The sequence below is a fragment of the Pithys albifrons genome, chromosome 1, assembly GCF_047495875.1.
Source record: "Pithys albifrons albifrons isolate INPA30051 chromosome 1, PitAlb_v1, whole genome shotgun sequence".
NCBI classification, from domain to species: Eukaryota; Metazoa; Chordata; class Aves; order Passeriformes; family Thamnophilidae; genus Pithys; species Pithys albifrons.
In genome coordinates this window covers 68,704,728-68,776,816 of record NC_092458.1, presented here as the reverse complement: position 1 = coordinate 68,776,816, position 72,089 = coordinate 68,704,728, and the positions used below count along the sequence as shown (strand labels likewise).

The 72,089-nt window shown below is 38.6% G+C and overlaps 1 long non-coding RNA gene across 1 annotated transcript; it reads left to right on the top strand.

The window, feature by feature from the left end:
- The first annotated feature begins 48,817 nt into the window (after positions 1-48,817).
- LOC139679490 (uncharacterized) lies at positions 48,818-57,554 on the top strand. The gene is made up of 3 exons (XR_011699200.1): positions 48,818-48,880; positions 52,962-52,989; positions 57,535-57,554. It is a non-coding gene; the product is annotated as an uncharacterized lncRNA (long non-coding RNA).
- The last annotated feature ends 14,535 nt before the right edge of the window (positions 57,555-72,089 follow it).

Genomic DNA, 72,089 nt, shown 5'->3' with positions numbered 1-72,089 from the left:
TTATGCACATACTTAAAGCCTTCTGACTGTTTTCAGCTGCTACTGGTGTGTTCCAAAAATCTGACACAAGGGAATGCATCACCTCGCTGCCGGCATGCAGCAGGCACTTCTCTTGGTCTTCTGCCCTTTGCATTTGCAGTCCAGTGATGGAACCAGGTAGAACTGTGGCTCCGAGGGTTTTGCAGAGACTCTGAGCTTGCCAGGTGTCCCCTGCTTCCTGCCATTATTCCTGTGATTGCTTCCGAGTTTCAGGAGGGAGCCTGGCAGAGTGAGGCATGGGGGAGAAGGCAGCTTGTGTGGACTGGGCTGGGTGAACAGGCAAGGGGCTGGACAGCCTGTGTAGCTTTTTAGCTGTACACTATAGACCACCAGAGAATAATGTGCTGTAACTTCTTGCCTAATTCTCAGCTGTTCAGAATTATGCAGTCTTCAGGGTTGTGATCTTGTCTTTTTTTTTTTAGTTCATTGATTTTTTTACTATAACTTTTCCCTGATGACAATGCACTGCATTTTTAGCACCATTCAAGTATAAGGCACTAAAATTATACTGCCTCTTATAAGGGTTGGCTCATAAACAAGCATTCTGTTTTCATGGACAGTGGTGTGAGTATTTCATAAAATATTGTGAACAATTCATTTTGTAATGAAATAAGCCCGTAAATTGTCTTTAGTTTCAGATGTACTTACTGCCCCACTGGGTTCTTTTCAGTACTGTTTGTAAGCCGTGGCTGCGGAAGGCACCCCTTCCTTGCTTTCTGGCTAAACTTAAGTGAAAAACTGATCTTACTTGAGAAAAGTGTAAAATGCACCAGCTGAAACACTGGGAGGTCCAAGAGTATCTGAGGTAGAGCAACATCCCTTGCTAGAATGAAGCAACTGCATTTATTACTTACCACCTGTGTATCTTTGTTTAGTGTTGTTGAGCACCAGAAAAGAGATGCTGCAGCATCTTGACTGAAGTAGGATCTACCAGTTCAGTGCCCTGCTCAGACTGAGGGGATGATGGAATAATGAGACCATGACTATAGCGTGGTCCCAGACCAACAGCAGCCAACACTGACGGGGTGATGGGTGGCATGGAGAGATGCTGTGGCTATAGACACCCCTCCTGTGAATCCATGCCTCCCTGTGACTTCTTTCTAGTGCTCCCTGGGTGCAAATAATTTCCTAGAGTGAAAAGTCCTCAATTCAGACAGATAAATATGTGGTGATGTGCTAGAGTTCTACAGTTGGAGGGTGTTTGAACAGCAATTGAATAAACAAGTATTTAAGACTGCAATTACACTGAAAAAATTATTCCTGCTTACTTCTTTCCTTGAACAGTGTCAGGGACTATGGCTGAAGACACATTACTAGGCAAAAAATCCAAGTAAATCACAGTAATTTTTGTGTCTTTCCTGCTTATTTTTGTCTGTTTCAGCTTTCAATTTCTTTCTGAACTCCCTCTTAGTCCCATTTATCTGCCTTGTGTAGCTATTTAGGGTCCTGAAAGAGCTCAGTTAAAAGACCTGCTGTCACAGCTAGTGAAACCAGGACTTCATCCACACCATATGCATTTATCCACTGGCAATAATTGTATTGTCCTTGCCATTATCCAGATTTTCAGTTCTCCTTTTCTCTTTTAATATAGTGACTGATTTGAGAAATAATTTGCAGAAATGACTGGCATTTTGTGCATAGTGAGTATCCTGTCATGTTGCTCTACTATTTTTTAAATTCTTCAGCCTTAAACATGTAAGTGCCGAAATGACACAGTGCCTTTCACGCTATCACTGCTCAGCAACTCCAAGTGCAGATGAGCTATGTGCAGTAAGACATCAGCTGGGCAGGTATGCCTTTGTCTTTCCAATTTTGGTGCTCAACCTTCCAATGACTTCTGAAGGCACAAGGTGGGCAGGAGACAGACACAAAATGTTTAAATAGATTGCTTGAGGTCCTACCCATCCTCTCTCTTGTCACCATTTTCCTCTCCCTTACTTCATTGTATCTGGTCACATCTTCACTTTTCTCCTCTTTCAACACCACTTCTCAGTGTGCTACAGCAGTGTGACAGGATTTTAGAGTGCAAAATGAATGTTAGATTTCCACAGACAATGTGTGTTTCATATAAATGTTATTTCCAGGTACTATTATACAGTAATCATAATATGAATATCATAGTTAACTTTTTTTACTAACATGTTGAAATTCTGATAATTAAGAACAATTTACTTGAAATACTTAATAATTCAGATAGTTGTAAGTATGAGCAACAGGTCAAGTACTTGCTACTAAAATGGCTGTTCTTAACATAACTGCAGAAAAACAGGATCTCTGCTGCTTAGTGGGAAAGAGCCTTTAAAGCAATGGCAGGCAAATTTGTAATGAAGAGGAAAAGAAGAATGTATGAGTGCTACAATGTTGATAGCAGGCAGCTGGTCGATTCTCTGGAAGATGACCAGCAAGCTCTGACATTACTCTAAGGAGCATCACGAAAATTGATCCAAGAACTGTTCTGACAACTTTTGTGGCATGATTAGACTTAAGTTGAACTCTTTTTCCTGTTTTGACTATTTTAAGTTTCAGCATTGCCACTGCATTTTCTGTGAGGCAGATCTCTCACATATGCTGGCTTGGCCCATTTTGGGTATTTTTTTCATGGTTGATTTTGCTTTTTAGACCTTCCTTTCTGTTCTTTCCTGACATGAACTGGATTTGAGAATTGGCAGTACACATCGTTAATGTCTGTTTAACACTGCTCTGTCTGACTTGTCTTCACAGGTGTTGGGGCAAGTGTTGAGAGAAAAAAGAACAAAACCACTAAAGTCTAGTGCAAGTTTACTGAGCAGATGTGCCACCTCAAGAGGATGAAATATTTCCTTTTTTTTTATCTAGATTTTTAATGACAATGTCAAGTACTAAATATGTTTCTTTTAAGATTCAAATGTTCAACAAAATTTTATCAATTGCTGATGGAAAGAAAGGAAAAAGTATGGGAACTTCAAGGGAATCTAAAAAATTCAAGGCAACTGGCACACACTGGCTCCATGTAGGGGCAGAATAGTCTCTTGTGTCAGGCTTTGGGGTGAAGACACTGCTTTCTCTTATACAATACATACACTGAAGTAAAATCCTTAGATATTGCCTTGCTGAACATTTTATGCATTCAGATGCTCATGATTTATGGGGCTTAGGACTAGAAAAAACAACTAGAAATCTAGTCTGATCTCCTGTGTATTTGAACCAGTTAGCCATTGCTTGAACCATACCTGTTCCTTGACCCTCGACAAATGATTTTCTATTTAAAATATAAGGAAAGCTGTGCTTGGACAAATGGAAATTTCAGCCAGTCCAGTGCCTGCTCTCTTACCAGAGAGACTTAGGAACAGAGGACAAAGACAGGAAAATTAAAATCTGATCCCTTCTCTGTAATAACTTTCCATCTAACAGCAACTTGCAGAAATGTCAAATGTCATAGCAATATCTTTTAGTAGCAGTTTGGAGATCTATACTTCTGCTCTGTAACAAAATACATTTTATTTCTGTAGATGCCAGTTTATTGAACAAATGAATTGGTCTAAATAAATATCTGGTCTCCATCATGTAATATTGTTTTACTAATGTCTAAGTGAGTGCCAAATTTGTTCTTATTGTTCCTGATTGTTATAAAATATTGAACAATGTAAGGTATAATAACAATCCTTAAATAGTCCCACAAGGAACACAGTCTTTCACTGAATTTTCCCATCAATGCTCAAGAGCTGTCATTTGGCCATTTCTTAGACCAATACAATAACTGCTCTAGAGAAGAACAATGATATTTTTAATCAGAATACTATGCTTTATTGTTTTAAATTACTAAAAATATTCCCAAAAAAGTCGCATTCATAAATGACCTTTTCCATCTGAATTTGTAGTCCAAAAGACTATGACCTATTTAAGTTTTCATTTGTTTTACAACAGCTACTTCATTGACATGGGTTAATTATGAATCACATTCTACCTTTTCCCTTATTTGTCTGGATATAATGTTAAACCAGTCAAACTGTAGTTATCCCTACGCTTGTGTATTTTGAGGATTTTTTTTTTGTTTAAAACTGAGCATCTTCCAGTCCTTTGAAACATTATTATCTTCAGTAGGTACATTAAAAATTAGCAGCACTGGCACAAGCATAACTGTAGCTCAATAGAAAGTTGTACAAGCATAATTTCTTTAGAATATTTCTCTCTCTGGATTTCCTTCAGATTTTTGGAAGTAGCCTTTATGAAGCATCACATATATTGTATTCTTTGGGGCTATCCTTTGTTTGGGTATATTGAATGCAATGAGGTCATGATCATTGGTTCCTAGGCAACGACCAACTTCTACACCAGTGATTAATTCATCTTTATCCATCATATGAAGTCCAAAGCAAAGTAACCTTCTGCGTCAGAAACTTATGATCTATAATTTTTAGAAAACCTATGACATTTCATTAGTGTGAGACTTTGAGCACATCTTCCAAATGGAATTTGCTCTCTGTGACATCTATTATTACTCTTTATTTGTATTGCAGATATTGTTTTTGTGATAGGAAAATAAGTTAATACTAATCCATTTGCTTTGAAACACTTTCTTGACTCTATTTAATAAAACACAGATCTGATATGCATATTTGCAAGTATGAACTATATATTTGAACAGAGAAGAAAAATTTGATGAGGTATTTTGCATTTGTATAGCAACTACATCTTACCATGCTAAATGGCCTTTAAAAAATGAACTAACATACTTTTGCTAGAAATTTATGCCAGTCATGCAGTTTCTTTCCTCAGTAAAGTATTTAGCCTGATAAAATGTTATTAGCTTGATTTCTTGTAAGTAGGGAAATAGAAGGCCAAAGTGGTTAAGTTCTGCATTTGAAATGTGGGCATCTAATCCATATTTAGACACCTCCATGGCCTGATTTTCAGAGTTGCTGAGTACCACCATGATCCTGTTAGAGTAACTTATCAAGGTTATGCAAAAATCCTGTACCAGAAAGACTCCTGACTCCCTGCCCTGTGTGTTAATGATTCGTGAAACAAAAAATAAGGTATCAACTCCTTTATGGATAAGGAAAGGCTAAAAAGACCAGAGTTACTAAAAAAGAAAAAAGGAAATGATCCACATCCCCTCACTTCCCATTTCATCAGATCCATACAATTTCATCTCCACCAGCTATTATAGTTTTGAACAAATTTCTTGAGGCTGCTGCCAGCTGTCTTGTTGTGCTTCTCCATGCTGTTCACATGACTCCCAGGACAGGCAGGGCTGGTTGTAGCCTGGTCCCTCTGTTGAAAGAATGTGGAGGGCCCACAGGCAGCTGTAGGAGATGGTGGCCTGAGACAGATTTTAATGATGCAGTGTGAAAATGGAGAACAAATGCCAATTTCTGTAGCAGAGAGTAGAGAAAAAGAATGGCAGGAGGCAAGGCAGAATGATAGCAAGTTAATTGTTCAGCCCTAGATGAAAAGTACTGCCACTCAGCCCCATGGAGACTGTTAATCTCATTGCTGCATGCAATAGAGGTTTTCCTTTATAGGGCTGGAGAGTTGTGGGAATAGAGGCATGAAGCCTTAGCCACCAGGTGAGCAGTGAATTCAGATGCTGCCAGAGCAGAATTGCTGAAATGAAAAAGTTATGTTTAGAATGAGTTCACTGGAACATGACCCTGTCTGCGCAGGATTTCTGTATTTCTTTCCTTTTCTATTAATTTTTGGTAAGAGGCAGGCAAGTTCTGGGGCAGATTCCTGATATGAGAGAAAAAAGAAGCAGAGTGAAATAAAAATTTTGGAAAAGCAATTAACTAGGAAACAGGACCTGAGAAATGGCATCACTGCCTGCAATTTACCTCTTTCCTTGCTCTACCCCTCACCTTCATCAGAGAGCAGGGACTGAGGAAGGAAAGATTGATGGGAGCAAGGGGCAAACATTGCCTTTACAGGTACTGAGTAGTCTGGCTCACTATATCCTGTCTAGTGTAGAGTCTTAACTGCTTACCTTTCTTTCACTATCACCTTTAATTAAGTTCCCTTAAGGGTCATCATGAGCATGGGAGCTTGGCTTTTATGTTCTCCACACTTTTTAAACAGAACTGACACAATAGCCAGATTTTCCGAAGCACACAATTCCCTTTTGAATCAAATTTTCCACTAGATAAAAATGTGTGGGGGAAAAGGGTGAATGAGATTTTTTTTTTAGCTTAACAATTTTATATTATGTCCATTCCCACTTTGATAATAAACATGCTGGGATTGCACCTTTCTTTTAAAGTCTGCTAGGTAAGAATTTTCCCCTGTGCTCCCACACCTCCACTTCCAGGGCTGCAGTTGGCCTGGGCTCCCTGTGGTGCCCACCAAAAGTCCTGAAGAGCAAATTGTCTTGGTGAGGAGCTGTTCTCCTGGATTTTCTCCTTCTGCTGTTTAGTGGGAGGGCCAGCATGGGTGCTGCAGGGAGGGCAGGGCTTGGTGTGTGGTGGTCATGGCATCCTCTTCTCCCTAGAAGAGTCCCACGCAGCCCAATGTACTGTGCTCCTCCACAGTCCCAGACAGGGCATGTTGGTGCATTTGCTCCCAAGGAACAGATGTCCTAGGTTGTGCTTACAGGCCGCAGTAGGCACAAGAGGGTGTTTTTGCTTTATAGAGTAGTTCCCAAAAAGTCTGACTGTGGATGTGAAGACAGTGCTGGACAGTAAGCAATTTCATGGAAGGCCTTTACCCTAGTGTAGTTACAGCCATCCCAGGCAATGTGCAGCAAAGGGTGTGCTGAAATGCAGTGCACCAAACCTCTGTCACAGCTCCAAAAGTAAATCTGACCCTGGTGAGATTTTTGCCTCATTCTGGTCTTCTCACACTTGGGGATTCTCATGAAAGTGAAAAAGCATGTTTTCCATAGCTTACAACACAGAAAGCAGGGGCCCATAGGCTGATCACTTTAGATAATATATGGTCTGAACATTTTAGATGTTCTAAAGTAACTTATCCACCCAGACAGAGCTAGTGGAAGGGATTTGGGGAACCATGGGAGACCCACACCCTTTTAAAGCCACAGCTGAAGGTCTTACCAGACATTCTGCATCATCTGAAATGGCATGAGAAACCTGTCCAGGCAATTTAGTGCTTCCCTGGGAATTCATGATAGGTGAAGACTGCAGGATCCAGCTGGATTAGACACAACAAGCACCCTGTCATTCATGTGCTTTGATTTTCATGTATGTGTGGCAAAAACCAGTAGGAAAGGTACAGAAATGACCTGTAGTGACACTCACCTGGCCCTTCTCAGCTTTGAGTTTTACATTCATTTTACATCTTAATATATCCAAACTTGGATTTTATGGAGAAAATAAGACTTTCCAGATGAGCATTACTAGAGATTACTTATGAGCAGTCATAATTAGCTGCAGCAACTGCATCCCCTCCAGTGTTGGAAGGGAGGGTAATCCTGAGGTGCTCTTGGCTGGCTGCTGCATGGAGCCTATTTTAAGTCTCTTGTGTGGTAGGGAAAGGCATGAGCTCAAGCAAGGGGGATGAAAGGTTACTACAGTCACAGGACAATTACCCTGCACAGGTAGAATGAGTCAAAGCATCACGTCTGCCTTATATATCTTTCCTTTTCCCTATCTGCCTGTAAGAGTGATACTTTATTCAGCCTGGGGGGCGGGCGGGGGGGTGGGGGGTGGGAAGGGATCACAGAGAAATATAACTGAAAACTGGCTATAAATGTAGGACATGTGGAAACTTCCTAGATTTCCCACCGCTGAATTTTCCCACTGCTGTCTTCTAAGACTAACTGTCCTGAAAGAGTTTTCAAGATTTTGTATATTTACTAGAACAAAGTTTCCAGTTTAAAAAGGATAACACTGATGGGGGTGGAAAAAGGGGGGGGGGGGGGGAGCGGGGAGGGTGGGGAGGGAGAGTGAGGGGATGATTTGCTTACTTTCTCTGTAAACCCATCAGAAAAATTATTTATTGACATGAAAAAAGTTTATAAATGGTCACACTGGGATAGAGCTTGAGCTTAAGACTTAATCAACATTTTTTTTGCTTCCATATTCCCTGAGACTACATAAGGTCTTAAGAAGAAATTGCTCTTGATTACAAATGTAGTATTAGGAACAGAGAGAAAGCAAGATCTAGTTTGCAGGCTTTGCTGTCAGTGTTCCACATTCTGATGAACCCAATATGGAAGAAAAATAGGAAACAAAGGGGAAAAAAGTTAATTTCTTCTGACACCTTCTTAAAAAATGACAAAATAGGTGCAAGGGATGTAGCTGGGGCTTGCTAATTACAGCTGATGACTGGGACAAAATACGGGGAGAAGATAGATACTGAATTCTCTGCTTCCATCAACTGGAGGTCTCTACCCTTCCTGAGGTCTTTCTAGCTTGTATTCTGTAGAGTAGGAAACTTTCCTGGCAAAAGCTTTATCTGAGTTGACACATTTCCATGAAGAAATTTCAGTGTTGCTCCATAAGCACTTTCTCATGAAGTAAATAAACAAAATTCCACATTAGCTCTGCTCAGTGTGGTCCCTGGCTAAATGCCAGACCAGATAGGCAAATAATTTGACAGCATTTGTGGACACAGGAGCTGTCCTAGAAAAACGACTGCATTGTGTCCTTAAGTAGAGTTACTGAAGAGTCAAGCTCCTATACCACACCAGAGCAAGTAATCCTCACAGAAAGAAAACACACATCTTTTCCTGCTGCTGGTGAGCTCATCTCACAAGGCAGAATGATTTATGATGGCCCTTGATCTTTTTATCTTGACTGGTAGTTTGCAGATCCTTTAATTATGCACAAGTGGCAGATTTTTTGTGTGAGATCTGTGAGCTGCAGGACTGGCTAATGGAAGATGTTAGCCTCAGTTGCTGTGAACCTTTTTGAAAGCAATTCCAAAGTTAGGTAAATAGCTCAGAAACAGCCATTGTTTTATGCAGTGAGACAACGACTAGTTCATACCCTGAACTATCTTTGCTTGTTTTACTTTGGAAAGAAAGACCTTCCTCATATTCCAGGGCTGTTTTGCTCAGGCAGGGGAGGACTGCTAGTTTCCTTATGTGGGTTTGCTTTTGTTAGCAGGGTGAAGGGATGGGTGCTGCATAAAGATTCTTTAAGGGGAGATATTGTACCAAAATTTCCTTGTAGGAAAAAAAACTTTTGCATGTATTATGACCCCTATGTTGTATGTAGTAGAACACAAAAAATGTTGAGTCCTTCACCATTTTCGATATTTTTGCAAATATGCACGTGTGCATCCTGAAACATCTTGAATTTTACATGGCAGGAATCTCTGTCATTCACTCTACCTTTCATTTCACTAAGAAAGAGTAACAAAAGAAGGGAGGACAACAGAGAGATGAAACAAAATAATCTTAGAAGAAGGTGTTCTAAAACAAAAAAAGAGCAATAAGGTCAAATCTCATTTAGAAAATCAGTTGTCAAATCAATGTTTTGCAAAATCTAGTAAGTAAATGGAAGTTAAATACTGAGAAAGAAATTATGTTCAGTGAGAGATATGAAAATCAAATACATTAGTTTTCAATGTAGCCAGATTTCTAGCTCTTGCCTGCATTTGCATTATAATATAGAATATTGCCCGAGTTACTTCAATTAGAAACCTGAGTTCCTATGTTGATATATGCAATAAAATACCATTTCTAATTGTGTATTCTAAACCCAAATGCATTAATTAGAGAAAATTCGGGTTTGACAGACAGAAGGCCTATGCTGGCCTGTAGAAGTTCCTGTCCCTTTGCTTCAGTCAGGATCCTTCATTTCGGATGAGGTAACTGAATGAGTTGCATTGCTGCACTGCGTGGAAACACAAGGTCAGTTTATGGTGACTCACATGAACCCATGTTACTTTGCTTCACAATGGGCTAACAGCACATGCACAGGGAGCTACTGTATCTCAGCTGACAAAGTCTGGAGCAGCCAGCTGGATTATGCCTCTTGTATCCTGCCACAGCCTGGAAGGCTGACAGTCATGGCATGACTTATCTCTGCAAACTCCACAGATTACCATTCCAGGCACATAATCTGCAAAAACATGTCTCCAGATCAGAGAGAAAATAGCCTCATAATAAAGGGCTTGATTTATTTATAGGTAAAGCAATTATTAACAGTATAAAAATAATGACTAGGGAAAGATATACATATGAATATTTGAAAGACAAAAATATTGATGAAGGAGTGAACTGTTTTCCACTGTGCAGATGGACACTTGGTAGGAGAGGATAGGGCTGCATCCTAGAAAAGAGTTCTTATGTCTTGATTATTGCATAAGCTGCATGCAAACAACTCTCAGTCAATGAGGCAGACCCAGCTGTGCTCGATATGATCCCATATGTGGCCTGCAGCAAGTAACTCAGGTTTTTGCATCTCTGACTCAGAACTTATCTATTTCATGGGGGGCTGTTATGAAACTCAATTAACACTTGCAAAGCTTTAGGATGGCAGTTCCAGTATAAGTGTGAGGTATTATATAATGGGATGAAATTAAGGACAGTGAAGTCTGATTATCAAGGAAAAAAAATCCCAACAATGTAATCTCTTAGACCGGGGAATAATGCTGTAGGGGAAAAAGTGGATGACTCATTTCTTGAGTCAATTAAATTTGGGCTGGATGTGGCACCAGCAAATATAATGTAGGGCACAACCCTCTAGTAGGAAAGATATGGTACACATGACCTTATTTCTATGATCTTATGCTTGGCTGTATAACCAACCAAGATTATATGAGCTCATATAAACTTTACATCATTTCTCATGTGTTTCTCATGTGTTTAAGGACTCTCAAAATATTGTTGTGGTCTGTGCTCAACTGATGAATACTTAATATACTGAAGTACTGGAGATCATTAGCATTCCTGAGGTTGTCTGGCATGCTTTGTTTATGCAGCATGGAAATGGGAAATATTTCTTTCAGCCTTTATGAGATATTGGCAGTGTCACCTCTTATAACCATCAGCCTAACAATTATTTGACAAAATATGCTGATTATTGAAATTGCACTGTTAGTATGCATCAGTGCCAGAATATTATTAGGACCTAGAGCCTGTGCTACATGAGGGACAAAGACCATGTAGTGAGTGCTGTGCAACTGCATGATTCTCCTCCTCACTTCCCTAAGCCACAGAATTTGTTGACTGACCTGTCCTTGTTAGCTTCAATATCCTTCATGACTGGTTATCAACACAAACTTTTATTCTCCCTGAAACAGCTTATTTGTCTGCTTATGCCTGTGCTAGAAACCAGAGGTGAATTGCAAGGTTTAAAAAGGCTTGCAGAGAGGAGGCAAACAGCACTGGATTTTTAAGAGGCCACCAGTTATGCTCTAAGCACATCCAGCCCCCCTTGATGAAGTTTCTTTGTTAAGAACCCACTTGTCTTACTTGTTTAAACCATGAAAAGCAACAAACACTCCTTGAAAATTATTTAAGTTTTCAGCATCTCTGTGAGAGGATCTTATCTCCACTGAACAAAAAAACTCCTCTGAAACATATCACTCTCTGATATACCTAAGTGAACTTTGAGATGGATGGTGTCCACTTACAGATATATGGGAAAACAATTTCTGAAGACACAACCTGGCCATTATGAATTGTACTTAAAGAAGTAAATCAGCCACTAGATTTGAGTGACACTAACACGCCTATACCATCTTCTGAGCTCCAGAATATTGGAGTCTATGGTAGCAACACTCATACACAAAATACAATCTGATGCCCAGTTGTGCTTGATGGGCTATTTAAATGTAATTAGACTCTCCTGGGCTGATATATTAACATCCATTGATATGTCTACTACCTTGCTCCCTAATAATTGACAGTGCTTTAAAAATACAACTTCTTGCAGTTACTGTCACCAGAAAACAAAGTTGGTTCCTGCTTCAGACATTAACTCACTTGCCCTTGGTTTGTTGGCAAGGCTGCCTTTGCAAACTGATCTACCTCCTTATGTCATGCTTGAGGAGTTGCACCATAAGGAGGGATGATCCTCACCAGTGATTACAAAGTAGTTTCTAACCCTCATGCACTGTAGGAGTTGCCCTGGTACTTACAGGCAGACTAAGGTCACTGACCAGCCAGACCCCTGGACGTGGACAGCCTGAGGCTGTAGCAACCAGCCAGTCATGACAATGCTGTTGTTGATGAATGTTTTATGTGGTGATCTCAAGGTGATGTGATGACATTAAGTTGAACAAACAAAGTGGTGTCTAATTGACTCATCAGTTAACATTCAGCTAAACAGAACTAAAGGGAGAGAAAACTCTGTGAAATGATTTAATTTACTAGGAAGCTCCTGATGACAGGATTTTATTGGTCACATCTTCACATCGACCAGGAGGTGCAAAATGCAAGACTGGAAAAGTTTCAAAAGGATGGGGGAAAGAATCATCCAAGTTTTTTTTCCTCTGAAAGATAATGCAAGCTACTTTGAATTTTTAATGTTTGTTCATTTATAAGCTGAAAAATAAAAAATACATTCTGTAATAAGCAGAACATCAGAAACACACACCTTACACATTCCTCTTAGCACTCTATTAATATACATCACCATCTCTGAACTATCCAAAATAGAAGCGAAGCCTCATGTAAATTAACAGATTTATAATTGGTAGTTTTCAGCTTCTAGTAAGCATTTCAAAGTCAAGAATGCTACATAAACCACAATGTCATTCAAGGTGGGTCCTGTTTTCAACATTAGCTTTATACAGAGGTGGAAATTTGGCTTAAAAGGCTGCGTCCTTGTTCCTGGGGCTGTTTGTAATGTAGCATTTCTCACACGAAGTTTCTGAAAGTATTTTGTGTCGATATTATTGATATAATTGTTACAATACATGCCTTGATGAACCATTTCCATCCTGTGATAGAAAGATTATTACTGTGATGTTTCTTTAAACCACAACTTTGTTAAAATAAATGTTGAAGTTCAGAATGAAAACTTACAATAAGAAATGACCTGTATCAGTTTGAAAATGGTAAGTTTTTATTTGATGGCATCAGCTGCTACTTCAATTTTCATGTTCCCATCAGCACCCTACCAAGTTTTATGAGCAGCTGTGTTAGCACCACACATCTTTCAATGACATTTGCTGTGAGAGATGTCAGCTCTTCACTGCAGTGCAGGTTTGCAGTGATCACACACCTCTCAGAACAGTTACAGAGACACTTCATTCAAAACTGACCATTGCGACATTGAGCAGCATCTACTTATGCTCCTTGTTGTTTCTACCATGCTAATTCCTGTGCACTAGCTGGAAGACACGTGTAAACCCACCTTCTGATGGCTCTGTATCAAGCCAAATGAGATCCTTCAGGCATGCTAAAAACGCAGGAGTCCAAAAGATTCACAAACCAGCAGCGTGATATGGTTCCTGTGACTTTTATGTCACTGGTTCATCTTGAGGTACTGAAGATCTTCAGTGAAAAACTCAAGTAGTGCTACTGCTCCGTCTGCTGTTGAATGCTCATAATACTCAGGACTTTTGATTAGTACTACTCATGCCCTAATGAGCACTGGCTTCTGTTTTTCCCTTTCTTGTTATTGTTATTACATCCTCCCAATCAGCACTGGTTTCTATGTGTGATCCAGCATTTATGGAAGCCAGTAGAATATTTTTTCACACTGCTTTTTCAGGATGGGGAACTATCTTAATTTAGATGAGTTTGTTAAGCTTGCTTGGTAGAGAGCAAATGATGTTCTAACTGATAACCTCAGTAGGAAAAGCCGATAGCAAATACATTTTAAAGGGTAAAATGCCTTTGACTAAAGTGAGTGAAATATCAGAATGTGCTCAGAAACAGACTAACCTCAGACCTTGTTGCTTAAGTTGGTGCCATTCTGTGTATGAATAAGTACTTAATTCTTTACTTCCCTTCATGAATGTCACCATTTTATGAAGAAGACACATACATTCAAATACCAGGGTCTTTACATAAACAGATGAGGAAACTGGATGAACAGACTATCCTTTTAGGCACTTCTTGTGAAGAAAATTAATTATGAGTTAGGTAATTCACAGCTTACTAAACTGAATTGGAAACGTATTAATTTTAAGAAGTATTTTGTCTGACAGCTGCTGAAAGAGTCTTTTAGTTGGTATGAGACTAGAAATGTCAGTCACTTTAGCTGATTGCTGGAATAAGTAAAGGACAGCCAGGTTAATCAGAACATATAGGCACTAAGGGATAAATATTGTGCTAAATTTAGCAAATCATTCTCCTAGATTGCATGAGCAGCAGTAGATGTAACTGCTCTATATATTAGGATCAACCATCACAACAAATTTACAGGACTCCCAAGGGCAGTTGATTCAGTTGATGCTGCCATGGCTAAATGCCAGTTTTTCTATTATCAAGTAACCCTGATCTTCTATTTTTCCTAACCAGTAACCACAAAATGATAGTAAAAAAAAACCCAACATACACTATATATGTATATTTGTATATAAAAATGGATTGGGGAGGAGAAAAAAAACTGGTTGGAGACTACTGAAGTGATTTTCTATGTCTTAGACACATGACCTTGATATGGAAGAAAACATTCTACAAAAAAGCCTGGGTTTATATCCTCCTGGAAGGATTGATATGAGCTCTGTGATAACTCCTTCCAGGTGTGTCTCAGGCTGAGGTAGAAAGGACATGATCCACCACTTCAGTTGCTTCAAATGCAGTGTCCTGCCTTACACCCCTATCAAGCGTCCTTAAGAAAAAGATTTCTTTCAAGACCACAAGGTGAGAATAAGTGATAATATTAGTCCCTTTACAGTAACAACTGTAAAATAAATTTACTGTGCTGTCAATTCTTACATTTCTGAGTAGCAGTTGTAATTCTGGTATGTTCAACAGATCCACTAAACTTTACTGGCATGACCATTCCCTTATTTCCTTTCAAACTCGGTCTACAGTCCACTTAGCTCTGTTTAGTGATTTGGGATTACACAGCCACTACAGATCAAATTCAGTTTTTTAATCAGAATTGACAGTGTGATGTCATATACTGTGCTTCTTTGCTATGGGTTAATATGAAAAATCTTGGTTGTTGTTAATTTTGGTCCAAATTGTAAAACGTGAGATCATGACATTGAATGTCATTCTAGCCAGCACTTGAAGCACTAAATGTCAATTACCTCGAATAGCAGATGAGCAAAAAAATAACTTTGGAAAATTTGAGCTGAAATTAGTTCTCTATAGGCAATAGTTGAAGTTGTATATTCTGGTCACTAAATTCTTTTCTTAGAAAACACTTCTGCAACAGTCTTATTAAGGTCTATATTCAAAGGAGCAACAAACAAAGCAAGTCTTGGAAATTTCTATTTCAAGGCTGATTTTTTTTGTGTCCAGTAAACAAGTGTCACTGAATACATAACAAGAGAGGAGCTGTCACTCCATAGATAGTGCAGATACCTTGGAGTGAAAACCAAGTTACCCATTCACTGATCCATCACTCAAACTTCTGGGAAGCTGAAATAGAAGCTCCCCCTGCCACTTCCTATGAGATTTATTGTGTACCTCACATAGCAACTTTCTGGGTGTTTTTCGGCCTTAAGCTGAACGAGTCTGGGTTTAGATCAGATTTTAGGATGAAATTCTTTACTGTGAGGGGGGTGAGGCACTGGAATATTTTGCTCAGAGTATCTATGGACTTCACATTCCTGGAGGTGTTCAAGGGCAGGCTGGATGGGGCTTTGAGCAACCTGGTCTAGTAGAGGATGTCCCTGCATGTAGCAGGGGGTTTTGAGCTAGATGATTGTGTAGGCCCCTTCAAACCCTAACCATTCTATGATTCTGTCTGAAGGTTCTTTCATGACTGCATTGTGCAAGGGTAGATTCTGCCCATTAAGAAAGTAAAGGTTCCCTGAAAGCTTTTACATGCCCTTGGTGTCCTCTGTATGGGAATCAACACAGGGAATTGCATCAGTTTGAAACTGGTTTGTAGGAATAATTGCTGCTTGTTTTGTATGTTCACACAGATCTAAAATGGTTATTCTACTTTGGCTGAACCTTAAATAGAAAATAAAATTTTTCAAATGAACACATCCTACATAAACAAAAGTAGTCAGAATATGGAGAAGAACAGACCGAATATAGGCCTTTGTCTAATGTTTTGATTTTACTGCAAAGTATAGTGTTTTATTCATAATTCTGCTTCTGGCTATCTCATTCTAGGGTTTGCAGAAAGTAATGACTGTGTCTGACATAGTCATCATGTATCTTTAAAGTTACAGTAGGTTTATTTGAATATGACACTGTGCATTTGCAGTTTCTCTGTGTAGAATCAAGGGAAATTATGGTGCCATACTTGACAGGGAACTTTGTTATTGGGGAAAATTTGCAGTGTGAGTCACTTAATGTATTTCAAGTGTTAGAGATGCGTTTTTAATATGGGTATAAAACCAACCTATGACAGTGCAAATATTATAAGGAGCTGCACTGATTTACAACTTTCTAGCTAGACTTGTGAATGTTTTACCTTTGTTTTGAAATGAAATACAAAATGTAAAACTCACTTGAGACCACATACTTACAGACCTTAAAATACTTAGAATTAGTCAGCCTAGGAATTAACTCATTCTCAAGAAGAAATTAGCATAAGCTATTTCAAAGCTCAGTGTTTACATAGGTCACAAAAGTTGAAAACAGCTGGAGACATACTTCATGCATTATTACTATCTATGTAAGTAATGAAATTCTGTAAGTGAAACATACAATAAAGAGCCTGTTGAATGAAAAACAGAAGAAACATGAACAAACAGCAGTAACTGGTTAACTAAAATAGGTTAACTCTTGTTCTAAAGACATCTTGTTAGTGACAGACTAGTTAATTAATGATCAAGGTTTAGACCAGGTGCATGAGGTCTCAGCTGCAGTTTATACTGGGATGTAACAAAGGCTCATTAAAAAAAAACCTACTTACTCTAGAATTTAACTGGGTGCCAAATATGCATTTAGGGCTCTATTCTTCATGCTGCTCAGTGTGTTTCCTGTGAGACAGTCATCAGCTAGGAGGGACATCAGACCCCTTCTTGAAGGTTCTGACTGAGTGCTGAGGGCACTCAGCCTTTGATCCTTTTTTAGTCCCAGGCACGACGTGCTATAAATGCTTACTAGACTCAATTGTGTAGTATTACTTATGCACAGAATTTGGGGGGTTATGATTTAGTCTTCTTGTAAAACTGTTTGGGACTAATGGTGCTTCCCAACTGACATATTGTCTAACCCTCTGGACTCTCATAACATTTGTCAAGTAACTGAAAGACCTTTCTGTTTCAAAATGCCCTTAGTTTCAGAAGTGGCCACTTACTCACCCATGTCTATTCAATCAAAGTTGGGGCACTGCTAAACCACTCTAGGAAGCCTGTAAACTCTCAGCCCCAGTACAAGAAAAACAAATAGAGATTGTTTCATTTGCTTACTTGCCATTTCACAGTCAGAGGAATTGGGAGATATTCCTACAATCCTCTCCACTTTTCTTCCTTCCGAGTCATCATTTCACCCATCCCAGAGCACAACTCTTGTTCTGCCATCTGAATGTCTGTATCCTGTTATCCTGTTAATAAAGTTCAAGCACTGGGACACTGGATGTTAAAGTTTTAGTGACTTAAAAGAAAAAGGTTGTCCCTTTCTTGAAGTTCTACAAGTGAAGCACCCTGACAGAGAAGTCTGTATAAATAAAGTAGAAATAGCAAATTATTTGGTGACTTGAACAACCTAATCCAGAAATGTTTTACAGATCCTTTAGGAGGGAGCTGAGAATGTTTTACTTACAAGTAGTTCCAGGGTATGTTTAGTCGCCACAACTTAAGATTTTTTTCCACTTGATCGCAAAGGAAAAAAGAAGAAAGACTACTATGCAATCAAGATCATCTTTTGGGCTGTAAAGCAGCAGAAGGCAAGTATGTCTGCCCCACTGAGGCACTTACCTCTTTGTAACAGCTGTCTGAACTTTCCAGGCAGGAAACAGAGGCCATTTCACCGAAGCCATCGTTACATGCCTGGAAATTTGCTTCCTATACTATAACCAACACTCACTTCCCTTGCCTGATCATAGTGTTGCTTTGGGGCTGCTGAGAAGACTACTTCATTGTTGAATCTGCCACGTCTCAGACTGCACTCTGAAAAGGTTGCTGGGTTGCAGGTAGCTCAGACTTCTTGAGAACACGGGGAAAAAAAGGATAATCATTCTCTTGACAAAACTGACTTGTACCTAACTTCTGAGTGAGAGAAAGGGTCTCCAAAAGGAAGTCTCTGTGTTTCCTCTAAAGACACTGGCCAAAGGGAAAAGGCCTTTGAAAGACTCCATGGAAAGGTCAGATCTGCCTGAGTATGGTATCTAAGCTTCGATTCTAACTTCTCTGTTTATTTTCTAGGCTGAGTGTGTTATTTAAAGGAATGCATCTTTTTTGGTTCAAGTCAGATTGCTCAGACCCAAACTCATGGTTCATGAGTCATGCAGGTAATATTCAAAAAGTCAAAACTAATGGTCCAATGGTCTCCAATGGTCTGTGTGTCTCTGTTACATGTTTTCTTCTCTGTTCCTTACAGAGTTATATGACTACTGCTTTCAGCTAGTGAGTCTTACTTATGGAAACAGTGAATAATTTCAAGAGTTTTGCTCTTCTGTTTTAAGTCACCTGCCGTGTGAATGCACATGATCAGTCATCTCAAACAGATATAGTTGTAATAGCAAGTATCCCTTTCATTCAGCTAATTGGGGCATTCATGATACAAATATATTTTAACCAGTAAGTTCTACAACACTCACATTTTCAAATTGTCAAAGGAAAAAGAAAAATGTATGGTCTTCTGATTTCCTAAAATCTGTTTAAAGAACAGACAAAGATCCATAGAACATGTATAATGCCTCAAAACATCTCAGTAGTGTGTTGTTCCTGAGCATGTTTAGCACTCGTGATAGTATGTATTATGGTAGGACTCACTGCGGATTAGAATGAGGCAATGCATTGCCAGTTTGAAAAGAGTGTTAACAATTAAAAAAGTGCCAATCAAAGCAAAATAGATGCAACATTACACAGCTATTAAGAATACTATTCAGTCCTTTTAAATGATTGCCAATTTAGATACTTCTCTTGTTAAATCATTCTTGTTAGCTGTTGTACTGAATGCCAGTTTTCAAGAACAAGACAGTCCACAAGCTTAGCTCATTAATGAAGACACAACCTGGTAGGTAATTTTATAATTAAAATGGGTATTTTGAGCACTAGGCTGACTTTTGCTACATATCCAACTCTCAGTTCAGTAAGAGATTTTATAAAAAAAAATGCTCATGCTTAATAGTAAGAGTAACTGAAGAGATTAAAAAGGAGGCACAGTTAAACATTTCTGACTGTTTTGAGCAGAACAGCCTTAAAATGTTCTATTTATTAACACCGTGGAGAAAGGTTCTTGTAAGGTTAATATCAGAATCACTTAAGATGGTAATTCCTTCTGCAAAGCATCTGCATAAATTGGGAAAAGCTGCCAGATTTCCATCTGTTAGCAATACAACTTCAGTCACAAAGACAACTGTCGTGACAACCGCACTGAGTTAGTCTTTCAAATAAAACCTGTTAAAAGCTACTGCCCTCCAGCCTCCACCCACTGCCATTAACAGCATTAAACAGCACTCTAACTGGTATTTATTTTCTTAGGCATTCCTCACTTGTGCAGCTGCTGGCATGTTAGCCTTTGATTTAAAATAACCTCAACAGGATAAGAACTTACAGTCTCTGAAGGTCATCATGCATGTGAAGTGCTTGTCTGAAAGAAACATCCAACCTGAACTTTCTCAGGCTGTTGTAACTGAATTCTGTATACTTGTCTATACCTATTTTGCATGGTCTTGTCTGGGAACTGTGATGGTTCAGATGATTTCTTCCAGATGATGGTGAACCACAAGGAGAGCATGGACGCTGTTCTAGACAACTGGTCTAGGTTTAAAGATGGTGGGAATCACCTTTGGGGCCTTTCTCCCCTCCCGATCCAAGCTCCTCCTGCAGTTTTTGATGAACTTGGGTGGCATAGCAAGTTCAGGCTAGTTTCAGTTCATCCATGAAATCTGTGCTGACAACAATATCAAACCTATTAGAAAATTCATTTGTAGAAGGTCCCTCATTCAACAGTCTGTTTTAACTCAGGCATTTCAGAATCTCAGTGTAGCACGTAAACCACCTACTGACCTTTGCAGGAATAGGCTTAAGGTTTCTGAAGGCCGTGCCAATATACACAAATGAATTGAGTTTCTTGTAACGGTAGAACTATTTTTGTGCTGTTTTGTAACTGTCACTATCATGCAAACTGGGCTGCTCTCAGGGACACACTGCTAGTGGGGCCAAGGGTGCTGGAACCCTTTCCCCATCCATGAGGGGGATGTCTGTCCCTCTGCCATGGCAATCACTTGTTCCCAATGCAGTTGCCTCTAGCACTGGTTATGCTTGGTAGAGGTACTGTATGCTCATACTGGCTATGCAGCTAGGATAAAAGAAGGAAGTAAAAATGATCTGCAAAAATTTGTAACTAGTGGTTTAAAAGCAGAGAAGAAATTTCTTGTTGGAGGCTGAAAGGAACTGTTAAGGAACTGTTAACAAGTGCACTAAAGGCATGCTGTTGTGTCCTGGATGTTTAAAAGGGGCCTTTAAAATGGTCCATCGAGTGAATAATGTAGTGTGCAAACTAAAAATATAAACCAGTGATGTTTTAAGTTATTAGTGTCAGCAGAATTTCAATAAATAATGTCTCATTTACTTTTGTGCATAAGCTTCAGATTTAGTTCTGTACTTCCCTGTGGAAGGAAAAAATAGTCACAGAGGTTTCTTCCTCAGGGCACTATCATAAATTGCATTTTATAGTGGAAGTATTCCTAATATTTTAGTTTGATCACACAGGAGCCAAAGAGCATCAGATCCCTAAATATCAGATGCCATTTACTTTTAATTAAAAGGACCTTTTCTAAAAGAAAAAGAGACAAAGATCCCTGCATCTTATGGTTAGGTCACCTGAAAAGATTGAGATATAGAGTTTCTGGCTTCTTTCAGCAGTGGATACAAAGAAAGTTCTCATATCTGCTGGAAAGGTTTGTGACAAGGCTGTGCAGCAGCTCTTTATGAATTTAACTTCTTTATCTTGTCTGAAAAACATTTACTACCTGAGTGCCATATGGAATATTTTGTTGCACTCAGTGTGCATCCTTTCATGTTCCTATTTGCATGACGTCTGATTTCATGTCAGCTAAGATGAACTCTCCTTCCTTGTCCTGTCTTTGCCCTTATTCCCTGCTCTTTTTTTTGGATTGGCAGCTGCATGGAGGAGCAACAACACACAGTGTGTTGCTCAGCTCGGGGTAGGGAGGGGACTCCTGGGAAAAAGTGGGATAGAAGAGATGGTTATCTATGCTGCTGTGCTCTGTGGGTGCTCAGAATTACATGTGAATGATCCATGTACTGGTGGTGGAATGGCGTCAGGCAGAGGTGTGAGAAGAAACCAGCATCAACTTTCCCTGCAAACTCAGTGCAGGAGCAAGGCAAGGTTTTATTGATACTATGAGGCACCACAAATCTGTTCAATGAAAAGAGATCATGCAGTTAAACAGTGGGGTGCTAGGACACAGTAACAGTAACATCCTGGGTTCAAAACTAACATCACTGCCCTCTGGCTGGCTCAGGTGTGCCGAAAGTTAGTCAATAATGACACAGCATCTTCAAAGCATTTACAGTGTTGGCCAATTAAAATTCCTTCCCCAGCACTTTTATTCATGTTTGTTAACGGTTAGATCAGGCTTTTAACTTCAAGCAAGGAGCTGTGGGAGGCTTGCTGGAGTCATGCTTCTTCCAGTACATCCCTCTTACGTGGGAGGCAATGATGATAATAAGCTATGGCTCTTTCCAGGACACAACCTCTGGAGGGGGAAGGGAAGGTGATGCAGCAGCCATGCAGCAGCTGAGATGGCAGGCAGCCCCCATCTCAGGGGGCCTTCTTGATGGGCTGGTGGTTGACTCCCTGTACTGCCAGTTGCATCCTTATCTGCCTGCACCCAGGATCCCTTTGGAAGCAGGCAGAGTGTGAGAGTGAAGGACAAGTTTTAGCTGGAGGGACATCATGTTCAAGGAGTGGGGAGCAGACTGAACTCATTGCTGGTGGTTCTTCTCACCATACCCAGTTAGGTGGAATTGCCTGGTCCTGATGAAAGAAGTGTACTGACAAAAGGCATTGCAGCTAAAGTGCTTCTGCATGACCGGAGGCTTCAATAAAGGCTCCTATGGCATCTTTGATGGCAACTCTACAATCTACTGCTCCAAACTCAGCCACAACCTTGTCTTCTGATATTAAAAACAATCTCTGGAGTTTCCTCCAAGCAATTGCAACCAGAAGTGACAGCAAAGTTTGGCCTGCCTAATGCAATTGTATTACCTACTGATACAGTAACAGTTAATGTCACCACCCTCTAACAACATCAGCCTAATCTGTAAACAGATAAAACAGAGGCTGCTAGTGATGCAACTTTGTTGATCATAAGATTAGAGATCCTTGGGTCTTTGTTTGAGTCCTTTAAAAGAAATCAGTGAGATTAAGTAGAGAACTTCTAGTGATTTTATTATTAGTGTGTAATATGTTTACTTAGTCCTGATTAAACAAGATAACTTGGTAAAAAAAAAAGGCAGGCTTTCACCAGCTCTAGAAGGGATAATCAAACTGGGGAAGCTTTCCAGCACACTTTGGTTACAAAGCAAATGTGACTATATCAGTGCAACAGCCAGCTGAAAAGAGATCATGATCCTGGAATAGAAATCATGTGCTTTTAAGTGCAAGTCCCAAATTCTCCCTGGAGTGCAACAGGAGATTGTGAAGAGGCTCTTAGTCTTTGTGCAGGGAACCATTAACAGCAGGGATGTGATTTCACTGTGTGATTGGGATGGGGTGTTTTCCCTTGGGTTAGGATCCAAAACACATCAGGCAGTCACTTTCTGCTTAAAGAAGGTCTTTCACATTAGAATAAATGTTCAAACATGGGAGATTGAATATAGTTATTTACATTAAACTCACATGCTTTCTCCTGGTGGTTTTTCCTCAGTAATGGAGGTGCCTGTATTCCAAAGCCAAGCCCTGAAGGCCTTGTTCTGTCCAAACTCCTGAAGAGTGTTTAAGCAGAGACTCTGTGGCTCATAAGTAGCTTTTTCTTTCTGGTAGCTCATTTTCCGAATAGGTCAGGTAGTGAGCATATAATTTGCTAGTTTTAAACTCACAATACAAAGTGAAGATTATCTTATTTGAAGATTTTTGTGAAATTTAGTTTCAATTTTCAAGTGTGGGGGTTTTGTTGTTTTTTTTTAAGGTTAGGTTTTTTGTTTGTTTGGTTTGGGGTTTTTTGTTTGTTTGTTTGTTTTAGAATGCTGCCTTGTTCTCAGGAAAAACAAGTGTATTTCATTAAAACACAGTTCTAAAACAAATTGTCATCAACCTCATTGCTGGAACAGTTCAGCATCAAAGAATACACAGTTGCTAGTATCTCTCAACAGTAGATGCCAGACCCTTCACACTGCCTTAGTGTTTTGGGGGTAGTGCAAGCATCCATCTCCAAGCAAGAGGCTGGTGTCTGCATTGGCAACAAGTGCAAGAATGGCAGCTGTGCTGCGTATGCAGCATTTCATCCAGGGCAGTGTAAAGCTTCCACAGTTTGCTTCCAACGAGTTAGCTAAAGAACAGGAAGCACTAAGCATTGCATTATGGAGCAAAACTTGTGCTGGCTGTGTTTGAAAACTGGAATAGGTGCTCTTGTTCTGCAGGACTAGCATATCCACTTGCTCAACTCCCAGGCCAAGTCCATGACCATAAAATCATCAGGGTTCTGGGATCCATTAAAATTCAAGATAACAGAAAGGTTATTCTTGTGTCATTGTTCTTGAAAAAGGTGCTATGTCAACTAGTGTTTCCTTCTGTTTATGTGTAGCTCTGTATGTTGACCTGTGCTGCTTTGCCACACTCCTATCATCTCAGCACAAAGGCTCAAAAATAAATGAAAGGAGGTCCGTGAACCTTGGAAGTGGTGATTTCATGTAGATTGAAACAGAATATTACTGGTACTATCCTTGTTGTATGTTGCTTATCTCAATTGTCTCAAGAGAAGTACATTATAAAAACTCCTTTTGCAACATTAGTGGAGTGATCTCAGAATATCACAAGAAAATATTTCTTCATAGGTTGCAATGGCTGTTGTCTGTCTCGGCAGGTGCAAGCAGTGCCTAACTGAAGTGGAGCAGTCAAATACATTCCTTCCATTGACTGTCTTACTTGTAATGACAGTGATATCTGCTAAGTGTTCTGTTTGTTACAAGAGAGCTTTCAGGAGACTTGGATTGAAGATCCTTTTATGCAGCAAGAATTAATCACTGAACTCAGATAGAGGAATCTGAGTTTGATCTTCGTGGTGGTCCTCACTACCATCTCTGACATGATGAATATGAAGCTATAGGTACAAATTGTACACTGAGTTATGATAAGCAATACACATGCTGAATATTCCTTTATTCTATTTTGTGGAGATTCAAAATTCAGCTTTGCCTACTAGGAAAAAAGAAAGTCTCCCACCATGCCTTAGAAAAATCCAAAGTGTTGAATGCTATGTGGTAACAGCCAGTTCTTGGGCTACAGTCTCATTTTACTACAGGCACAAGAATGCTTATCTCTTCCTCAGTATTTACTAGGCCACATGGAAAGATGCCCTGAGGGATGAGAGTGTTCACTGAGGCTTGTCCCAGTGGGCTGCAGGGCACATTGGTGCATTCTGGCTTGGGAGCCTGCTCTTACATTTGTCAAAACTGTGAAGGGATTCTACGGAATAATAATTCCAGATGGTAATACTGTGATACTGAGTTAAAACCAGACATTTCAATTCAAAAACCATCAGTCATCCTAAGTGCACAAATCTGTTTCACATTTTTGTCAGTTTTCAAAGCATTTCAAAGGATCTTGAACAGTTTTTTGACACAGATTTTCTTCTCCACCAATACTAAACCCAAAATTTAAACATTTTTAACCATTTTATAATTCCACAAATTTCTTCTTTATCTTGGCATTTTATTTTTCCCTGACAAAATTGTTTCTAATATAAAAATTGTTGAAAGAATTTTTTTATGACAACACAAATTTAGAGGAAAATAAAAGCTACCATTATAGTACAGTTTGCTGTAAATATTTTTCCTAAAGCAACATCTTTTAAGCTTCAGGTTCCTCTGCAAAGTGAATTGTTTATGCACTAAATACTACTTTTCAGCAGAAAAATATTCTCCCCATAACTGTAACATACTTACAGGCAATATCCTGAAGGGGAAAATGAAGTTTTTTCTCTGTACAACTGGTATTGGAGTTGGCAGGCAAGCCCACATACATAGCAGGCAAACTGTTATTTGTTCCCTCAGAACATATCAACAGTAAATGTTTATAAAGTGAAACACAGTGAATAATTCAGATGTAACTGGAATGCAATAAACAAAAGAAATATTGTCTGAGGAATTACTTAGCCAGTGTAAACAGAAGGTATGGAAGTTTACTTACAACCTGAGAGTAATTTTGAAAGGTAGCGTAGTTCTCACCTGATGTTAGGCACGACTAGTTCTCTTTTATAAGTGAAGGACAAAGATCTTAAGATCTTTGCGAGATCCGTAATCAAAGACCTTTGCAAGAACCTTAATCAACTGTTCATTACACTTAAAGGGACATTGTTTCAGTAGGCAGAAAGGGTTATCTTCTTGAAGTGCCAGTCTTTCCCCATCTGAGACAATTAGCTTAGACATTTACATTTCTGATGACTAAATCTAGGACTAGACAAGTACTGAAGCCTGATGAGTACCTGAAGTAGATTTAAGTAGAAGAGAAAATTACAAGTTAAAAGGACCAAAATTTTTTCTTCTACACTGTACTGTAGAATTCCTGAAGATTCATCACTGTAAATCATTGAGATGGAGGCTGCCCCACATGGGGAAAGATTAAATTTAATGAATGTTTTCCAGTGTGAGAAATAAAGGAAGATTGGGGGTTTCATGTTTTGTATTGCACAAGAAAATTATTAAGGTTTTGTGCTCTGTTGATACTGAGCTTTACTTATCTAATAATGAAAATTGCACTGGAAAAATTTTAATCGATTACTCTGCTTGCAGAGGATTGTTCTACAATAGCACTATCATATGCAGGGCCACAGTTAAGAACCTGTATTTTATATTAGGAAGGTTGCATGTCAGGGGTCAATAAAATATGCCACAGCTACACATACTTCTTTTTTCCTCTTTTCCCTCTCTGTTTTTTTTTTTTTTTTACATAGAAGAGAGCAATAAAACATAATTTAAGGCACCCTCCCCCTCAGTCATTAAATGAAATGTGCACACACACACACACACACACACACACACACACACACACACACACACACAGAGAGAGAGAGAGAGAGAGAGAAAGGATTATGGTTGGAAGAACATAATCTTAACTTCATGGAGTGCAGGAGGGTTATTCTGCATTTTTGGGCAGCTATTGATAACTGCTGTCTCTGGACTTCAGAGTTTCAACTGCTCTCAGAACAGTTCCTTCTGTGATGGAAGTTTATCTTGTTCTCCAGCTGGAGCCTGTAGTTGTAGTTGTAGCTCCTCCCTGTGCTTCAGTCCTCAGTGACTGGGTGGTCATGCTTCATGTCTGCCAGTACACAAGGAGAGTAAGCTGCATTTTGGAGTCCTTCACCCAGTCCAGTGATATACTTATGTAACATTAACTACAGAAAGCATATCATGTGACCTCCAAAGAGCTGCTTGCATTTTATGTATCATGAAAGTCCCTAGACACACATTGTGGTAATCTGTGGGAACCAAACATACACAAACTGAAACTAATATGACATGATCATAGGCATGTAGCTGTATGAACCTACCCTCTGTCATTTGAACCAAGCTCAGTAAACTGAAATGACCACCTTCATACTTTTTCTGGTTTACATTCGTCTGTGTTTGTAAGACAGACACATTTAGACCTATGTTTCTAAAAAAAGTGTTGAGGATTTTGATGATTTGGCAGCAAAGAAAAGGTATGAAGAAGGAATCTGTGTGCAATTTTGTTAGAATTTTGCATATAATTATCCTGTGCATATGAATTTTCATCTTCAAAGAGTTTCACAAACATTTGTCCACCAGTGTTGATGTCATTCTAAATACTCTAGCAGATGTTGTTTGTTGGACTCCCTGTATCCAGTAACCTGTGCAGCCTGAAACAGCAGTGCAAGCTACAGCAACAGCATAGCCTTCTGATTTAGCTTTGATGGATGCTACTAAAACCAAGGATAATATGGAAAGAAACTTATCTGTGTTTTGGAAAGTGTTGTTCAAAACCCAAGTTCTAAGCTAGGAGAAGAGCAGTGACCTGAAGGAATCAGAGAAAACATATGCTACTGAGGTGTGAGATAGACAGTAAAGTTAATATGCATGCAGACAAATACCCAAAAGTGTGATGAGGATTTGGAGCTTCTAATGTGAGGCAATGGATAAGATATTTTTTGTTAGAGACTACTTAGCTGTAGGTTAAAAAGTAAGTGACATAGTCTAGAGGGAAATTAAAGATAGTAGTTTAATCTCTAATATTTTTCAAAACATTTTGCAATAGAAACCATTTCTCCCCTCAGATATTGGCCCTATTTATCTATAAACAGGCATTATGAAAGTTGGTGAAATAAAACCAAAGGTTTTATTTCAATTACAAATGACTAAGTCTTCTTAACAAGCTTTTGCAGTAATAAATGCCAACCTAATGCACTAGAACACATGTCCATTGTCTTTCCACTGCTACACAGAAACATTTGTGTTAAAAATGCACACTCACATATAGCCAGCAAAATAAAATCCTTGGGGAAATACATTCCCAAAGGTAATCTGAAAGTGTTTAGGTGTTTAATAAATGCTTACTTGAAGTCATATTTCCTGTGCAATTTGCATCAGTGCTATCACTAAAACAAGAGGGAAAACAGAAATGATTTATTGCGCTATAATTTCTTCCCCATAGTCTTATTTGCCAAAGGTATATGTAGTATATGCTGTAAATTCTAATATGTGGTTATAGGTCTAAGGAAAACAAGTCTCCCCAAAAGCATATGACAAGAATGTTTAGTAACTCCAGTTACCTTCCTTAAGCAATCATACTTAATAGCTTATGTTTGAGAAAGAAAACTTGTATGAGAATAGGTTGCTAAATGATACTTCATAGTGAAGTCTAAGCATCAGTATCTATACATTTTTCTCTAAAATAATGATGGTGATGAGAAATCACTCCAGAGTGCTGGACTGCTCTGTCTGGTCCAAGCTAAGCCCTGACCTGGACCTGCCAATCACAAGGAGCAGGTCAGAGGATGTGCTGTGGGTCAGCACTGGGAGTGTCTGCCTCTGTTCCCCTTCTCGCCTGGGAGGGTTCTTTGCTGCTTCAGCCTGTCTGTAGCCTCTCTCATTGTCAGCAGGCAAAGGAGTCCTCAGGCAGAGAATTCAAGGTTTCCCTTGAATCAATCCATTGGTTTCCCTCTGGTCCTTATGCTTCCTATTCCCTAGACTCCTGATCACCTGCTTGCTATAGGGGACATGAGTCTGGCATCAAAGTTTGAGCAGGTGGCTGAGGATATTCCATTCCTGTTATCCACTGCCTAGCAAACATTGTACCAGACCACTTCAAGGCATGCAGAAAGGCATGCAGAAAGGAGATGGGGTGAAGCCTGGGAGATGGACAGGGTGCTGCAGGGAGGGGTGGTCCAGGTTCCAGAGGCTGCAGGCCTTCCCATGGTAGGAGGCCAGGGCAGCAGTGCATCTGGCCAGCTGCAGGCATCCAAACACCTCTCTGAGGCTGGACAAGGACAGGCTGGGCCATCTGCCCTGGAGTCTGGCTCAGAGGGACCCATGGCAGGGCAGTGCTGTGGGGAGCTGTGCCAGCCCTGCTGCAGCATTGGTGGGACAGGGACTGAGCCCTAGGGGGCTGATATGGAGTCTTAGGCCATCACGAGCCTTCTCTACAGCCTCTTTGAACAGTGTCCCTCGTCTCCACTGGACATGGCATGTTCCTCAGCTTCACGCCTGGGGCATTTCCTCACCTCTGGGGTGCCCTACCAGTCCCATTGGCTGTTCCCGCATTCTCCAGCAGGGCAGGTGTGACTATGGTCAAAGTCCTTTATATCCTTCAACGCTTAAATCCTCCATACTGACAGGGTACACACAGAGAGAGGCTTGTCTTTGGCAGGCATACAGTGTTGACTTGAGGAGAGGAGTGTGTCCATGCTCTGGCTTGGTCCTCCTGCTATCTGCCTGGGAGGGCTTCGCTGTACAGCCTGGGCAGCTTCCATGGTGGGGCCACAGCCACTCCCTGCTCTTCCCTCTGCCTCACACAGCCATGCTGCAAACTTCAGGACAGAGAGAGCCCATTCTCTCAGTCCTTTTCCAAGCTTCCATGGTCTATGCTTTGTCTTGTGCATGTCAGTGGGGCCAAACAGGCCAATTCTGACCTTGGTAAGGGAGATATTAAAGAACTGAGAACAGAGTCCATTGCTTTTGACCATCATTCAGTTTTGACCGTGATTCATCCATGTCTAAGTAAAAACCCAAAAAAGCTTTCTCTAGATGCAATAAAGACCATGACTGATGATAAAGTTCATAAACCTGAGTTATAGTTACAAAACTGAAGAAGGAATATCTGTATACTTTCTCACACATACAAGCCACTACATGTACTCTAGAACAGTTGTCATGTTTTTAATTTTTCCCCTCACAGAAATCTCACATCTTTAGAAGAACTGAGATCACTCTAATAATATAGATCTCTCTTATTATTTCAAAATGAAGTTCATGTTTTTCAAATTGACAGGAATTAAAACGTTAATCTTTCTGCAGAAGACAGAAAGATATGACATATGCAAAGCTTTCTTGCTGTGTTGTGTAGGACAGCACCTTCAAGCATGCTCTCCAAGACTAATCATGGTTCAGATACCCTATACGGCAGTATCTCTGTATCCTCTTCACTGAGAGCTAATTTAATTTTACTTTCATTGTCTCCACTGGAATTATGCCACTATAAATGAGATGTGAATCTAGACATATGAAAGAGTTAAAAAAGAACTTCTGGGCGAGCCTCGTCTGGACACTGTGATATATGGCTTTACAGAAACTATAATCAAACATGCAAGCAAACAAAATCCCACAGAAAAATAGCCAATGCACTTAGGACATCTCTTAAAAGCCATCATGAATGGTAGGAAGACAGCTAAAGGACATCCCAGTAAAAGCGAAATCCAAAAGTTCTGAATACCCATTGCATTTACACCAGAGAAAACAGGAAGGTGACTGGAGCTTGGCTGTGAAGGTAGAATAAATTTAGCTGTCATTGTAGATGCTAAAAGTCAAATGTCTTATGTCACAAATAAGACATAGTTTACAAAATAAATATGCATGTAGAGGTTTAAAATGCAAATGAAAAAATAGCAGAAAAGATGTAAGGGTTTAAAAGCATTTCTACTCTGAGAAGCGCAAGCGTTTTCTTCTTTACTGAAGTTCCCAAATGGCTCAGTCCCAGGGTCAAACAGAAATAAGGTCTTTGATCTTTTTTCTTGGTAAATCAGAGAGAAATAGTCAACCTGGGACTTGATCTAGGTCTCCAGCCCCATAGGCAAGTGTCTTAAGAACCAAGTTGTGGTAGTTTGTTAGTGGATTCTTCTCTTATTGTGACCAGAAATTCATTCTTGGCCTTCAGATGGCTTTCTTCCTTTATCTGTATGCTCTGGCAAATGGTCAAATTTGAGCAGCATAGCAAATTATTGACAAATGTAAGGTATTTTGAATTTCTCTGCAGAAGAAGAAGAGACTTTTAAGCAAGTTGCCTTATTTCACTTTTAGTGTACTTCAAAATCCACACCGAATCTGATATTTTCCCCTGTTCAGCAAATAAAAGATAATGTCTTGCATCAGGCAGCCTTGACACTGCTACATTCAATCACTACTGGGACATAATGATGAAAAGTTTGAGATTTGTTATATCTGCTGAAGGCCAAAAAATATTTAATGAAAAATTCCTAAACAGAATTTTAGCTGAAATCATTGCTGGAACAAATTTAAAAAGAGCATCTTTTGGAAGCTCTTGAGGTCATCATCCAGACTATGTGATAGAAAGTATAGTATCTAAGAGGAATATGGAAGAAACAAGAGGCTTAAGGCAGTTATAAGATCCTTCTAGTAAAAAAAACCCCAAAACCACACACACACACACACACACACACACACACACACACACACAAAAAGATGGATTTTAAAAAAATACATTAACATAGAAAAAAGAAGAGATCTATAGCTTTGGAATGGGAGAAAGAAGAGGAATGAAAAGCTGTAAACAACTGCTTGTAGGTGATCTGAGAGCCTGCTGCTTCTCTGATAGAGTTTAACTACACAAAAAGAAGATATATGACAGCCTCCAAAAATGTACATGTTCTCACCTTGAATAGTTTAAAGTCATGTGTAGTTTGATGCACCAAGTAGTGGAACTCATGATTTTTGCTGTTCAGAGCTTCCTATGTTGCTTGGTTGCAGTGCGCTGAAACAATCAGCATATGAAGATGATTAACTAAAACTGTAGCACTTAACAGTTCTCACTTCTGGCCATCAGGCTACAGCAGTTCTACCTCTGAAATTTCTGAAATTAAAGCATTCAAAGAAGAGGGATTTTAGAAGTCAAAGACTATATTTCATAGCATGTGTATTCAAATGTGTTTGCAGGGAACTGTGTAGGAACAGTATTCCATACAAATAATGTTTGTGGTTGAGATGGAAGGTGGATAGATCACAGCAAGATACAAAGGCTAATTTGGGGGTGAATATTTCAGATTATGCATATCAAAGCATTGATGCATGAGTCACTGGCACAGAATGACTAATGTTTTGCATCAGAGTAATAGAATGTTCTTACTTGCTCCTTTACACATCTATGAATAATGCCAAATGAAATGATTCTTCTTTAAATCAGTCTTTTTCTGTGTTTGCTGCATAATAAAGATCCTGATTCTTAAACAATACATAGATAGATGTCCTCAATATGCCAAATGCGGGAGGCACAGAGAGAGAAAGAAAGAGAGAGAGAGAAAGAAAACGAAGAAAGAAAGAAAGAAAGAGAGAAAGAAAGAAAGAAAGAAAGAAAGAAAGAAAGAAAGAAAGAAAGAAAGAAAGAAAGAAAGAAAGAAAGAAAGAGAGAGAAAGAAAGAGAGAGAGAAAGAAAAAAGAAAGAGAGAAAGAAAGAAAGAAAGAAAGAAAGAGAGAAAGAAAGAAAGAAAGAAAGAAAGAAAGAAAGAAAGAAAGAAAGAAAGAAAGAAAGAAAGAAAGAAAGAAAGAAAGAAAACACAAAGAAGAGAAAAAGAAACAATAATCACCCCCTTCCCCCCAGATGCAGTAACAGTGTTGTGAGACTACTTTGTGATAAAGCTGTGCATAGCATTAGCATAAAGCTTTTTATTACATACACTTTTTTTGAAACTGGTGTCTGAGAGGTCACTGGCCAGGTGTTTAACTATTCTTGCTTAGAATAGAAGCCCATTATTCATTTTTATGCTAATAGTAACTGGGAGATGAGGAGTGGTAAAAATGTATTCAGTTCTTAAATTAACACCTTATGACAACCTGAATTAAAACACAGTGTTAGTGTATTACATTTCATTCTGAATCCACATAGTTAGCTACAGCAGGTATCAGACCAACAGGAATCACTGGTTATCATACTTGTGGTAACTCTCAAATTAGCTATGACATAGAACAGCCTTTTGATCTTGACCATGTTCTACTAATTATTTAATCTTCAACAACACAGAAACAAGTTTCGGCATATAGCCTAAGAAAGAACACAGTATAAGTTTTCTTCCAAAGCCTACTAAAGCCAATAGTATACCTGAGAAAACACCCTCATACTTCTATTAAATCACTGTTTTCACCCTCTCATCATTAAAGCTGGATATAAGCCATACACTCAAAATAAAAACGGGCACAAAATTTTCCTCTTATGATACAATATATTGCATCCATTGTCAAATGTCTATGAGAAAGTTGTTTTTCCCTGAGTTGTCTTTTTTGGTTCTACTTATAGTTAATGGAAAGAAACGGACAATTTTAGAGAATTTTAGACCTTTACCTTGGAATGAAGCAAATTGTACTCTAGAGTTGGTGATTTTTTTTGTCTACTAGCTTGGGAGATCAGCTTGGATGTAAGAACATCTGGAAAGAGAAGTCTCACCTAAGGTATCTAAGAAAGACCAGACGTATCACACCCCAGAAAATATTAATTCTTTCCATGGATAAGAGCATGCTTGGGGTTAAATGAGATGAATTCCAGCCTTGTTGTCTTCTATAAATTTGGCAGAATCTGTGTCTGGGTCTGGCCAGAGAACAATGGTTACATTTTACTTACAAGTAAAGTAGAAACACTCTTTGAAATTCTGGAATTTGTGAGAATCTTACCCAGAATAGTAGGTTTCTGCCTAAAGCATTTGCTGAAGAGTGTTTGGGGGAAAGCCAAACTGTTGTCTGGCTTGATTCACAGTGAGGAATCAAGGCTACTTAATGTAGGTGAGTGCCCTAACAAATAGGTTTATATCTGCTTTTGAGCCTGTTCCACTTCACATCATTGGATCAAGAAGAAAGGACCTGAATCAAGGCTAAGTAGTCTCTTCTGGAAGGGCCTCTTACTTATGGAAAAATATTTGCTCACTACATTGATGGATCACCTGTCACCTGTTGTCTCATTAAGTACAGAAAATCTCTTCACAGAGATTAAAACTGATAAAGTGTCACAAAATTACTGGGTTTTGAGAGCTGGTACTTTCTAATGTAAAAGCATGATGTGAAAGTCCTGGCCAACAGTCACTTCTCTTTCTCTCTTTTTCACTTTTCACTAAAATTTTGTGATTAATGTAAATAAGCAGAATACATTTGATTATGATTTTTCTATACCAATTTCATTTTCCACAAGAGAAAGTCCTGTCTGACTGCTTTATACTCTGCAGTAAAAAAGGTCTCACTGCTAAATTGTGATAGTCACTGGTAATCAACAAAAATTCAGTAGCAGCCAATTGTTTCAAACACACTTTCCTTCCGTTTGATGAACATCTATGGAAACAGGTGAAAGTGAGCACCAGCTTCTCTGCTCCTGTGTAGTAGTGTCTAATAGCTCATGCATATTTTTACAGCTTCCAGGGTGTAGCTCTCTAAAGTTTGGTCCCTTGGGGAAGAGTTCCCATTTTCCTGCCCTCTCTGTGTTCATTGAGACTGGTGGCAGAGGCGCATTCCTCCCAGGCCATACAGACCAAACACATTGTATAGGCAACACAGCTCCTCTGGGTTCCTACCTCGTTCTTTCCTATGGGTTTGTGCTTCAGATAGGTGGGTCTCCCCTGGACAAAGGTCTTATTGAACTTCCTTGAAAGTTACTAGCTGATTCTAAAGAGAAAACTCTTCACATATATTTTTAATAGATGGTTTTCCTCAGAAGCCATGGTAACCACTCATGGAAATGCAAGTTTCTCTCTTACAAGCAGTGACAAGAATAAGGAAGAAACATACTTGATACTTCAGTACTTTAGAGAGGTGGGCCTACAGAAAACTCAAGAATTTTACCAAAAGTAGATGTAAATTCTTCCTATTCGGTATAGAGCAGTCCTATGCAACAGGACAGGCTGGGAATAAGGCAGCTTTGAAGAGATAACAGAGTCCTGGTTGGTGGTTTGAATTAGTGAGAGCAGTCTCCAAACTGAGGCAATAAAATATTCTTTGTTCCACACTTCTGAGGCTACATCTGGAGGCCTATGCCCAGTTTTGGACTCCTCAAGTTATGACTAACTCAGAAGTTAGTTATGACTAACTTGAGGATACCAGAATGAGTCCAGTCTATCATCTAGGCTTACTGAGATGATCAGCTTCTAAGTACTTGATGTACAAGGAGCATCTGAAAAACCTTGATTTGCCCAGTCTGAAGGACAGAAGGCAAAACCAGATCTTATTGGTGTCTTCTCTTAGGGATGCACAGCAAAAGCCTGAGATGAAATATACACAAACTGGAAAACAAGAAAATCTTTGCTGGATATCAGGAAATAAATTTCACCATGAGGGTTGTCTAACACTGTTGCAAGTTCCCTGGAGATATTGTGAAAACTCCACCCCTGGAGATAATAAAAATTTGACATAAAAAAGCCCTGAACAACTTCGTGTAACAATAAAAACCATTGAATTACCCCCTTAAGGTTTCTTCAGACCCATTTTATGAATAAGGTCTTTAATGGAGGTCTTAGAAACTTAATTATTGGTATCAGGTGTTACCATTGTGGTAAAATCTTGGATAGTGAATACAGTTGTGATAGACTTGTACCTACGTATTAAAATTATGTTTATATCATAATTGGATGAGCCAGGTGAAAGGCAGATAAGGGATGAATGTAAATTTATTTAAGTTACCTACTTGTCATATTCATATTCAGAGATAACCTCTTACAGAAAAGCACTTGGTTTATGGGATCCTCTATTGTTACAAAACTTTTTCAGTATTTGCTATTTACAATTATTACCTAAACATCACAATTTCTCAAGAAATAAAAGAGTTGTATGATATAGACTCATATTTTATAGATAATAGAAAAGGAAAAAGTGCCAAATTTTAAAAACAAAAAGAGTTTTATTTGCTGTCAGTGTTTCTGGTAATGTGGGACTCTGTGATCATGACATAATACAAAGGGACTGTGCAAGATGAGATTCAACCAATTCATTTCAGATTTCTAGTTCTGTTGTTCTACAGAACAAGGTGCAACCCTGAAAGATAAGCAAGTGCCACTGCTTAGAAATCAAATTGATTTTGACTCAGAAGGCTTAAGGCAATAGAGAGAAATATGTGCTAAATGTTTGGTGCAGTGCACTTATCTTTTGCTATTAATTTTCTGTTTCCTTTGAGACACCCACATGAAAGTTGCACAGCTGGTTCCTCTTGCTATTATTTACTGCAGTTGCACATTGAATAGTTTGCTGTTTCCCATGATATCTTACATACATCTCAAGCATCCGTTTCTGTGCTAATCCAGAAAAAAACTATTTTGCATGGGTATGGAAGAATTTACCTTTTCAAACACAGCATTTATGGGGAAGTTCATGTTTGTGTATTCAATCAAACCATCCTCCTTTTCTGCATTTTCTAAGTGGGGAATTTGTTAGAAAAGGTATCTGACAAAGAGTCACCAAATGATTTGAGGAGAACTGTGGTCAAATATGCTAGCATTTCACTGGCGTGTTGTCAAGAGTGGCTTAAACCTTAGAATCAGTACAAATTGCAGTTATTTGATACCTGATTATTTGCCCACTACTCTGTTTATCCTGTGGATCTGATGGAGTCTCTCTTCACTTGGATAGACTTGTGAAAGGAAAAGAGACTGTGATTGTTAAAAAAGGGAAAAGCTGCAACTGTGTTAGGAATCCTTCCAAATATCCACATCATGTCTGTGAGGATATGTGTTGAATTACTCTATAGAAAGCAAATGGAAACAGCGGCCTCTCTGCATCTTTCAGCATATGCTCAACATGCTGACATAGTCCTTATGTGAAAACCAGCAAGGACCTATAAAAGAATCGAGAACTTTGAATCTAAGGCACTGAGAAGAAAACTGGCTTTGTGGAGCTTTCTTATTCCTTTGGAATCAATTTAGAGCCCATGAAAGGTGCTGAATTGATAGTCTAAATTCCTTTCTTAATATACAAAACAGGTGCAGCAAACGGTAAATTTTGAGATTTCCCCACTGTATCAGTGCATTTCAGCTTTGGTTGAGGGGGACCACCTCCAGGCAGAGAGGAGAGTTCATCTTCCAGCCCTGTACATTTTTTCCCCCTGTGTTCACTGCCAACAACGACACCAATTAGTGCATAGCCCTAGAATTTAAGCAAATGAAAGCAGAGACAACAGAATAAAGAGAGAGATGTGTTTGCTCCTGGAATTCTGTTTTGACATTTATTTTGGATTTTAGCAAGGCCTACAATCGTTTGCATTATTTTAAGGAAAAAAAAACCACCCAGTCTCATTACTATTGGATATGATGATGGGGGAAATGGGCTGGAAAAATCCTGGATCTTTGCTGTGCCTTATTCTGGAATTACAAAGAGTAGGGCAAATTCTTTACTGCTGTGCCGTTCAGCTATTATGTTTAACAATCTAATTAGAAAGGCTGTGTTGCTTTCCCCCATTATAAAAGCAAAGACAGTGCACACAAGCAAAACCAATTAGACAGCTGTAGTTTACAGAGCTGGCTTGCCTCGAGGCTTGTTTCTAATGAACCCTTAGTAGATGGTTCCTATCCAGAAACAGGACAGAAGAAGCACAGTGATAATGTTTGCTATCTTTCCTGTAATCAGGGGTAAATATCTGCTCTAGTCCACAGAGCTGACACTTGCCCATTCCTTTCTGCAGCTGTCGTTGCCACCAGTACTAACACTGTGACACGAACCTGGCTGATAATGCATGTCCCTTACGTGGCTCAAAATTATGCTAACAGGTGGCAGTAAATCTAAAATGTTCCTCTCAGTTTTATGATTGTTGCTTTCTGCTCACTAGGGACTTGTTTCAACTTAAAGCAGACACAAAACTCTACAATAGCCTGCATACTTGCCATGCTTTTATTTTTCAGCATATATGGCTCAAATTAAGGCAGACTGTATTGAGTAGATTGCTCACTGCAAGTTAGTCATCTGTTTAGTGTTTCCACAAGGCAGTTGTGGTTGTTCACAAGTCTATTAATTAAAAAGAAAATGATTAAGGAAACTACTCAGTGGGTTGATGAACCATTCAACCACTTCAAAACTAAGTAAAACATTAAAACAACCCCTCTCCCACATTCCTTTTCTTGAATAGCCTGATAACAGGTATTTGTTTGAACTGAACTTTATAGGGCTTGTGAAAACACAAGTTCTTGTCATCACTGCATTTAAATGAGTTTTATGTACAAGAAACTGAATAGCACTGTCTGAGCTAGAATAGATGAGACTGTGTCAGCATTCTTCCATTAAAAATACCTCTATATTCACTGGGTTATGAGTCACTTATAAAAAATCACTCAAGTATAAAATTTTGCATTTTTGACAGTAATATTTGGGTCCAAGAAAGCAGGCTTGAGGCTTGCAGAGAAGTCTGTATAAATCAATTCTATTCAAAATTAAAAGTACTTGCACAACTTCATATTCATATATTTATTCAGAGGTAGTATTGCACTGTTATTACTGTTGCGATTATTTATCAACTCAACCATAATTTTCTCATTCATATTATTTTTAATTTATCTATTTGGGAGATGTAAATAAGTGCAGAATTCATACCTTTCCCCTGTTTTCCCACAGTGTTTGCCTCCTCTGTCCTTGTTTCATTAGGTTGTATAGGGCAGGAAGGGTTAAAACAAAGTCAAGAAAAAGGGAAAGATAGGAAGATCTGGGAAGAAAAAATTAGAAATCTGGATTTTTGTTTACATAAACTTAAATATAACATTTAAAACTAAGAAAGTAGGAGTTTGAAATATATTTTAGTCACAACACAGCTGTAGAAAGCCTGACTTTTAAATTATTTTTTTAAAGTCTATATTTTACAAGGGGGTAGAAGAAATTTTCTAACAAGTTGTCATTGTTAGAATGCTTGTAAAATGAAATTATGAGAAAAATTATACTTGAAGATAAAAACCTGAGCTGGTGGAAGAATTGCATATTTAATTCACCCCAACAGGGGCAAAAATAGCAGCTAAAAGGGTAAGAATCTTTATAATGCCTTCAATTTATATCTGCAGTTGCTAATTTTAGAAGAAATTACTTTCAAGGTTGGTCAAATGAAGTAAAATTCTAGTTACGAATTTTATTAAATTCTGCCCACACTGACAAAGGTAGCTTAAACTAACCCTGTGTGTGAAGGTAAACACAAAAGAAGGAGTTACCTAGGCTACTGTATATTTGCAAGTACTTGCCAATAATATCTCCAAATTTAGCTCAAAACTCAACGAAACAAAATAGATAATGAATGCTTGTAAGGATTAGGAAAAGTGCCAAAGATAGAAGATCAAGGAATTATTCTTCATGGGAAAAAAATATAGGATCAGATTTCTAGAAGTAAAGCTCATATGAATTCTGTATAATGAGGCAATTCAATTCTCTAAAGAAAGAAAGTGCTTTGGTGGTTGGGTGAGATTAAAACTCATCTTTTAAAGACCTCTTATGTTTGTCATGGTCAGCCATTGTTTGGAGTAAAACTAGGTCAATTATTGTTGGTTCAAAAAGAGTTAAAAATTATGTTTGGATTAATTCCAAAAACTTTCTTCTTCCCTTTTTTTTTACACTATGCAAATAATACAAAAGATACGTTTTTCCACTGATTGAGAGTTCACTGTCGGATGTCTTTTCAAACTGTGATAGTGGCATCCCCTGTTGCCAGTCCCAGCTTAGAGGAGTTCATTGCTGCTGAGTTTTAAGGTTAACCTGCACAGAGTGAACAGGATATCTGTCCGGGGAAGGAAGTCAATGGGTTACTTGTTACTTGGTTGTCTATATGTATGCTCATGGTTCAAGACCCCCATGCCAGCATGGGGATGAGACTTGGTGTTGAGACTTAGCAAAAATAAACCAAGGTGAGAAGAAATAAGGAAAAGAGCCATCTTTTTAATGACCTCCTTCAAAAGATGTTTCTTAGAGTGTCCTGTGTATTGATTTATTCTTTTCATGGGCTTTACTAGTTTGGACCACAAACATGATATAATATCTGGATTGTCTTGCTGTTAAATATAACACCTTTACCTGTCTCTCAAGACTGTTTTGCACCTTTGTGTGGAATAACAAATCCTGAGGTGCTGGGAAAACCTCACATTAAAATCTGGAAAGCAATCAATCCATGTAATCATGTAATTGTGTTTACGTATCCTTCACATGTGACTAAGGATCAAATTGTGGCCCCATCCTGTGCTTTCACACAAAAGTTTAAGACATATCCACACCCGCTTCTGGGTAGAGCTTCATTACAGAGGAGTGTAAGTACAGAGGAATCATTGACTAAGTCAGAATGAAGAACCATTTTGTCTGTTACTCTATCTGATATAACAAGTACCAGATGCTATAAAGAATGACAGAAGAACCCTGCAGGAGGCAGTGGCAAAATACTCTGCATCTACAAAGATCTCCTGATCCTACTCACTAATTGTGAGAAATTAGCTTAAGGCCTGAAGCACTAGGTTTAATATCTCTTTCAAAAGTTTTATTTTCTTTAATTATGATAACTCTGGATATCCATAATATCGATACATTATCCAATTTCTTGATTAATCTGGTTGAGTTTTTGGTCTCAACAACTTCCTTTGGCAATGAGTTTCACAATTTAATTACACGTAATATAAAAAGGTATTTCCTTTTATCAGTTTTGACTTGCCCACCTTTTTATTTCAGTGAATGCCTCGGTGTTTTTCCTTCCAGAGCCAGAGTGGAAGCCCCTGATCTGCTTTCCCCCGTGTTTTATATGATAACACTAATCTGTAAAATATTTTCATTTTGTGTCTCATTCAGGTTTGTATGAGGGGAAAATCATCTGTAGTTTCAATTTCTCTTCATAAGACCACATTTCCATTTCTTTCATTTTTGTGTGAACTCTCATCCAATGTCTTGTATTGTTTTATGGGACACAGTGTCTGGCGCTGCAAGAAGTATTCTCAAGTATGCTCTATCATTTTTATATGTAAAGGCATTATGATCTTTCCTGTGCTGTTTCCATCCACTTCTCTATGCTTCTACTCAGTCTGAATGCAGTTAGATTTTTTGGGGCCATGAGCATGCTCTTAGATTGCTGTCTAATGGCACCTACATCTCCCTGCTGAACCAACCCTTATACACATTCTAATGCCTTGTAAGATTAATTTCACTTTTTATCCTCTGACGTATTTTTTTTTCACATTCATCCATGACACTTTCAGTTAATTTACAGCTGTCTGTTTGTGACTAACTGAAGTGATTTTGGATGGGTTCCAGTCTCCATAAGTAAGGTGCTTAACTTGAGGATGAATTGTAGGCCCTTGGTGAGACAGCTCTGCTTAGATGAGAGCCCAGTTTTCCTTCCCCAGCTGATGGAGAGAGGTAAATTATGTGAACACCTCTGAAGTGATATCCTGTCTGCATAATCTAATTGGTTAAATTTGGTTGTGAATTAGGGTTCTGTCTTTTGGTGTATTTTGGTATGTTGCTGTTTACTATCCATTACCATTCTTCCATACATACCAAAAGCAAGCCTTAGACTAAGATCAGGCTTCACCTCATCAGCAACCTTTAATTTTTAGAGAAAAATCTAGAAACCTCTCAGTAGAAACCTTTGGGTTACAAAAAAATATTTCATAGCTATTCAATATACAAAAGTGCTATAAAAGGACTCTGGATTTCAGAGCTGGATTTCAGGCTAACCCAGAGAGCAGTGGGAGGAAGTGTGGCTTTTCTTTGCTATGTGCTTCTCACAGGACACTTCATTGTGTGCCCTGCAAAGGTGAAAAGTGGGGGATGAGGATTGCTACCAGCCAGGAGAGTTTATGATGATGTCTGCTGTTGGAAGTCAAATGCACAAGGAAATTTGTCTTACTGGTTCTGTAAATCAAAAGAAGATTCCAGGCACAAGGAACTCAGTCTAACGGCCAAGAAGCAAGAAGCAGGGCAAGAAAACAGGAATATTAAGAAAGACAGAAGACAGAAGGTTAAAAGTGATATGATTACACAGTCACAGAAAGTACACATTTTTAGTGGATTGTCCTTAAATTTTTTCATAGGAGGACATAAGAACCATCCTACTGATCTGAATGCCAAATCATTATAAGTAGGCTCTGTTAGTTCTACAACTATCTACCTATCTATTGTACTTTTTGATTGTTCTTTATAATTATAACTTTTTTTTGTATATGTATTTATTTAAAAAGTACCACCTTACTGTTACCATTCTCTTACATATCCTTAGTTATTCCATCTGTATTGATTTATTTTGATCCTTAGGATTTACACTCAACAATTTTCTTCTTCTTAAAGCTTCATGCAGGTTAACAGAACTGTAAAGCCACAGTTAAAAATCAATGCCTTGGAATATATAAATACCACCTGGTGGTATGGAAATGTCTTGGGTGGCCTAAGAGGTGTCCAGCTGTGATTTTGGGGTTGTCTGCAAATATCTGGGAAGTTATGATGAACCTATTTCTGGATAGATCTGCTGAGACTGACTTCTCACGCTCTTTAATGCCACTTGCACATGAATCTCAGCATTTGTAATTGGAACCATTGCACAACATTTTCAGTGAAATTACGAACCATAACCCTTGGAAGCAGATGGCTTTCATCATGTTCACCATGTCATATTGCAGTCTTGGGTATGCCTGCCTATGCCAAATTAAAACAATATACTAAATTAGAAAAGATTGTTTACTCATTTACTGATTTAGTTATAATCAGGAAAATGAAGAAGAGGTAAGGAACTATATCTCTGTTGAAAATATCTTCAAATCTACTCATTAGAAAATACTTTTATGGTTATTTGATGGTATGTCACCTCCAGTTTACTTCCACTTTTATCACTTCACTTGAGTTTTGAATAAGTGCTGTCTTTTATTTTATACTCTTACATGCCCAGGCAGACAGGTTGTTGGTTTAAAAAGTCATTTCCATGAAGCATTACTTCAAAAATCCTCATGAATTTAACCAAGTTGGAGAAATTTGTGCAAAAGTATAAGGACAAAACAGCCCTATATGACAGATACTTGTTTGCCTGGTTTGGAATGCTTCAAAGTGCTTACTGATTGGCTTACCACCAGTATGTGTCAAAACTGCTTAAGATAGGAATCAGTTTTAATAAATGTGACCTCAGACCTTCCAAGGTGTTTAGGTCTGGGAACACTTACAATACATCTGTTATTATTTGGGTTCAGCTGAGTTTATTGTTTTAATCAGCAACATTTCAAGAGAACTAGTATAAAAAAATTAGAAATACTAACTTATTTTCCATGTTTACATTTCTGCCATAACTTTCTTTATCATGGCTAAAGTTATGAGACATCTTGAGTTGTGGCAAAGCAGCACCAAAAAGCAGAGAAGAGTCAATAAGTCCTTGTCAATGGGCTTGTGGAACCCCTAAAGGCATTCAAACTATTTTGGGTTATGTACATGGTTAATAGGCATGATTCTGTGTCATATCCTCCTCATAAACTTATCCAGTGTTTTCATAAAACTGGTTAGGAAGTGAAGTCTGCTGCTGCTCATGGATCTCTGTATGGTGAGGGCTAATTGCTGTCTATTTTCCATGCCAGTTAGAAGAAAATAACTACCTTCACAATAACTCACCAGAACCAGTGTGAAAACAAATCTTAGTTTTCCCTGCTCATTTCATCCAGTGGATGTTTTGAGGTGCTGTGAGCATTAGTATGCTTGCTCTTTTTTGTTGAGTTTGTTTGTTGTTTTTGGATCTCTGTCCCCCCACCCCCCACCCCCTTCCTCTGGAAGTAGATCATCTCATTTGTTCTTTAAGATCATTCTCTTCAAATATTTTTAGATTTTGTTTTACTTCTAGTCCACCATTCAGTCAAGGTATCCAGTTGTAATGTTTTCTCAAAAGTTAATTCCTGTGGTCCAGATATTCATTACTTTGCTTTCTGCCCAACAACTAATTTGGTCTCTTTTGTGCTTCATCAAGATGCAAAATTATAAAGGAGACAGGAAATACAAGCTAGGAATTCTTCCTGTCTCTTTTAGACATATCTAAGGCTTGGATGTCGAGCTAGGTGAATAGGTGATTTTTAAATTTTCAGTGACGTGATCAAGTCATAACAAATAAATAATAAATAGGTTAGTTTTCAGAACAGCTTCAGTTCAGACTACAGTGATTTCTGAATTTTTGGCACTTTCATGTTTTCATAAATGCAGATAAGTTGAAGTGTACTAACAGCAACATAACTACTTCACAAAGAGACTGTACATGAAGTGATTGCTGCTGTACCTGAAGTGATTTGAAGCCCATACTTTCTACAGCTGGGCCAGTGGTGCTGTGTGCAGGTGTTCAGTAAGTGGCCTGGGGTAGAGTATTACAACACTGATTTACAGATCACAGTTCTACATACAGTTTAGATAAGACATTCAAGAGAGCCCAGCTTCAGAATATAGTGCAAGATTTAACTTTATAGCTAAGCTAAGAGAAATGTTTGCATTGTTGCACTGAAGATATCTATTTTATCTAACCATTAATCCCATTTTGCTGGATATAATTTCAGATAACTTTACTATTCTAGAATACTGGATCTGGAAAACACTCAATGTAGGAACTACTGTGAGTATGGTAAAACTTTCTAACTGTGCTTTATTTCAGTCCTTTCTTCTGAGAAACCTGTCCATTTTACTGTTTTTCTTGGTGCTAGGTTCCAAGCTACATGCAAGGGGATTCCACAGAAAATCAAAAAGTGATCTGTTTCTATTAAAAAAAGAGTTGTAGCTTAAAATGTTTAAAACTAATTTCTATTTCTCTGCCTTTCTCATAATTTACATTACATGACTCTGAATTCCATAGATTTCAACACCTAAATCTTCCAGGCAAATTTTTCTTACTCTGCTTCTGCTCTTAGCATCCAAGATTCTTGAATTTCCCAATTCATCCCATTCAAGACTAAGATTTAGGAAATTCATTATACTATCTTGAGTGGAACTGGAACTATTCAGGGTCTTATTCAGGTTCAAAAGCTTGTGCAGCAATCAAAAGTGGGAGGGTGGTTTTCTAAACTTCAAAAATGTAGCATGCACTATTATGAGATCATTGCCACCTTGTACCTAAGGGAGAAAATTCAAGAGGTCCAAGTATACCTGTATCCACTTTGACATTTTTGGAATTAAAAGGCAGTTAGATCCAGTACATGATAAAAACACTTTTTTTCTTCCCAGGAAAGAAGGAACTGAACACCCTTCTGAATCTTAATGGCAAGTATCCAGTACAGTAGCAGACACGACAAGCTACAGAACTTTGCTGCAGTATCTGATAGTCAAACCAAACTTGGATCGCTGTGAGTTAGGAATGGGATGTTGGGAAAGATCTTCTGAATTACCTGGTGTTACTGAAGACTGGGAGGATTGTTTTACTTTTTTCTTAAGGTGCCTGTCTGAAGTAGGTTTCTGACTCATTAAGACAGAAACATTAATAATGAAAAAAGGGGAAAGACTATAAACTAAAATGAAGAAGAAAGAATTAAGAAAGGAAGAAAAAGGACATGAAAAAACCTATGAATATCAGATTTCAGGTGTTTCTAAACAGCAAAAAGGTAAGTAGGAGCTTCTAAAGCCTTTTATAAAGGAAAAAAAATAGCTACATTTATTTATAGATAAAAATATCAGAGATATTAGTAAAATGGCAAAAAATAAATTAAATGTTTCTATTACATATCAAAAACCAGGATACATTTCTGTAATATGTAGATGTTAATTTTTTGTTTTAATGACTAACAAAAATATTAAACTACAGAAAATTGAATTAGACATTTTGAAATATTGAGTTGAAGAGAGCAGTCTGAGCTGTTAATACTGTTTATTCATAGGTTTTGTAAGAACAGGGAAGTTTCAGAGGGTTGGATGAAAATTTAGTATTGTATCAGGTATTTCTAAATATGCTGACCTGACTCTGATCCCAAGAATAAATAGAACAGGATTCTAGAAAGGAAAACCTCTAGCATGTGTCAACTGCAAAGAGTTTATGGATAACTGGTCAATCAACAGGGCTATTATGAGATATTTTTATTCTACAAGGAATTTAATCTGATGTCACACAGAAATTTAATGGAAAAAATGAGAAAAATATAAAAAAGTCCATTAACAGATAAATTTTAAATGTAATTTGAAATAGGCAAATCATTATTAGTATATGTGTTTATCTCTGCAGAGCCCCTTAGAGGTAAGTCCTTGACCTTCCTTGATTTCAAAACCCATAGCTGGCTCTCATGTTATTGATGTTGGGATGTAGAGTTTGGTTTTGGTCTCTAGAGTTCAAGAAGCATGTTGAAAAATTGCGGAAGCAAAAATGACAAGGAAGATTAGAAGATTATAGAACAATTCAACAAGTGCAACCTATTCAGCTCACTGTATAGAGCCTGTCATGATGGCTTGCTTGCTTACAGCCTTTTTGCACCTAAGTTGGGAAAAACAGGTCTGATCATAGCAGTTCAGAATGACAGCATAAATCAGGTGGTAAGAACTGAACCAAAACAAATTCAGTTTGGTTTTTAGGTTCTTGTCTCTATAGGAATTTAGCAGACATTGTGATGAATTCTTCATTGCCAGAACCATAACTTTAAATGAAGACTGAAGATACCTATGCTTGACTTACTGTAGAAATTATATTTAGGTGACCATACTAATAGTTTTTGCCAGGGTATCCTCTGCCCAGTTTTAGGCCTATTGTCTAATTTCCATCCATTTGATGGGAAGGAAGCATTCTTGCAGACAACAGTATTTCTTATGAATGACTTGAAAAGAAGGCAGCCTGAAAGTTATGTGCCGTGACATGGTTCTGTGTTCACACAGTTTTACTCCTCAAAGAATCCACATGTCGATTAGTTTCTCTCACTACTAAAACTGTGAATGGGAAGTCTGGAGTAAATGTACTTTGTTTCAATTTCTAACAGTCAGTTGCCGCTGTGATTATCACTCTAAGGACTGTGCTCTTAAAATTGAAGCTCTAATAAGAATTTCCATATATTAAGGATACCTAGCTAATCAGTCAATCAGCCTAGAGGCTCAGAGTCACAGAAAACCTGTTTCATTCATTCTTGTACTCATGGAATGACCTCTTTTAAACAATAGAGACTAACTCCAATACAACAGTTAGAAAATTAAGTTAGTCATAAAAATGGGAAGGCCTATGCCATCTGTTAAGGAGAAAATCAGGCTAGGTGACCACAGAGGTATTTTGTGACCATAATATCTCCAAACAGTAAGCAAACATGGGCTTTCCTCTTTAATCATGAGTAAAAGCATATGCTATTCTGCTTGGCGTAGTGACTTCAGTATTTCCTAAGACATTTTGGCCTTCACTGATTGAGCTATTGCATGTTAAGCTCCAAAGTAACTTTTTGCCTAAAGTGCTCTGGGATTGCTTAGGCTTTTTAACTATTGTTATTATTGGAGAAGTCCTCTTCAATTCACCCACTCTTAGCAAACCAGACCAAGGAACATCCATGTGACTAGTTGGTGCATTAAGACAGTTTTGTGATGTGATGACGGTTAAGTAAAAGGTTTCTTGTATTCCTCATGCTAATGTCAGCTAGGTTCAGGATTGTTTTTCTACTGCATGCAATCCTATTTAGCTATTTACTTATTTGTCAAAATGCATCAGTGAACTGTGGGATGCTTTAGGTTTGTGAAAGAGAGGAGTGCAAGGGGACAAGGCATGACTGAAGTCACCAGATCATTATGGCTTCCTAAGCCTGGTTGTTGCCTGTTTTATCCCCTAAGAGTGTGATGAAAAATTCAACTTCCTGTAACATTAACAGTTCATCTTCGGGGTAGAACATACATATGACTGCAAATTTCATCAGAGCTGGAAAGAATTTCTTATGTCCTCAATGTTCAGTCTAGTAACTACCTGTGTGAACTCATCACTGGTATATGGCAATGGATGTAAAAACATTCTTCAGATTTTCCTATGAGTGTATGAAAATTGTTAAGAGCCTGCCAGGCTCGGCAAGAAATTCTGTTGGAAAGGGAATGTTTTTCCTCTGGGCAATAGGGAAAAGGTTGATCAAACACTGATTGCATTAGTTCTCCTGAGGGATTATGCACACAGCCAGAAGATTCAGTTAAGAAAAATATATGTCAAAAAAAGGACAAAAAATGAAAAGAGACAGGAAGGACCTGAAGATCTGGAGAAGATAGGAAGCCAAGCAAAAAGGTAATGCACATGTAGGGACTCTGTCTAGAAAAAAGATGTCACAGCTGGGAACTTAATTTCTTCCTCCCAATTCCTAGCTGCTGTCACAGCACTTTTGTGCTACTGACAAGGGGGATAATTTAAAGCAAATGACTGATGTTGGAAGATTAGATCAGCACGTCACTAGTTTGGGAGTGGCACTTTTCAAATTTGGCCTGAAACTCCCTTTTCACGTTTCCTGTGTTGTGTAATATGCTTTGTAGTCCTAGCCAAAGATCTAGGGCACTACATGTATACCATCAATAAACCATTCTGATTCATATCAGGGATTCATGAAGGCAGATATATTATATATGTATTCCCTATAAATGAGTCAATCATATACTTCCTTTTTGGTGTGCAACATTGTTCTCAGAGAGACAGTTACACAGCTTGATCCCAGTTTGATATGCATTTATTACATATTTGCTAGTAAATGTATTGAAAACCGTATTTGAAAACCATAGTGTAAAAGCAATAAAATTCTTAATTGGAGTTAAGATTTTGGCAGTGAAAGTGCAGATGAGAGGGTAGTAAGTACAGGACAGTGGCACTCAAGCTGTTTGCCTTGCTTTTATTTTCATTGAAGTGATGTCAAGACCGGGTGTGCTCTTTATTTTTGACACAAGCAGTGGAATAGTTCTGGAGGGTTTAATTTTGACATTTTACTGTGCTACACAAGTAACCTCCCTTTCCTTATTTTCTAGGTAGCTGCTATAGTAGTACATACTACAAAGGTATAAAAGAAAACTCCTATAATACAAAAGGCTTCTGAGGAGTGGTTCTCCAAGAGATATTTCTCATCATTGCGTAGTCTATGAGCTACTAAATTGCTATAAAGTCATGACTAATTTGACTTCCTCTACATAAACCAGCTGTGCTAGCCTTTGAAGATCTCAGGTATGTCTTGAAAAGGTTCAATTTGCAATAATTCAGCTGAAAGCAATGGGTTTATACTTAAAAATCAGTGAAACAGAAGTTAATTAAAATGTAAACAATGGCCAACATTGTTACTGACAACTTTAGAAAAAATAATCTTAGAAATTCTTTGTGTAATGTGTTTTACCTGACTGCTCTCAGAGGAGAGAGTGGTTTTGCAACAGATCACATTACCGAACTAACCTTTCTTTCACTTTTAAATGAAGTATATTCTTTGCTTCTTCTAGTGCAGTGCAGCTGCACAAACTGGAGCTAGTCAAAAGCTGTCAGAGCTCTGTTTACTAGGCAGGTACATGCTACTAGGAGGCTGAAACACTGTGGAGAGTGGCTGAAGTCCCCCAAATAACCAGAATATTGTGTGCCTGAGAGTATTTGGAAGAGAGAAATGGATGACCTGGAAAGTCAGAAGGCTAAAATGTCAGTCAGTGAGAAACGATTAACAGCTCAGCCAGTTTATGCCAAGGACAGAGGGTTCTCTCAAGCATTCTTGTGCAGTCCTGACTGTCAGCTGAAACATGCTGAGGAACAGGAGCAATCCAGTGTATGGGCCTGGTCCAGAACTAGCTGAACTGAGGAAAAAGTTTCAGGAGGTTAGGATTAGTCCCCCATTAAGGAGGTTTGAGTTTTTATGTCTTTCGGAGTTGATTGTTACTCCTGCTCTTCATTAAAAAAAAAAATTAGAGACAGAGAGAGAAAAGGAAAAAAAAAGAAGAAATAGGTGTGGCAGAAAAAAAACCCCTGGAATTTATAAGTCTCAGGGTGGGAAACAATCTTGCCAAGTTATCTTCCTACCTCACCATTGAATTATTTCATAAATATGTGTCTTCTAATTCAGTATAAGCTCCGAATATTTATGGCCACGACAAAAGTCAAATTTAAAGAAAAAAACCCTTTACAGTAGAAAAAATATATGACCAGTCATGAGGTGAACAATGGATTTTATGTTTGGCTCCTTCCTTTGTGGTAGCTAGCAAGTCAACCCAGATTAGCAGAGTGTGTTACACATATTACCTGAAATGGTTTTCTGGCCCACATCAAAAGCTGTGAGCGAAAAACTGCAAGTGACTGTTGTTGTTGTTGTTCATGTAGAAAAGTGGGGTTTTCAGTAAAGACATAAATGGATTCATGGAACAGTTTTGTTCCCCAGTGTCTTACTAATGATGATGTTTTGAAACTGCAAGTAAGAAATCAGCCTTAGGGACTTTCTACAGCAAAAACATATCATTATATGCAGGAAAGGATATGTTCTCATAGACTATTTTTTCTCTGTTACACATGCTGACTTCACTTTCTGTTTGCATTGTATTGTATCAAGGTACATGCATAAATGAATTAATAATAATAAGCAATTATTGCCATCAAAGCATCACTAGCACTTTTCAAATTAATCTACTGCATGGGAATGAAAACAAGGAATGGAGAAATTCAGTGACTTCTTGAACTAAACTGTAATTCTCAGGACAGATTTCCTGGATATGCGGTTGCAAATGACATTTTGGTCTCAGTATAACCAGCAAAGCATTACTGACCCAACTATAATTCAGAGAGTGAGACAACAGGCACAAAAACCCATTTACTCCTAGACCCTGCGTGACATAGCAAGTAGAGTAACTGTGTGAGTAATCACTAAAATCCAGCCAGCTTCCTGCCAATACTGTGAAACCCAAATCATGATTCAGTCCTGTTGCACTTGTAGCCCTTTTGTTTGCATTCCTGAAGAAGTTGCCGTGACCAGTTGCTAACGCACATCTCACAGGAAGAGGTTTTATTTGGACACAAGGGTAAGGAAACAAGACATGTCTTTCGGATGGCTCTGGCCTTACTGTCCCATGATAAGGGCCAGCCATGATTTCAACTTGGGACATCAGAGGTGCTAACACTGTTGGAGATACAACAGGATAGAGCCCAACCTGACCACCTGTAGCTACGTGAACACACAGCACAAAGTACAGGGAGCAGGAAAGGTAATGCAGGCCTTTCAAAGACGATTCACAAAGTGATAGAAATACATTTTCTCACTGCAGAATGTGACTCAGGTAATATACAGCATGAACATGTACTAAGAGGAGACATTCAGCCTTCCTGAAGGATCAAGCACAAAAGAATTTTGTTTTAGATGTCCATTGGCAACCTGAATATTATAGTATCAGAGATGAGTCATCAGGTCCTTCCTGTTTTGAGGAATAAATGTCTTCTTTGCAAGACACAAAATATGGTGCATCTTCTCCTGAAAGGAAGAGTCAATTTACATGATGCATTTATTGGCTTATGGGTCATCTGTAGCTGTGGAAAACCAGCATGAAGATAGTGTTTGCAAATGGTTCTTCTCTCCAATTAATGAAAGCCTGACATCTTTTGGAAAGAAGGTAGATAAAGGAGGAAAGTGCACATGCCTGAGATTTACACCCATGGAGCCTAAACGTTTCCCAAAGCAAGTTACAAAGTCTTGGTAAAAGGACATTTTCTTTATCCATTGTAGTGAAAGATAAAGAAGCATTTCTTATGTGTGTAATAGATTAGAATAGATTTATGTGCATGGACAGCCTAAGCTCAGAGAAAACAATAAGTCAAAAAAAATGTTTTCTACTGATTGGTGTTTTACTTCCTCCAGTCTTGACGGGATAATTTTCTGCAAAGTTTTCCTTCATTTGAGTTCTCCAGAAACGCTGGTATTGATGGCAGCTACATGCGGGAATCCTTCTGCTAAGAAAGTCACTTTTTAAACCTTGTTCTGCTGATAATTGACAAGGGCACGTATGTTAAACAATATATATACTAATATTGTCATTTCCTCAATAGATAAGTATAATGTGTACTGTTCAACGGTTGTTGTGACATCTATAATGTGGATGATGTGACAGTGCCCTCTCAACCAGTTCACACACAGTACTAAACTGGAGAGAGTTGGGCTGCTCTTCAGAGGGATCTTGACATCTTGGAGGAATAGAGATGACAAGAACATCATGAGTTAAACAAAAGAAAATGCTAACCCTTGTATCTGGGAGGGGATAAGCTCATGCAACCATTTAGCCTGGGGACCAATTGCCTAGCTTTGTAGAAAAGGACCTGGGAGCCCTGGTGGACAATAAATTCAACATGAACCAGCTGTGTGCCCTTGCAACATAGAAAACCAACAACAATGTGGGCAGCATAAATAAGACTGTAGCCAACAGGTTGAGATAAGCATTGTTCTATTTGGCCCTTTTGAGACCTCATCTGGAGTGTTGCCTCAGTTCTCGAGGACAAGAAAAGTTTCAGCTAAATGGATTGAGTCCACTGCATGTCATCTAGCTGGGAGAGGAATGGAGAAAGGACATGCAGTTTGTGGCTGAGGGAAAAGTTCTCTTCAGCCTTCAGAAGAGAAGGCTAAAGGAAGACCTCACTGCTATCTTCAACTACATGTGGACATGTAGCTGGGATTTTCTTAGAGTTGCACAGTGAAACAATGAGGTACAACAAACATGGGGTGTAATACAGAAAAATTCCTATTGGATATTAGGAAAATAATATTACATAGATTGCCCAGGCTGTAAACTCTCTGTCTTTCACAACGTTCAGGGCTCAATTGGACAGACCTGCAGTCTGATCTATTTCACCCTATTTAGAGAAAGGAGTTGGATTAGATGACCTCTGAAGGTGTCTTTCAACCTAAATTATTTTGTGATGTATGATTCTGTGACTATGAGTGTTACACAGTGTTAGTGTGGAATTAAGATGGAGAAGTGACTCATGGAACACTGAGAAATAAAGACGTGGAGAATAAGTTATACCAAGCAGAGCTGTACTAAGCTCATTTCTATGTATATCAGCCTACAAAAGCAGCCTTTAATAATAATCATGGCGATAATGTCACTTACACAAGATACAGTGTATGCCCACTCATTTCAGTTCTGAGAGAGGTCTTGTGATTAGTTACTCTATCTTAGAAAACTGAAATAATGTTTGGTAAAGAGAAGCACAGTCCAGCTGTCTTACAGGAGTTAGCTGATCACTGAAAAATAAGGTTATCTTAATCTTAACTGTCGACATTTTTTTTCCACAGCAATTTGTTTGCCCTCTCAGTTCTTCAGGTATGTATGTCTTTAATAAACTTTGCTTTCACTGAAATTCAGTTCCCTTTTTGTGACAACTTAAAAAACACTTGCATATCCATATTCATTTAGAAAACACTGTTTGCATTTGCACCACAGGGTTCAGGATGTGAGCAGTACCTCTGCTGCATTCCAAGTGATAACCTGATTAAATAGAAAAAAGAGAAGTGAATGGAAAACATTATAAAACACCAGCAAGTTATAATTTTTTTTTTCTTCAGCTGACCTGACAACAACCAGTGAACAATCCTGGATGAGTGAGCTATTTTAGTGTCATTTCTGTAGGTAAGAGAGAGAATGGAAGTTAGTTATGCAGATCTGACTTATGGTCTTGACATGTGATCAAGTGTAAATAATGAGACGGCTGCTGGGGAGAGGCTTTACCTTTAGATCATATGTCTGACCCATTCTACTCTAACCTTTTAAAACGGGCTTTTATTCTCATGTATAGATAGTTTCCTGTAAGACTTCTGGCTCTGGTCCAGAAAGAATCAGAAATGAGACACACAAAAGAAAAAATTGTCCTGAACACTCCAAAGTATCAGATGAAGACTAGTTTCAGAGCAGATTAAATGATGGATGAATTTTCCATGTATGGATGAACAGGACACCAAATGGGGATTGCATTTCTTGCTTGGGTGAACCAAAAGGAATGCTTCCTAAATGCAGATTGCATAATGAATACAACACCTGGCCCTGAGTAGCATGTGTAATATATATGTAAAAGGAATGAAATATATATTAGAAATATAAGGCCAAGACACAGTCTCTCAATAGATTCAATCATGTGCAAAGCCCTAAATGAAAACTGAACAATCGTGAAGTATTAAAATGTCTGGCACTTCAGTTGTTAACCTCCAAGTTGGGAGCCAGACTAGGATTTCATTGCTGTAGCTACACAGGTTGTTCTTCTACTTTGTTCTTGCCTTTATTCCAGCCCTTGTCTTGTCATTACCAAAAGTTTTCCTTGTCTGTTCAGCCACCTCTTTTCATAAGACAGTCACATGAAGGAGAGCTCTCACTTTTCAAAATTTTGTGATGATTTTGATGACATATCAGTCCTACTTCACATAGAAGATGTGCACATCCTTGTCAAACACCAGACTACATGCATGTTTTCTTTTTATTTTTAAACTTTATGTCGGATTGAAATCTCAAGGAGCGTTTCAAGACATTGTTATGTCTGGATGGTTTTAATTGCACATATGCAAAGAGCTCATTATTATCCAGCCCAAGTTTGAATATGGGGGATCAGTTTAGAGATGGTTTTGTAGAGCATCTTATGAGACAATCACATAACAACCGAGACTGGAAGCCGGCAAAGAGATAATAAAGAGAAGTCTTAATGAGGATATGGAAGGGCATAAAGTTGAGAAAAGGCTTTATGTTTAGAGAGTTACTTAGAAAACAAGCTGGCAGAGCAGAGTGAACTTGGAGAGGAAGGTCCTTTGATTCCTTAAGAAATGCCATGCAACTCAGATAGTAATAGAAGATTGAGAAGGAGGCAGGAAGTGGGTGCAGATGTCCGTTTTGCTCACATCTTTATTGTTGTTTCTCTATGTAAGGAATGTTTGGTATCTGAGGCCCTGTCACTGATGGAACATGAGGATACCACTTCAGTGACAAGCTGACAACCAAAGATTAGAAAAGCAAAGAGGTCCAAGAATCAGGCAGAAGACAACATGCTGGGCTGCTTTGGTAGGACTCCAACACTGTAGGTGTTTGGCATAGGAAGCCTAGCCTCTGTGGCTGAATGGTAGTACTGGGGGACTGAAGCAAAGGAATGTGAGAATGATTTAAAAAAAATGAACAAAAATGCCTTTTAAGGGGATTGTATGCATGCGGAGTGGCAAACAGAATTGCACTACAGTGTTGTATGATCTGGAGCCACAGGGGTAGGTAGGTTTAGGTGAAAGTGCTGTGACCCCTGTCAGTTGTGCTGCTAAAACCATGCATCTCTGCAAGAACATGGAATTTTATTTGAAATGATAAAAAGATATGGAAAAATTCACTTCTGCCCTTGTCAGCACAATGAAGGATGCATTGGCACTGCACACTGGAAGAGAAAGTGAAGAACAAGGTGTTTTTGGAAACAGAAGGCAAGGTGTCTATAAGCAGCTAGTGATGAAGAAGGAGGCATTGTAATGCTCCCTTACCTTCTCAATAGCCTGAATTAGTAGGGATGCTAAAAATATCCTAGAGTGTAGATGGCGAATTTTTCCTTTTGATCTACTATTAGGAAATGAGTCAATACGTAAATGCTGAGACCTGAGAGGTAGGATAGATGTGACAACTGAAGAAACTTAGTGCCTACCCTTCCCAAAAGAAATGAGAGCAGGTGCAAATGGAGGATGTTAGCACTCTGATGAAGGAAAAGAGGCAAAGAAGAGTGAGAGCTGCTGTAAAGCTTACAGTAGCTGCCATTGGACAGAAAAAAAATCCCCAAACTGTGTGATGCAGCTTCTGGGGAAAATCCCGAGAAAACACTATAAATTTTCCTTCAGGCTATAGCTTTGGGTCAGTCAGCCCTTCTGTAACAAAAGCTGAACTGGCTAGGGAACAAAGTGTAGCAGTTGGAAATGAGAAGGAATTTTGTGTAAAGAGTATATGGATCTCAATTCAGACAGGGATCCCACAGTGCCAGAATGCTCTGCAGAGTAAATAATTGGTTTTGCAGCTGACCCACATGAGTCAGAAATAAGAGTCTGATCTGAACTTTCGCTCAAGGGTACCTGTGCTGCAGAGTTACCTGAAAGGAAATTTGTGCAATGCATTTGGGAATGGACCTGTAACATATTCCTAAAACTGAAACACTTATTCCCAGGGTATGTGAACCTCTTTGCATATATCACACAGATAGATTGCCCATATAAGAGACTTCCTTGTTATTTACATAGTTAATAAATCAAAATGAATTATAAGGATACTAAGAGTTAAGTTAAAGTCTGATTTCACATACCTTCCTCAAACTCTTTCTATGGCCTTAACTTTCTGGAGTTAGCTGGCTAACACATGCCAGTCAAACATTTTCCAGCATGAGTCACTCTGGTTTCCAATTTTTTCTTTCCTAAATAAAAATGAAAAATTCCAAATGTCTCACATTTTTCTATAGAAAAAGGGGACGGAACACTGAGTGCATATAGTCAAAGAATTGTTTTCTATTTCCTTTTACATCCCTAGTCTAGACAAGAGGTACTATGATGAACCTTGCCTTTGCTGCCAATACCAACAGCACTTTCTGGTCTTGTTACCTCACATCTGGCTAATTCCCAAGGACAGTCATAGCTAACGAGTAGCCCTTTCTATGGTCATTCCAGCAATTCATTTGGGCTACCCTTTCAAACAGCATGGATAATTCTTAAGAGAGAAGGTCTTTTGTACTGGGCAATGTTTCACTCGCTGTGTTTAAATGAGAAGGGCAGTTGGGTTGTAAAGATTTATATAAATGAGAGCATAGTACACTGAAAAGGAGACTGGTATGTTTGATCTCAGCTGTTATTGATTTACCTTTTCCACATGATAACATTCATTAGGCAGGGTAAGTAAAGGCTGGGGTGTTCCATTTCAATTATCTACAGTTAAAATACAGACATTACTCAGGGTGGAGCTTCAGTCTAGTTTCAGTGGGCTGAAGTGTGAAAACATTTTCCTACCAAGTCATTACATAGGACAACATGACTTTTTTGAATCCTTTCCTGTCTCTCCCTACCCACCCCACCCATTTTTATTTTTTATGTCTTTTTCATTGTTTTTGAATATTTGTGTTTCTGGTCAAGGGAGCTGTTCTGCCACTATGAATTTCCTGATACATTCAACACTGCTGTTGCTCTCTTGCTGTGTGAAGCACACAGTGCTAGTAAAGCACTGGTCTTCTTGCCTGACACTCAAGATTAGTGTCCCGAAACGTTCACAGATTTATTAGAGCAACCTCCTGTAGGTGACTCAGCTTTGAGCAGGATTTGGACTAGGGGTTCTCCGGAGATACCTTCCCACCTCAGCCCTCTAACTGCAGAGAAGCTAATCTCCCCTCCTTCCCCAAAATATACTTACAGCATGAGGCTGTTACACTGTGCTGCACCAAGATCTTTCAAAATACAGTTCTCTTATTTTAAAGGAAAACTAAGAGTAACAACAACAACAACAAAGGACAAAAATAGTATCACATCAGCAGTAATTTCTTTCTCACTATGAGGTTCAAAGAACCGACAGTGGCTTAGGCTTAGGTGCGCAAATGGAAATTTCAAGAGTTAAGGGAGGAGAATATGGCCCCAAATATTTTGGTTTTTTAATTGATTGAATGGATGCCTCTTCAAAGATTCTTTCCTTCCACTGAATAATGTTTTAAAAACAGTAAGAGGTTCCCATATCAAAACCCAAACACTTCTCATTAGATGTATCAGTTCCAAACACATTTTCTTCTTACTTATCTGTTTGCTGGAATGCCAGAATCCATAATTTGCTAGCATATCCCTGCAGGCACATTTATGAAAAGACAACATTAACTTTAGGTTTCTTTATTTTCAGACTTGCTGACTGTCCACAGCTCCTGTTAATATGTGTTGAAGAGATGAGTAGAACTTCAATGGAACAGAGTTACTCCAACTTCAAAAGTGTTTGAGTACTTGAAAATGTTGACCTTTTACATCCATTGCATATCCAAATTACTTTGATATTGTGGAGATGACCTTAGCTGTTAACATCCACTTAAAAATTTGAATAGAGGTGCATTTCACTGGACTTGTGGAAAATAATAAGCTGTACATGCTGCATAATGTAGCTGGTGTCTGAAAGTGATAAAATAATACAGGATTGTAAAACATTACAAGCAATGACTTGTACTTTGACTTGCACTTAAAGCTGCAGGTACTGAAAACACAACATTTTCTTAATTATTTTTCCAGATATAGAGATGGAAAACTTAAAATAAGAATCTACACTGATAAGCTTCATTCCCCCCCCCCCTTCCCCTCCCCCGCCCACCTTATCTGAATATACTTCATAAAAAAGTCACATGCTTTACTTGTTTGGAAATGAGGCAGAAACTCACAGACATTCCCTGCCAGACTCCTTTCCTTATCCATGTACTCAGATAGATTCTTTTCATTTTTGTCACTGTGGTGGAGAGCTGGTGACACCAAATTCTGCCTCAGTTGTACTTGCATTTCATTAGGCAGTCAGTCAACATCAACCTTTCTATAAGGAAAAAAGTTAAAATGACTTGCACTGGCATGGAAGTGATACTCCAAGTACCTTTGCAGTGACCAAGCTCATAATATGTTTGCCCTTTAGCATAGCCTTTCCACTCCCAGCACTCCACATGCTTCCAAAAGGTTTTGATTAGGAAGCCACCTCCCTTCTGGTCATCTCTGGCCACAGAAAGCAGACATTTCTGTGTCAGGTTCATGCGCCTAGTGTCTAAGCCAGAGGTTTTATTTAATAGACACAAAATAGGAGAGTACTACACATCTAGGCACATTATACTGTGGTCAGGTGTTATGCACCTGATTTTCAGTAAAAATATGTCAGTTTTTATAAATCTTATTTCTATATGATATTTTCTGTTTGATTGAGGTGCTCATGACCAGAGATGTTTTCACAGGAGAATATTTTTAAATGCAAATAACATCATCTCTTTAAAGGTATGTGGGAACTGGTCTCCAAGAAACATGATGTATTCTGAAAGACGCGTTTGTTTGTTTGTTTGTTTTGTTATTTAGTTAATTAGTTAATTAGTTAATTTAAAAACCGAAAAGTATAAGAGAAAGATAATGGTATGATTTTGCCATATTGCAGTTGCCAGAGCATGTACTGTTATGACATGAGACGTGTCTGACTGATGAGCAAAATTAGATTATTGGAAGGAATGATTAAGAGTCTTTAAGTTATTCTTTTAATATTTATTTTACATGTATATATATTTTATATATATACATTTATATATGCATTTGTATATATTTTACATTTATAGGAGATGGTAATGCTTTTGCTTGAGGAAACTACAGCATTAAGACAAAGAAGTAAATATTTAATAATTTTATTGGTGATACATGACACATACATTGTTTAGCACTGGTATTGAGCAGATTTGAGCCAGGCTGGACATGTTCAAGTCTTGACTTTTTTCCTTGGAAACCCTAGTTCCAGGGAAACACAGTCTGTGGTAGTTTTGCCATAATATCCTACAAGCTTTGTCTTCATGTCTGACCCTCTGTGCCACAGTTTTTTTGGAGAGAATATCAGGGAGAAAGTCCTGTTGTCAATGAAGAGTTTTGGCCTTGCTACCTAAAAAGCAGGACAATCTTGTGATGGTGAAGACCTAGAGACATGTCCTTGCTCCACCCCAATGAGGTAAGGCAGTTTTCCAGTGACTTGGACTGGCAGATTGGAAAGATGACTTGTGCTTTAGTGTATTTGTTTTCCAAAAGAGTAAATTCTTTGCCAGCCTTTTCCTTGTCCTTTAGACCGCTGATGTGCTTAATTCACATACTGAGCTGGTTTCATCTGTGCTGGGCAAGGTTTTTGCAATGCAGCTTGTGGATGACTGCAACGGCACCTGTAGGTTTTGCACCCAGATAAGTCTCCTACATTCAGCTACTATGTGAGGTGAGACAAGTTCAGTGTGCACAGTGTTTTGTCTGCAGCGCATAGGGGTATCAGGGAGGGTTATTTTCTGGCTAGGGAGCTATTTACTTTTGTTGAGCCTCTGTCACATATGTTGCAATTGCCATTCTGGCCCTCCTCCTCCTTTTCCAGTACGTACTTCAGTGGAAGTCTTGGCACATCCTGGCAATGTGACAGTGATTATTACTCATGAGCTTATTGTCTGACTTTTGATTGAATGTCAGCACTTCTTTGATCAGGTTCCTTCTGCCTGAACTAATTAGGAGAGGACTGACACACTCCTTCATGGGCCTTGGCTGACCTTTAGCCCTGTATCTTTGCAAAGAGGTTTATCATGCAATTGAACTGCCATTAAGTCATGAGGAACTGTGAGAGTGCAATGAGAGGATCTTACTGCTCCTGTAAGCAGAGCTGGTCCTATCAGACTACAGGCTGTATCAGGGATGTATTTGTGCCTGGTTTACTTGAAGTATATCCTGGTTTTGTCCCTTTGGGCCATGCAAAGGGAGAATTTTCCATATTTCTTCTCTGTTCCACTGGCTACTGCTTTTATTTCTGAGTGTTTTACTCACTCTATCCTGATTTTCTCTTGTTCTGTGTTTATTTTTACTGTCTAGCAAAGACCAGACTATACAGTTCTTTTGATCTGTGGAACCAGATTTCAGGCTTGTGTCCTGTCCCATTTCTTATATCTAGTCAAAGGAGGAACGGTAGAAAAAGGGCTGGCTAGGACCAGGCCTTTCCCTTTCTACAGTCATTTTTATCTGCTATTCCTATTTCTTTTTCCCCTCCAGGAACTTTCAGTGTAGGTTTAAAAACAGCTGTGGTGTATTCTTAAAAATTTTATTTTGTATCAAGGAAAACTATCTGTTTTGAAAAGCTGTCAATGTAAATTACTTCCCACTAGCATTCCTGTATGTTGTATTTAGTTCAGACAGTACACTTTTATACATGCCTAGTATCATTTTATTAAAGAGTTGGTTCCTGAGCATGGTTCTTTTTCTTTTCTTTTTTTTTTCTTTTTTGTAGCTTAAGCAACTGGGTTTGAAGTGGTTATTCTTCAGAAATTTCTGCTTTTCTTGTTTCCCATGTGTTTTCTGTAGTTCTGCGGTTTAAAGCATTTCACAAATCAAACCTAGCCTCTTTCTTTGTTTCATATTTCTCTTATGGTGAAGACAAAACATGCGTGTATGTACATGATGGTGCATGTCTTTATGTAGTCAGGATTATGGCAGAGATGATGGGTGAAGCAAGTGTTGTGGTCCTTCGGGTCTGTCACTGGTACATATGAGACAGTATCCCTTTGTTTTCAAATTCAGGCAAGTTCACTTCCCCTTATTGCATGGTTTCTCTGAGCTGGGAAAATTCAAGGTAGGATTTCACATGTCCAGGCTACCCAATTTTTCTAGAAAAATATCTTTTTTGGTTATCATGGCATTAGAGCTGGACAGTGAGAAAAATGCAGACATAGTCCTAATTAATGATAAATAATAATTATAATATTAAAACAAATAGCCAAAATAAACACCAGAGTAAATCTGGTGAGGAAAACCTGTTCTAAATGTGCTCTGGGTAAAATATTTTCATTAGTCCGTTTCTCTAACCTTTTCCCAAGTTAAATTTGTTACAAGTTTTGTTAAGAATTTTTTTAGCTCTTGAAGGTTAGTATCAAATTACTGCAGAACTGGAGACATTCCTGATTCCATCCTTTCTTTTCCACCCTTCATCTCCATCATCTCTAAGATAACATGTCACCACCACAGAAACATTGCCAGAATCTGGCTTCTCTTTCCTCTGCCTCTATGCAATAAACTGTTAATTCTTTTATAAATTTTGATCTCATCTCTCAAATTGCATGCTACTTTGTTCTTCTTAAGTCTTTCTTTCTAGTCATCTACTGCAGGGAAGCAGGTTGAAAAATGGGAATTGAAAAAAAAAAAGAAGAAATAAAGTCCAGACTTGTGTCTTGTATAAATCAAAGAAACTTCAGTGACCCCACTGTTGTCACTAGAATGATGTTGATTTTACACCAGTCTAGAATATCTGACCCAGAATATGCTACAATTTTTCTTTGCTACATAGATACCTTTCCTATTTGATATTTAGGTGTGCTTTTAAATGGATTTTTTTTAATATCTGTTCAGTGAATGATGACTTACAGTATGGATTCACCTAGAAACAGGTATAGTACTATATAGAAAGAAAAAATATCTATTGCTCATTATTCCTAAATTGTTTGTTTTCTCCTGCTTGAACAGTTTTAGTCTTGACCCATAGCTCGCTACTACTCATAAATAACTAATAGCTAGTATTCTGTGGGCATGATGGAAATAGATTTGCATAAATTATGTGACAATTAAATATAGCAAATTGTCAAAACTAAGGAAATGCTTACCAATTACTTGCTGACAGAAGAAAACAGTTGATGCTTTCATTGTTATATTCACAATGACTCTTTTATTCCAGTTCTCTCAGAGAAAACAGGACTGTCCAAAAGGGTTTAGCTTTCTTCTAGACCAGCTGCCTGTGCCGCTATCCAGCTCTTCTATTTCAAATTTCTTTCTTTTTTTGTTTGTAGATTTTTCTATTCAAATGTTTCACTTGGCATCTACCCTCTCCCCAGCTCCCTCATTTACTCAGTCTGAAGTTTTTCAGAGTAGTGATGTCTTGGAATTTTAATGAGGAGATGGATAGCATTGACATTTGCCCCATGTCAGGTATCATAGAATACTTGAGGTATGAAGGCATCTCTGGAGATCATCTAGTCCAAACCCTTTGCTCAGTGCAGGGTCAACTAAAGTATATATATGGATGTATTTTTCTGTCTGAAACTGGAGTAGGTTGTAGTCTTTCTACACCAGATTGACTGCAGAGAAATGCAGTGGATTCTGGTTGCCTTAGTTTTGCAAATGCTGATACTGCAAGACACTTCTTGGCTTGCTTGCCGCAGTTAGCTCTGAATAAGCCAGGCCCTGCCAAAAGGCTGAGGGTGCTCTGCTCTGTACTCTGCCATGGAGGAACCCTGACATTGTAGCAATGCTCATTCAGGTGCTCATCAAGCCTGTGTGTTCATGCATAGCACTATAGGCTGTCACGTAGACATGGCCAGAGACCTGAAGGTATCAGATAGTCACTCATGTTGCAAGTCCCTGAGTTCATTCCTGCCTTTTTGGATTCTCTTTCATAAATGAGCAGTATGTGTCCACTCCATAATATCCTATGCATATTAGGAAATACTTGATGGCTGTGTCTACTTTAATAATACATATAGGAATGCACAAGGTATAGTGATATTCTGGGACCAGCCTTTTTAAGAGAGTCAATTTAGGCTCTATTTTTGAAACTGCAATTCAATGCATAGTTAATTGCTGGCCCAGCTGACACCACTTATTTATCTTACTTTCTGAATTAAAGGCACAAATAAGTAATAGGATTGTAAGTGTTATTCATTACACATGAGCTTGATTACAGATGCAAAATATAGAAAGAAGAAAAAAGATTCATAATACTGTGTTTTTCTGCATACTGTATATTGGATAATTAGAACTATCTTTGGCTGTGTTACTTCTGGATCTTCTGAGGAACATAATATAAAGCAAGAACATTAGAAACAAAGCTTCCACATATGCTCAGAAAAAATAAGCAAAGTAAAACAAAAAATGCTATTTTTGTTTCATATCACCACTGAAGAAGAAAGAGAGTAAAGCAGGTTAATCTGGAAATCTGCCTACACTGGCAAGTTTAGCAGCTGGCATATTTCATGTTTCATTAATACTAAATTAACAAATCTCAAATCTTGATAAAAATTCTGCATTTTTTTTGGAATTCTCTTAAAAAGCTCCCCCTACAATCTGGTAGAATATGGTCAAATCACTGGATACCCTAATGACTATAACTGATTCTTGGGTTAGGGTCAATGAATTTATAAAGACTATCTAGATTTGAGAGAACAGCTCTTTTCTCATTACTTTGTCATTTAACAGGTAAGAGAAATAATTTATTTCTCTTTTGCTCCTGGAGATCACTTGGCTGTGCCAGTGATGACTAGGATCACATGCTCAGTTGATGTTCAGGTATTGTCAATTGTCTCTGTGCTTCACTAATGCCCCACTCTGTATTATCCTGTACTAGGCAAGAGGAGGTGGTTCATATACGCTTTCTGAGAGAGAAGTACTGTGTACAGAGGTGGCTGAGCTGGTTGAATCTTTGGTTAAGAAAGCAGTGGAAATGATAACTACAGTTAAGTTTGCTTTCCATTTTCCATTGTCACCATGTTCTTCATTTGTCATTGGCTGCAAATTGACCAAATAGGTTAATTTCCACCTTGGATGTTACTTTAAATTTCTTTCCCTGTTTCAAGTTTAAATTGTCAAAAAAATGACTTCTTCAGGGATGTCTTAATGTTTTCCTAATGAAAGTAAATTGTTATTAAGACTTTTTGTTAAGTATTTCTACTGTGATCTAGTTTTGTCTGCATTATTTTATCTGGGAAGCAATGAAAGTGAGATTCAAAATGAGTGACTGGTGAAAACCAGCAAAACCTTAATTTGTTAGAATCTCCCAGAAACCCCATTTCCATCTGCTTGCCAGAGGTCAGCATCAGCATCAAGTATGGGCCAGGCTGAATCTGCAGCATCTGTCTGGGCCAGTCCCTGAAACAAATTACTGTGCCTTCCAGGGGACAAAAGGGTAAACCCATAACCTGCCCTGTCTTGTCCTCTCAACACTCTCCTGGCTGTAGCTTGAAAACTTAGAGAGAGGAGAAAATATGCGTTTCAGGGACAGCCTGGCTGGGAGGGGAGAAACAGTGAGGAAAGTGATTGGTTAGAAAACAGTGACAAGAGGTGGGTTTGGACTAGGGAAAAAGAAAGCAAAAGTGGAAAAGATCACATGGGGAACAGGGAAATGTGGGACAGGTTGAGGAGTGGATAAGAGTGGGGCAGGCTGGGAAGATGGTGATACAAGGCACAGGACGGAGAGTTAGAAACAAGGAAGGACTACTATCTCTAGCTCAGGTGCATGGAAAATATATGCCATCTTGTTCAAAGAGAATGATCAGTGTTCATGTACATGCACCTGGCTGGACTGTAAACATGGTGTTCAAGCATTCTGATGCCTCCTCCAGGTTATTGATGAAGCAATTAAACAGTACAGGTCCAGGATAGTTCCAGGATACTTTACTTCTACTGGTCTCCAAGTTGAGCACAACCCAGTCATCACTACACACTGCACCCAACCATTTAACCATATTTTTTAAAAGAAACCTTATCATCCATTGCGAGTCTCAACTGTGATTTGAGGTTTGGCCTTCCTGACACCATCAAATCCTTAGTTTACTTGCTGGATTGAAAATAGTTTTGAGAGCTGTACCTGAATTTTGCACAGCTCTTTTAAAGGGCATTGTGTCTTTTATTTAATTGTTAGGTATCTACAGAAACTGTAGCAGTCATCAAGACAGAAAGGTGAAAGAATATAGAAGTACATGGTAACTGTATGTCCTTTAATGGAAATGTAATTTGAAGGAGGAGTCACACAGCTCAAAATCAATCCAGGTAAAATATGCAATATGTTGACATGAAGGTTTAGCAAATGTTTTTGATTTTTTTTTCCAGTGGGGAAAGATGGTTTAATTTTATCTTGAATTTATTATACAGCATCTTCAAAGTTAAAACCAGAAATTTCCTGACCTCTGAGCTGCTCTTCCTCTGATCATGGGACACACACCTGCAGATCTTCTTGTCACAGTTTCTGTAACCTATTTTCTTCTGGTTTTAGTGGACATATATAAAAACAGAACTAAACAGTTCTATTCTTGTGCCTGGGAAAAAAGAAGAAACTCTACATCTGAATGTGTGTCCAAATGTTTTTTTTTTCCACTGGGCAGAAAAAGCATAGAAAGAAGAATGATCTGGAAGATTATCATTGCCATGAGCATTACAAATTGTACTTCAGCATTCTTATGGAAATCCCCATTTGAGGATTTCTGTCCCCATATCTCAGCTCCTCTAAAACTTTTACATGTTAAACCCCTCATATCAGCCCTTTCAAATAGTTATGATCTTTAAGGTTCCTTCCAATCTGAACCATTTTATGATCCTATGGCAATACAGGGCTTGTGAAATATCTTGATAAAATCAAGGAATTCATCTACACATGTGTGCATGTGCGCATGTGCACACATACACATGTAAGAATATGTGCCTATATTTAGTGATAACATGAATATGTAAATATACAGTATCACACCAAATTGTCTGCTGATTTTATTTGACATATTTATATTGATTCTATTTGAGCAACTGAACCATTTTTATGATTGTGTGTCACAGCCAAAAGGAGTACAACAGCTAATTTTCTGTTTATTCATTACTTAGTGTCAAAATGCAGATTACTTCTGTCTTGTCTTATTTTGAAAACATAGTGGTTAAGCTATTTGAATCCTGGATTTCCAGGCTTGGGAAAGTGATGTTATAATACTCAGAACACTTTGTTGCATCACTTTTATTAGAACTCTTTATTTTACTAGAATGAAGGAACATGATAATAAGTAAACAGCTTCTGAAGAATAGTTTACTGCTATTTACTTTCTAATCAGATGAATTAATTTTGTGCTTTAATCACCACTTTTCAAAAGCAGAAACAGTGCATCCTTTTAAAAAAACACCTGAACTTTCTTTGTACGTTCTCAAACGTCCATCAGAGAACTAATATTTTCTAGCGCCAGTCCTTTTCTGTGTTTTTGCCTAACTAGCCTCATTTTCACAGCTTTTATGTTCTCCACTTCTCTTGCCAGACTTTGAGAGTTGTGAGCTGGGTTTTTTTGTTTATTTTGTTTTGATACCTCTGATGTTAAAACTCAAGATTTCCAAACACTCCTTGCCCAGTGCCAAAGGGTTAAAGAAGAGCATTTACTTATTTGGTAGGTTTTTCCATTCTTTTATGTCTCTGAAAAATGCACATCCAAAGCAGTAAAAACAAAAGGCACTGAAATGGGGATTTACTATGATTTTTCCACCTTCGTCATCATATGAGATTTGCCTCTACACCCATTTTACAGTGGGAGTAGTACCATGAAGCCTGCTCTTTAAAAGGAATCTTTCATTGGCCAATATAGGGATGATCATGGACAACTTGTGTGATTCTCTCTTCCTGTTGCTATGTGGTCCCTTCTTTAAGCAAGGGTATGACTTTTGGGTATCAGAGAATTTTGCAGCGAACATCAACTGCTCTTCCCCCTCCCACCCCCCACCCCCCCTTCAGAAGTTTTACATCTGAATTCTGTTCTCATTAGCTGGTATTCTCATACACCCGTCTGATGCCTATTCTGTTCTATGGGCTTGCTAGTACCAGGTGCCCAGGGTTATCAGATGCAGGACTGAGATGATGAAATAGGATGACAAACTTATAGGGTGTATTGGCATGTTCATTTGCAGTGTCATAGTCAATCAAAACCAACATTTAAAACTCACCTCCTTCATGCCATGCTCAACCCTGTTGTAAATGGCCAAGAATAAACATGTCAGCTTGAGACAGAAGATCGTGACAGCAACTGAGACAGATTGTCAACTCATCATCAGGTCGCAAATTAAAATTTCCTATAGTAGTTAAACTTGCCTACTGCTGCATTTACAGACAAGGAAAAAAATCCCAGAGAGATGAGAAAATACTGAGTGTTAGATTTTGAAATGACGCAAAGTACCCTGTCTGTCAGTAGAAAAATAATGCTCAATTGAACTCCTCTATCTTTTTCATTGCATTCTCAGTCTGGTGTGAGATAGGCATTAAGGAGAAGGGTGCACATTTTATTAAGTTTGGGAACCCATGACTGTTGTGAAAGCCAACAGAAGCAATCATTTGGACTGTTATTCCCCTTTCTGTGTGAATAAGGAGTCTCCTTGTTTTTTCTTAATTGTTCCTGTTTTTCTAACACTCTCCCAGTTTCTCTACTAAAGAAACAAAATAGTAACAACAAATGCCAGGAATAATTTGTCAGTGTCTCCAGCAGGTATGAAAGCTGTGTGTCATCAACATACAAGAGATCAGGGAAGTGGCTGTCTAGTAAGATGAAAAGAGGTAACAGAAGCAGCTGGGCTAGTAATTATCTCCCTAGGTAGAGCACACTGCAAACTAAACTGGCTGCTGGTGCAATTAGGTCTCCTCATGCTAAGTATTCCTAAATGGAAATCCTCTGGAATGGCACTTTTTAGGATTACATGCTACTTTAAGACCTTGTCTTTGTGCTTCCCCACATGCCTGAGATGACCACAATGCACTGCCATTCTGGCCTCAAACAGGCAGGCAGCCCCAAGACTACGATGTACATAACAAATGTCTGAGAACTATTGAAAATAGTAACAAGCCTACAGTTTTTGTTTTTGAGGAGCTGAGTGTGAGTAGGGATACATTAACAGATGTTTCATCGTATTCACATATTTTCCATATGGCAGATCCTCGGACAAGCAGCTGTCGAGTAAGAGAGGGAGAACACTTAGCATCTATGCCTCAAATTGCTTTCTTATCTTTTCAGCTCAGGCATGCTTGTGTTTCAAGCCCCACTGATTTTAAAATTTACTCTATCTCCTACAGTGTTTTAAACATGTACATATGTAGCTCAAATGTGATTATTATTACGCTGCATCAGAATTTATGTTTAACTCTCAGACATAACCTCCAAAAGATGCACTGTTTTCTTACTCGGTCCCACTGAGACTCTGCATCTGAGTAAGTGGTGTAGAATTTGGCCTCTCATAACAGTTTCTTCCAGAGAATGCCTTCTAAAAATAGCTATTGTCTACACTGTCTCAGTCGCCAATGGCTGTAAATCTATGCAGCCTGATAGCACTAACTTGGACAGAGATATGCTCATTATTATGCCAGCCAAGAATCTGGTCTACATTTATGTAAAAGAAAGCCAATGTTGGTTCCCTCAATTATTGACATATTGATGTTTATTGTCTCAACCAGGTAATTACCTACCTGGAGTGTCAACAAATGACTTCTCCTCTGCTCTTGGTGTTCAATTCCAGGAATTAATATTTCAGTAACAAAAGAAATTTTCTAAATTATTTTGTCTTTTTTGCAAAAATATCAAGATTCAAAATTAATTTGACAATATATGTATAGATTACCCACAGTAGTAATTTTTTATTCTTATGAGAGGCCACTCTGATATAGTTTAAATTAATGGCATATGGTAATCCTTTCAATTTTCATTGCTCCTTGGGAAATGATTCAATGACTATTTAATGTCATCTTAATATGGTTCCCTAGTAACTTTAAGTTTAAGCAGTGATGGTTACATTTGTTGAGAGAATTCTGCTTATGGTCTGCTCCTTTCTCACAGGGTAAATTTCCCCAGTACAGTAATTCTGAGCAGGCACAGAGTGACACATGTGCCAGCTGTCCAGCACGTGGAAACACTCAAATTCACAAGTCAACCATATTGTGGAGGGCATAACAGTTGCTAGGACCGCTGCTAAACACTTTAATCATAGTTGCTTTCAAAGTAGACTTGACCACATTGTATCTATCTTCTTTTGGTTTCCTTTAGTGTTCTGCATTCTTACATCAGGATTGAACTGTGATGCTGTAAGCAACAATCCTGGAGTAACAAACTACCAAATGTTTGCACTGCATAGTAAATTGCCTTATAGTATTAATATTAGAAAAAACTGTAGTGTAAAGACCAATGCAAATAGTCCCACTCCAGGCTAACCATTATTCTTCAGAAGTTGCTTATAATCATAGATACAGCTGAGCTGTTGGTTCAGTAAAGATGATGTATTTAATGCCGGTGGGTCAGTAAAGATGATGTATTTAATGTGGAGGGTACTTAGAAGCATATTTCAAGCACTGAGGTCCCAAAACTGACATCTTTCAAGTATCTTTTAACATGATAACTGTAGGAATTAGAGTGTGACAAGGAAGTGATGAGCGTCTAGTGTTATATTGATTTTTAAAAAAAACCTCCTTGTTTTATATTTTTATTTTTATATTTTTTTATACTTAGTATTTGTGGAAGCATTAATAATCACCATTTCTTAGGAGGCTTCATAGGTAGGAAAATGGATCTAATTTGGAAGAGAGAATCAGTATGATGATGAGATTTTTCATGTAATCAGAATCTGCTGAGCTGGAAGAGACGCACCAGGATGATGGAGTCCAATGCCTGGCTCTACACAGGATACCCCAAGAATCACACCATGTGCCTGTGAGACACTGGATTATTATTTTAATTATTGGCTCAGACCAAATCAAGTGTGTGTGTTTGGGAGAAGGGGGAAAGGAAAGGTTGGATTTCACGGACGTAAAGTAAAGCCCTATCCCAACCCCTGTGAGCCTCACCAGGCAATCTCAGCGCAGCTGTCAGTCAAAGGTAGCCTGGGAGCACAGCCTATACCACACCCCAGAGCACCTAATGCAAACTCAGATTGGCTGGCAGCAGGACCACCCTTCATCCCACTCTGGAGACCTAGGGTGACCAGTGGACCAGAAGTCCCACCTGAGAGGGATGGCCACAGGGGGCCAGAGCAAATAAAACCAAAGACGTGTGATGTCCACATGTTTGAACAGTCCATCTCCTGGACTTCTGTAGCCAAACCTACACTGGATTTAGGAATGGTAACTATATATCTCCTTTTGCCTTTCTTTTCTTCCTCTAATCTCCTTTCTTAATATTTTGGGTAGCTGGATACTGGGTGAGTTCATTTTTTGTAAATTGTATGTGTTAGCATGTGCTAAGTCAATGCTTTGTGAAAAGCTTTATTTTAGTTGTACCTTACCCTTTAAAGTTTTGCCAAGTACTTTTTTTTTTTTTAAAGTTTAGCAGTAAAGGCACCCTGTGAGAAAATATGTGTAGCTTTTCTCCTATGCACTCTCTCTTATGGTGTTAAAAGAACCAAAGGCTTTTCTAATAATCTGGAAGGTGGACAGTGTTGAAGCCGTGTATATTTTTAAAGTGAAACTCCCTTGATGAGCTTGTAGCTCCATGTCTTGTGGTCTTACATTTTCTGGCATTGCCAACAGAATACCTGTGAGAAGAGAGAATGTTTCTTTTCTTTAGGGAGAACCATGAGTTACAATCAAAGGGAGAAATTAGCTCTGAGACTTGGGGTCTTACAGTGCCTAAAAGTACTGTCCAAATGCTTCTTGAACTCAGACAGGCTTAGTGGTGTGACCACTTCCCTGGGCAGCCTGTTTCAGTGCCCAGACACCCTCTGGGGGAAAAAACGTTTTCCTGAAATCAAGCCTATATCTTCCTTGACTCAGCTTCATGCCATTTACTCGAGTCCTGTCACCGGTCACCAGAGAGAAGAGATTGGTCCTTGTCACTCCACTTCCCCTCATAAGGATGTTGAAGACCACAATGAGGCCTTCCTTCAGCCTCCTCTTTTCCAGCCTGAACAGACTGTGACGTCAGCCACTCCTCATATACCTTCTCCTCCAGTCCCTTCACCATCCTTGTTGCCCTCCTTTGGATGCTTTCTCATGGCTTAATGTCTTTTTTGTATTGTGGTGCCCAAAACTGCACACATTTATTCAAGGTGAGGCCACTGGTGATGCTGTGCCTGATCCACCCCAGGATATGGTTGGCGCTCCTGGCTGCCAGGGCACTGCTGACTCGTATCCAACTTCCTATTGCCCAGAACCCTTAGGTTCTTTTCCACAACATTTCTCTCCAATCTCTCATTTCCTAGTCTTTGCATTCTACATTTCCTACCCCATGGCCTCACAGGCCATGGGAAACGGTCTTCTGAGGCACCTATGATCCATAATTCAAATTTTAGTCATTGGGGTGGAAAATGGCCACAAAAAAATTTAACAGATGACAATTGGACAGTGACCAAGCATTTTAGGAATCACTGAAGAGGTGCTTGATTAATGCTCAGCCATGTGGCTGCCTCTTTGGAACCTGAAACAATTTTTGGTCATAGGTAAAATAAATTTAAGTTCAAAGGAAGTAACTAAAAGTCATTAGTTAGGCATGAATGTTCATACAAGGTGTTTGGTTTTCTTTCATCTATACTGTGTTATCAAAAAGGAATCAAGATTTATGTAAAGGTACCATGCTAGATTTAGTGAGGTAAAATGTCTGCAAATGATTTCCTCCTGCAAGTCCCATGTTGTAATGGTTGTGCTATAAAATGTCTCTCAGTCTCTTACTGGTAAGTACTTTGAAGATCATAACATACATCAAATGATCATATTGGGAAGCACAAATAAAGAGAAGAAAATAAATTATTGTATTTCAGCATTATTCCATCATGGCATTCCCAGGAGGAGACATGCTGGAGAATATGAGGTTTTCAGCTCTTCTGCAATCTTGTAATGAATAAGAAAATGGGAAAGGAGGTGGCTGTATTTCCAGCTTTTATTGTACTGAGAATTTTTTAACTGAGAAGTTACAGGATCCATGTTTTAGTTCCCTAACCATTTTAATATGGGTTTCTCTCACTTCT